The following is a 72,089-nucleotide window of genomic DNA, read 5'->3' as shown; positions in this document are numbered from 1 at the left end:
AGTCATGACCGACTCTGGGGTTGCGCGCTCATCTCGCATTATTGGCCGAGGGAGCCGGCGTATAGCTTCCAGGTCATGTGGCCAGCATAACAAAGCCGCTTCTGGCAAACCAAAGCAGCACATGGAAACGCCGTTTACCTTCCCGCTGTAGCGGTTCCTATTTATCTACTTGCATTTTGACGTGCTTTCGAACTGCTAGGTTGTATCATAAAGACACCACAATGTCTGCTGCACATTATGGTCCCACAGGAAATACAGAGCCTGGGTTAAAACATGCCTGGTACTCCTGGAAAATTACATCACTTGGATATAGGGGTGGTGTGTAAAAATATATTAACATCCAGCAAAAATATGGCTGGGACAAGGGGCACTGGCACTGTGCAGGATCAGATCCTCCCACCTGTCAGAAGGAGGATCTAATCCTGCATGGTGATCCCTCAAGGGGCAGGAAGAAGGAGAGACCAGATTGGAAAGGCAACCCAAGACAGTAGGTCCCCTTTTCTCACAGTTTCTCCTCATTCCTGCCTCTCCGTCCTGCCCAACTCCCCACCCCTTGAGAGCCCCTAATAGTCCTGAAATGCTCAATCCAACCTATAGCCATCAGGGGCTGTCTCACCACATTTGAATGAGGCACAGGTCTTCTTAGAACTGCTGATTGACTAAGGATCCAGGCTTTGGCCAAATCCAGTGAATAGCCCAAGCATGTTAATGATTCTAAAATGATGCAGAAACTTACGGCTGAGAGTTGCATTGTTACACAGTTCAGTGTTGCAGCAGTGCACCTTCATCTCAAAGAATTTACCATCCCCTGCAGTGAAGCTGTAATTGCCGAAGTCACAATACCTGGTTGCGGAGCATTTATTCAAAAGTTGCATTCGGCCTCTCCCTATGAAAAAGAATTTGAAAGAAATATCTAGAACCAGAAAAAAATATGCAGGTCTATTGCTCTTAAGTCATATTCATTGTAATGGTTCCAATTTTCTTTGATGCCTGAATCAGGACCCTTTCAAACTAACAATGTGGAAAGTGTTATCAAATTTGGTAATCTAAAGTGAGGTGTTATTTAATTTTTGTTTACTTATTTAAATGTGTGTGCAGTGGAATATCATAAAAGGAAAAAAATATCAAAATGTTTTTCAGTATTAACACATAAAAGACATATTAAAAACAATATCAAAAGTAAATACATAGATATCAGTTAACAAGCGTAGAAAGAGGTATTCTTAAAGGTCTGCACAGGCCCAGTGGAATAGAAAAGTTTTCTGCAGGTATTTAAGACTTCAGTTGTCTGCCACAAGCAAGTAGTCTCTTGCCTCCTTAATCCATAGGACCAGCATCTGTTTTTATGTTCACAATTAATTTGTAAAATGCATTAAATTTGGAATATATGTAGAATGTCATTTCAGGTCAAATCTGTAGCACGGAGGCTCATGGCTTGTTCTATACATCTGACAATACATCTGACATACACCGAACTCTCTCTAATAGTCTATCATAACAGCTTACAGGGTGGGGTAAATGCTTCCCTGAACTGCTGTTGCCCAACACAAGACACTTGGCGAGACACTTGCATTACACCAACCTTACTGCCCCATTTCCCCTCTCCCTCCAACAATGTAGCAATGATGTTGGAACAGATGGTCAAGTGAGCACCACCATCCCACCCAGAATTGCCCCAATACATTTTGCCACCTGAGGCGAACCACAAAATGGCACCTAGACCCTCCAGCGTGTACGGGGTGGGTGAATCAGGAACAAGCAAGGAGATGAAATCAACCTAAACCAATGGTTGAAGTAGAAACCAAAGTCCGTCAGGGTGGAGGGGCCCACTGTTGATCAAGCTGAGTAACTGAAGCCCTCTTTAAGAGGCGAACTACAAGAATACATCCTTAATGTTGGTTCCTTCCAAATCATTTCATCACTGGGAGTTATTTCCAAAAATACTTGGGGGGGGGAGCCATGAAAGTGTGAAGGACATTCATCTCCCATCCCGGTTGCCCCTCTTTTGATTAGTTTTTATAGATCTGTGAAACGACTCTCAATTTTAGTTCTCCAAGCTTGGAGATCAGCACCCAAATTCAGCCATTGGTGATGTTAGATTCCCCATTTTCACATGTAAGCCATTCCTTACTGGGAAGCTGTGATCCTCCAAATGTTGCTGAACTACATCTCACATCATCTCTGACTGGTGGCCAGGCTAGCCGAGACTGATGGGAGTTCTAATTCATCTACAGCTGAAGCTCCACAGCTTCCTCACCTCACGTTTTTCATAGGTGAGTTGCCCCAGAATAGACTTCTATATGCTAGTAGAACCCTTAAAGTTCAACTATCTTAACCTGGATCTATTCCAACAGCAAAAGTCAAAAAGTAAGGCAAATCTTACCTAAATTTGTACGCACAATGTTGGCAGTACAGGCATTTTCACTGGATTCACAACGTCTAATTAATTTGCCATGTGATATCAGTCCAGTGTTGTTCCGGATAAATCTGCACCTCAGAGGTAATGCTACAGACAGGAGTGAAATATTACTTTGTGGATTATTATTATTATTATCATTAACATCATTATTATTTGGTTTTGTGGTTTACTTAATGAGACGCAGTGGAAGAGGTGATAGTGAATTAAAACTTTTAAATTAAAAGGGGTTCAATTTTATAAGCATTTTAATAGAATAAATTGAATAAAACACTCATTAATTAAAACTCTTGGGGCTTCCGGTCCGTCGCGCTGGTGGAAAAAGGACGCAGGGACTTCGCGCTCCGAAGTCCCTGGCTTCGTGGAGGGGGGGGGGAAGTCCGCAGAGCGAGCGGACTCCCCAAAAAAACACCGGGTAGAGAGTCCCGGTGACATAGCGCCCAGCTGTTTGCTCTGGACGCGATTCCTCCGCTGCCCGAGAGCTCCGTAGAGCGATCGAGAGCCAGCGGAGTGGAGTCGCGGGAGCCATTTTTGGGTTTCATCTTACCTCCTTGAAGTGAAGCTCCGAGTCCTCAGCCTGCAAGCGGCGGATTCTTCCAAGAAAATAAAAGACTTTTACAAAGTAAGTCAAATATTTATTTGGACTCTAAAAATTTCAATTCTGAAGATAGGAAGAGATTTCAAAACAACGGAAGCCGATCTCTTCCAAATGGTCAATCAGGAGGCGCATTAAATATCCTCAAGCCGAAAGGGGAAAAGTTTCTTCTAGATTGTGGACCCGAGAGAAAGAAAGACTTTTCAAAACCTTCCCAGCCCCCGGTGTCGATACCCCTTGAGGTTCAGCAGTAACAAGGGGGAAGACGTTTTGACAGCTGTCAAAAGCTGTCAAATTGCTAAAAGGGTTAAGAAAATCGATTTTATTGTTGTGGATTATAAAAACTGATTGAAGAGGATTCAGAAGTAATTTAATGGGAATTTAAATTTGAACTGTGATGAAGTTAAAGACAAAGGAGAAGATCAGCCAAGATGGAGCCGACAACGTGGTAGAGAGGAATTTTCCAGTACCCTTTAGCCCTTATCTCTGGTCTGCCTGTGGTTAAGTGAAGTATGAAAACAAAGTTTTCTTGAGCCTTCCAGGAGGCTGTGCGGAACTATTTACAAATATGGGAAGATATTTACAAGGAACGGGAATGTTTGACTGCAACAGCAATGGAGAATGAGGTGCAAGATCAAGATTTAGAGGACAATTGCGAGGAGCAACAATTTGATAACTTGGAGACTGATTTGGACCAAAAAAAATATGTGTTGGATGAGGAAAAACAAAGATTTGAACAAGGAGACGAGGCCGACAAGGAGAAGCAAAGTGAAGAGAAGACTGATGGAAATGAAAATCCTGGAGGGACTGAAATGTGGAGTGGAGTTAGTGAGGGGGGGGGGGATAGGCAGGAAGAGGGGGGAGCAAAGGCCTGGAAGTGGAAGTGGGAAAGAACTGGTGTGGGGTGAAAACTTTAGTTTAAGGTTACTTTTTTGGTTGATGAATGACGGTTTCTGAATCTTGGCCTGCTAGGATATGCTGATCCAATTGGGGGAAGGGACATTGGGAGGGGGAAAGGAGAGAGTTTTAAAAGTTTAGGGTTAAGAGTTTTCTGGAGGGAGTAGAAGAATGGCTGAGGAAATATGTTAGAGTTTGTTTTTAATATTTTTGGTGATCAGACAGGTGTTTGGGTAGAGAACTGCCTGTCTCCCTCTCTTTACTCTTTGCATCCAGTGGCAGGGGGTGTTTTGAGGGGAGAGGGAGGGGTGGAAGGAAACTCAGACACAAAAATGGAACCTTTTGACTGCTGAACCCCTCGGGTTACCCTAGTGGCAGGAGGGGACTCGGAGGGGGGCAGCATGAAGAAGGAGGAGGATTAAGTCAATATGATAAGAATAAGATTTTGAATTAGAATAGAAAACCCGCCATAATCAATTGAAGAAGTTAGGAAATCCAGGAGGAAGAGAACTGGGGAAGCCAGTTAAGAGAATAAGATTTGGAATTTATATTTTTTCTTTTTCCTTTTTCTTTTTTCTTGTTTTTTCTTTTTTTCCTATCTGTTGTTTTGTTGTTAAGTAAAGTGTTATATTGAAGAATTAGCTGGGGGATAAACCAAACCTCAGAGATCCTCCGCCTCTGTCCTCTCAGTGGCAGGGGGGGAGGGGGAGGAGGGAGGGGGGAGGTCAAACCCAGCTTAAAATGGACCCCTTTGTTTCCCAATGCCCATGGGTATCACTGGTGGCAGAAGTGGTCTCGTGGGTGGAGGGAAAATGAAAGGACTGAGCTTATTTTGTATGTTTTGTATGTTTTGTTTCTACAAAAATCAATAAAAATTATTATAAAAAAACAAAACAAAAAAACTCTTGAAGCCATTGTCCAGAACACTGGTTTAATTATTTCCAAGATGTGGGGAGGTGAACTCTCCCTTTCCCACGGCTAACTTTTCCTCCAATCCAGACTCTCACTTAAATATATTTTCTTCCCACTGTTTGGTTACAAGCTTAGATCTGAGCACAATTAAACTATGGAATTTTCTACAAGAGATAGTGGATTCCACCAATTTGAATGGCTTTAGAAGGGAATCAGATAAATTGATGGAAAATAAGACTCTCCGTGGCTACAAATCATGATGGCTATGTAGTAGTAACCTCCAATATCAAATGTAGTAACCTCCAATATCAAAAGTAGAATATTTCAGATATCAGTTGCTGGAACCCATAGTAAGCCAGAGTGTTTCTGCTGTGCTGAGGTCCTGATTGTGTGCTTCCCATAGTCATTGGGTTGGCCTGTGTGAGGACAGGATCCTGGACTAGGGATGAACAAATCTATCAACGTTGCTTGCTCTTAATTTCTTATTTTTTCTATTTTTTCTAATTTAATCATTTATCTGCAGTCACTTCCTCCAAGCAGCTCAAGGCTGTGTACATACATGGTTCTCCGCTCCCCATTTTATCCTCAGAAGAATCCTGTGAGGTAGGTTAAGCTGTGGGATAGGATCCCCCAGTGAGATTTGTGGCTGAGTGGGGATTCTGACACTCTAATCACAACAGCACACTGGCTCTCTTAAATTCAGCTCCCCAGATTTCCACAACCAACAAGTAGTAGTAGGGAATCTGAATCTTCACCAGTGGGTTTATGTGATATGTTCCAAGGGGATAGTGTCTTTCTTTGCAAAATGTGTTTAATTTATTCCTTCTATGGCCATACTTTGTATTCTTCGCATCCCTTTCCTAAGCAACTTTTAATTACTTTCCAATGCAATTATTATTCTGTCCTATTTCCTAAGTCATATTTTCTCCAGCTCCCCCACTAAAGAAAAGATTGTTCACCTTCTTAGCACTTTCCCTGCACTTTGAAATCATGCCCAACATTTTCATCTGGTGATCTCTTGTCTTTGCACATCCCCCCTCTGTTTCCCTACACACACACACACACACACACACACACACACACACACACACACACCAGAGAAAGATCCACATCTTGTGTGTATTGCTGAATGCAGCTTCCACGTTAGAGTGGGATATTTCATTATTTATCTGTATGACGCTACAAGAAATACTCTTGACTTGACTCTCACCTACTTTTTCTTGGTAACCCAGCAGTCCTTGCTCTCTGTGGTGTTGATCTGCACTCCTAACTCCCCTTCCCTCCCAAGCAGCAAGTTCTCTTCTGTGTCCTCTATAGATAATTAAATGTTCCTCATCTTACCTGGGGAAAGCAGGGCAAAGAGGAGGCATGCACTCAGGAGTGCCTTCATCATTCTAGAAAGATTAGGAGACTCAGAACAGAGATGGATCCCAACAAGGAAATTGAGGCAGGTAGAGGCTCACCTGGAGGAATTTATAGGCCATGGATTCATGTCGCAAGTAACACTTGGGAACAAATAGTTCAGTGAGGTGCAGGAATGGGTGTTGTTTGTTCACCACAAATATAAAGAGGGACACGTTGAAATTCAAATCTCACTGTTTGAATTGCCTATGATCTCATTAGTTGTTGATACACACTTCTCAGATTTCTTTTTTGATATAGATAATTTACAATTTAAATGGTGAAGGCACTCAAAAAATCAATTGGGAGCAAATTAGGCAAGGGCAAAACCCCAGAAGCTACCTACAAAATAGCCCCTCAAGATGGCCTCAATCAAAGGATTCCTCTTAATAATATGTATTATTAGTAGTAGTGGTAGTATTTGTCAGGGGGACTCCCTACAGGGAGTCTCCCCGTCATCCTGACCAGCACTTCGCCCAGCGACAGCATGAGCAGCGAGTCAGGAGGAGGGAATGAGGAATGGAGCGGAATGGAGAGAGGGCTCAGTGAGGCGTCTGAGCCCTGGCAACGCTATGGGGAACAGAGCGTGCAGGAGGGGCTCAGAGATGCATCAGAGCCTTGGCACCGCTCTGGTCGAGGGTCAGCAGATGAGGGGCTCAGCTAAAACAGCTAATACATGTTATTAGTGGTTTGGCTTTAGTTCCTTGGGTTAAAATTGAACTTGAGTCCCCAATACCGTCTTCTTAAACCCTCCTAGGCATGCACTGTTAAAACAGATGACCCAATCTTACATATGACTTTCCAAATATGGATGCAACTTTGGCCCCTGTTTGTCCAGTGATAATTGATAACTTTCAGTTTGTATAGCCCAAGGATGTGGACGGGATCTTTGGAAATGTGAGAGCTAATGCATGTGGCAAGCAGGAAAACGTATGCTGTTTTTCTGGCTCGGAGTAACAAATGGACGGGGGAAGGATATAATGGAAGGCTAGGAGGGCTGGCGATGCCTCCCCCCAAGCTCCAACACACAGTTTGGCTGCTTCACTTACTAACATTCTTCAGCACCCTGACTGAACTCCCTTTCCCCAGCATTCATTTCGGGCTTTGACTTTTTCTGCTTAGACTTCTATGTCTTTAGGCAAGCTGAGTGGGACTCAGGAGGACTAAATGGATGCACGAGGGCTGAGAAACTCCAGCCATCATTTAAAAACCAGAAGCCTTTTTGTTAGGTATAACAGGTGAAGAGTTACCAAGAGAAGACAAAAGACTTCTTAGGTATGCAACAACATAGCAGCGAGAATGCTACTAACGATGGAAGGAAGGAGAAGTACCAACAAAAGAAGAGTGGCAGATGAAACTGATGGAGTATGCAGAGATGGCAAAACTGACGGGAAAGATCCGAAGCCAGGAAGATCAAGTATTTACTAAAGACTGGAGTAATTTTGTAATTTACTTAAAAGACCACTGTAAACAGTTAAAATCTTCGGCAGGGATGTAAGGACACTTGTAATGTGGAATTATTTATGATGATTATGGTTAATTGATAGATAGATAAAGGTAAAAGATGTGGCAAACTTAAATTTAAATATGGAATCCATGGAGGGAGGGGAGGAGGTCCGAAGGTTCAAAAGAGCCTTGTATTTGAATGTCTGAAAAGATTATGTTTCATATGTATAAAATTATCAAAAACCTAATAAAAATATTTTTAAAAAGAAAGAAAGAAAACTCCAGCTAGGGGCGTAAGAAGTGGGGTGTGGTGGATGCGGCCCACCTCAGGTATCACCCTGAGGGGGGGGGGCAAATGGCAGGCGGCACTCACCGCAGGGCCTGCAGCATGCCTGAGCCATGTGTCTCGGGCACCTGCAGGCTCCGCACTGTCCACCTGCTGCCCCATCCCCCAGCTGTAGGGCAGCCAAGGGCAAGGGTGCACCATTGGTGTGGGCACTGCACATGCACTGCCAGGTGGTTTGTCCCGTCCCACCCTGCACCGGGTGCCAGAAAGTCTTCCTCCGCCACTGACTCCAGCCATCATTAGAGGAAGTTGCTCTCTTGGAATTCGCCATGATCCTGCAAACAATTGCCTCCCTTTCCACACCTGGCCAGCAATAAACAAGCATCACTGATGTGTGTTTGGGAGGGGGGATTCCACAAGGAGTGGAATAGCCAGGGCTAAGAATGTCATCTGCCCCACTCAGAACATTACCACCTGAGAAAGCTATCTCAGTCGATAACATATTTTTAAAATAATAAAAAATCCTTCAGTAGCACCTTAAAGACCAACTAAGTTTTTATTTTGGTATGAGCTTTTGTGTGCAAGCACACTTCTTCAGATACACTTGAAACAGAAGAGCCAGACCCTTATGTATATAAAGAGGGTGGGGGGGTGGGAATGGGTGATGGGCTGATAGGAGTGGTAAACCTGTTGATGGCTGTTAACAACTGCTGGTGACTCATTATGCATGATCAAGCTTTCTTTAGCCCCTCAGCCCTTGCTTTTCCCCCCGCAGGACCAATTGCAGTCATACCAAAAGCTCATACCAAAATAAAAACTTAGTTGGTCTTTAAGGTGCTACTGAAGGATTTTTTTTATTTTGCTTCGACTCAGACCAACACGGCTACCTACCTGTAACTATATTTTTTAAAGCATCCTTAGTATGCTAACTTTCCCTGGATTTTTTGACAGATTTCAGGGCTGATCAGCTCCTTTTAAACTGCTCTAAGAATGTAATGTAGACATGCAGCGACACATTGAATGGTAGTTTTCACATTCTGGAAACCTGAAACTTTGAACATTCAGCGTAGCCCATGTTAAATGATGAGATTTTTGAGAAACTCAGATCCCCACTTGTTTCACTTCCTATACCCTCATGAAAGCACTTGTTCCTAGGTATTGTTCTGATGCTCCTCTTGTCCTGAAGCTAAGGTGGATTTGGAAGAGGTGTAATATCTGACAAAAGTCCAGTATGTCCCAGAAAATGATTTCATCTGATTACAGCACTGAATGAATGTTTTTAATTAGAACATCATGCATTATGCAGCAACTTGCTGGCAGCCATACTTCTGAGGTGCAATGCAATTTCTACAGCTTAATTTGCACTTTCGTCAGGACTGTCTTGTGCTAACCGTCAATATTTATCAGCATTTTGGGGCTTGATGCTCCAGACTAGATCCTGCCTTGTGATTGAATTAATTCCCTGAAATACCAGGAAATGGTCTTCCTAAATGATGATGTGGAAAACATACAGTAATAATGAATCCTATTTCCACCTTTAGTGGGAATGCCATTTGTGTTAGGCTCTTGTTATGTTATTATAAAAATATAACATCCTCCCAAAGTTCGTTTGTACTGTTTTGGAAGGGAATCAAAGACCAGTTCCATGAGAACCTGCTTCTTGGGTTGTGTTTAAAAACCAAGTGTGGGGGGAAATGGCTTCCAAATATAATTCCAGTTGACAGTAAACATGACTAGAAGTGTGTTTGTGTGTGAAAGACAACAAACAGGCACTCTGTTGGATTGTGTGTTGGAGTGTGTGTGTGTGTGTGTCTTACCTTCCAAGTCCCGGACTGCAGAATCCGGGACCGGCAGCCGTGTGACACCGGAAGTTGCGTCGACGTAACTTCCGGTGTCGCTTTGCCCTTCTATGGGCACCAAGAATGGCCGCCGCCGGCTTCGAAAGTCGCTTGTACACATGTCAGGAAGTGCATCGACGCAACTTCTGGTGTCGCTCCGCCCATCTATGGGCCCCAAAAATGGCCGCTGCCAACACCGGAAGTCGTGTCTATGCACTTCCGGACATGCGTAGATGCGACTTTTGAAGCCGGCGGCGGCCATTTTTGGTGCCCATAGAAGGGCAAATCGGAAAGGGGAAAAAATGGCCGCCGGCAGGAGAAAATAATGGAGAAAAACGGGAGACGAAGTGATACGGGGGACCACCGGGAAAAGGTAAGTATAAATGGGGGGTTTCCCGGGGAAAACGGGGTACTTGGCAGCTATGGTGTGGGTGGGTGTGGTACTTTCTTCTGAGTAGACCAGTATATAATTGCATGGTAAGCCACTTTGAAATAAATGGCTCTTGCTTACACCAACGGTGCACAGGAGTATGAGAAGAGCCTGCTGGATCTGGCCAGTGACACTTCTAGATATCAAGTCCTGCATGTGTGTGCCGCTGGGCACCTGCGGTCTAGGGCTCAAGTCGGCGGCTCTGCCAAGAGGCCATTGGAGCAGGCATTCCCAAACTTCGGCCCTCCAGATGTTTTGGACTACAATTCCCATCTTCCCTGACCACTGGTCCTGTTAGCTAGGGACCATGGGAGTTGTAGGCCAAAACATCTGGCGGGCCGCAGTTTGGGGGTGCCTGCCTTGAGGCTGGATTTGCTGCTCCTGTGGATCTTGCCACCTGATGTGGTCATAGGTAGGCCAACCCTGCCCCTTGACATGCTAAACTATCCAGTCAGACTATCACAAATATCAAATAGAGAAAAGAATTTAAAGTTCTGTGTCTCAGGTCTATGAACTCTGCCATAGTTGAAGGAGGCTGTCTCTGGGTCCTCAATGAAGCAAGAGTTTTACTTCACTCCTGTGTTAGAGTAAATGAGTTTATGCATGTAGAGAAAGAGGACAAGAAAGGGTTAATTTAGGTGTGCTTGCCTTGCACCTGCAGCTGGTCAAGTGTGAGTCAGCAAACATGTGAGAGTGAATCAGCACAAAAAATAAATACTTTTTGAGTTTGTAGCTTGGGTTTGGCTAGAACCTAAACTGTGTTGGACCACTGCAGGGAGGTCATGTTGATGGAAAGACCTAATGTAGCCGTTTTCAGGCCTGGTCCAGTCAGCATGCCTTCATGGAGGAGAAAAGAGTCAAACGACACCAGGTTTCCTTCAGGAGAAAAGACTTTTATTTTCGCAATGCCAGGCAGTGCAAAAAGGTGGTGCATGATCATTCACAGCAGCACACTGTGCAGAGTGTGTAGCTACATTATATACTCTTGCTCCTACCCCCATTTACGCAAGTATTTCCTTCTTATCTTCTTTACAAGCTCATATATTGTTCATGTGAGGGATGTGATCTTGCTCAATGTAAGCATTCCTTCCTTAACTTACACTATACGTATACTGTTCTGGTAAGGAATGTTGTCTGGTATGTCCTGAGGTTCAGGACCCTGGCCCATTGTAGCTGCTTATCCTGTTTGTGCCCCTTCATGGATCAATGCCTTGTCATGGCAAAGGGGCTTGAATAACTCAGAGAAGCTATGAGCTATGCCATGCAGGGCCACCCAAGATGGACAGGTCATAGTGGAGAGTTTTGACTAAACGTGATGATCCACCTGGAGAAGGAACTGGCAAGCCACTCCAGTATCCCTGCCAAGAAAACTCCATGGACAAAGACAACAGGCATATAAAAGTTATGACGCTGGAAGATGAGCCCCTCAGGTCAGAAGGCATCCAACATGCTACTGAGGAAGAGCGGAGGACAAGTACAAGTAGATTCAGAGCTGATGAAGCGGTTGGGCCAAAGCCGAAAGGTCGCTCAGTTGCGGATATGCCTGGAAGTGAAAGGAAAGTCTGATGCTGTAAAGAAAAATATTGCATAGGAGCCTGGAATGTAAGAACCATGGATGAAGGTAAGCTGGATGTGGTCAAAAATGAGATGACAAGAATAAATATTGACATCCTGGGCATCAGTGAACTAAAATGGAACGGAATGGGCGAATTCAGTTCAGATGGCTATCATATCTACTACTGTGGGCAAGAATCCCGTAGAAGAAATGGAGTGGCCCTCATAGTCAACAAAAGAGTGGCAAAAGCTGTACTGGGATGTGGCTCAGATCATCAGCTTCTTATAGCAAAATTCCAGCTTAAACTGAAGAAAGTAGGAAAAACCACTGGGAAAGTAGGAAAAACCATCTAGTGGTCAGGAGAAGAGACGCTGTTTCCCGGCCGCGGGCTTGCTTAAATCAGCAAGCTGCGCCCCCTTGGAACGTCCTGATTGGACGCGCCAAGGGAAAGCCACGACTGGGAGCTGGTCAATGGGCTGCTCGTGGCGCCCATGGAGTGCTCGTGGTGCCCACAATCTCCCCTCCTCCTACGGCGGAAGGGCCTTTAAGGGATTGGTGCCACTGGATAGAATCACTATGATCAAATCCTCTAAATGCTCTCCTTGGTTCCCCCTTCTAAAAATGATCCATTTTAGAGCCAGTTACCTGTTGAATCACCACCCGGCCTCACTTAGATTCGCTTTTACAGAGCTGCATTTTCAAGCTATGCTGTCCACCGTCTTAGACAGACAACATAATAGGGTACCATATGAAGACAGACTCTGTATATGTGGGCAACCGTAGGTGTAAGACATATTGCACTATTTACTATTTGGTCAACTATGCATTGGACCCCAGGAGGAGATTTCTCACCTTACCATCCGTACAGGAAAGATGTCTCTCCCTGGCAGAGAAGGTCCTATGGCTTCTTAGCAATGTAAATGCTTCAGTGACTCATAATGTCGCCCTTTTTGCTTTGGCGGCCAAAAAGATCAGAAAAAAGACAATACAACCTTGAACTGGAAGGAAGACACAGAGATCTAAATAGAGACCATTACAGTGGTACCTCAGTTTAAGTACACAATTGGTTCTGGAAGTCTGTACTTAACCTGAAGCGTACTTAACCTGAAGCAAACTTTCCCATTGAAAGTAATGGAAAGTGGATTAATCCGTTCCAGATGGTCCACAGAGTACTCAACCTAAAGCGTACTTAACCCGAAGTATGAGTGAAATTGGTTCTGGAAGTCCGTACTTAACCTGAAGCGTACTTAACCTGAAGCAAATTTTCCCATTGAAAGTAATGGAAAGTGGATTAATCCATTCCAGACAGGTCCGCAGGGTACTTAAACTGAAAGTACTCAAACTGAAGCATACTTAAACCGAGGTATGACTGTATTTATGATGAGAAACCCCTTTTGCTTGTATTTATTTTTGATTCATATTTGTCATGGCCAATGGCTAGTATAGTAAAGATATTTGGATTTGGTTTGGCTCTTATTAAAACCTTGGGGGGGGATGAATGTTGACACTTGTGCTTTACCAGGGACTTGGAGATTGCACTTGTGGTGGTGAATAAGAATGTTAATAAGTTAATAAGTCAATTTTGTAATACAGTGGTACCTCAGGTTAAGAATTTAATTCGTTCTGGAGGTCCGTTCTTAACCTGAAACTGTTCTTAACCTGAGGTACCACTTTAGCTTATGGGGCCTCCCACTGCTGCCACACCACCGCTGCACAATTTCTGTTCTCATCCTGAAGCAAAGTTCTTACCCCAAGGTACTATTTCTTGGTTAGCGGAGTCTGTAACCTGAAGCGTTTGGAACCTGAAGCGTCTGTAACCTGAGGTACCACTGTATGTAAATTTAAGAAATCTGAATCTGAATATACAAATTTTTCATCATCAGAAGCTCAGATGAAAAGTAACTCAGATGTAATTTAAATTGCCACCAAACCCAAAGGAGTTTCAAGAGACCAATATTATTAATAAACTGGTTGTATTTACTAAATGTAACAAAATTAAAGGATCTGCAAAGCAGCCTCATTATCCAGATTAAGCAAATCAAATTCACGAGTTGCAATAAAATGAGGGAAATTCTGTCCCTGCCATTTCCTGGGCATGGTTACAGCTACATGCTGTGGCTATACAACAAGATTTGGAAACAACACTCCCTCCCTTTGGGTGTCTGTGTTGGGGCATGTGCAGAGTGCCCGTTCAACACACCAGCAGATTGTATAAATGTAAAACCCAGAATAGGGTTGTCAATGAAAAAGACCAGATTGTTTGAGCAGGGTCAGCTGTATTTGACAGGGAGTCAAAAGTTTAATGCAGTTCCTCAGCCTAGCAGTTCCAGCTAAAGTTCCAGCTGTATCATAAAGGAATCCTACTTCAGCGCAGGACCCCGAGCCACCGTGTCACTCCCAGGATAGACACATGGCTCGGGTGTGCTGCAGGCCAGGTCCAGTGGTAAGTGTCCCACCCTGTGGTGTGCCATTTTGTCGCCCCCTCAAGGATGACACCCCGGGGCAGACCACACACCCTCACCCCTTCCTATGCCCCTGAGGGAGAGGGAGGGAAGCGGTGAGTGAACGTGACCCAGTCTATGAATGGGTTTTTTATTTTTGCATTGCAGGGGGTTGGGCTACATGACCCTTGGGGTCCCTTCCAACTCTACAATTCTATGATTTCTTTCTGAGTAGCAATGCTACCTTTTTGAATGGCTCCTTTAAAATAAATACACTGGGTGTCATTCTCAAGGTAGGTATGGTCTTCTGGATCTTCATAATGAGACATTTTCTCTTGCATCTGTTAAAAGTCTTTTTTAAGCTCTGCCAGATCTTGTTGGATCGACTTCAAGGCTTGAATTTAAGACAGGATATATTTCAACAAGGTAGTATAAGGATCCTCCTTCGCCATTTTCCCTGGCTCGGCCGATACTGACACAGCTGGAATTTAGCTAGCTGTTGTTCATTTAGATCTCAGCTCTTTAGAAGCCATTGCAGTTCTGGGGCAATAGCTCATTAAAAGCAAAATGATATGTAATGAAAAGTTTTATTTACCGGTTAATCCAAGTCTTTATTCACACAGTCCAGTAATTCAGATGTTTTAAAGCATTTTAATTGGGAGAGAAATGAGAGCCGTGCCTCACAGCTCCATCCCAACTGGAACTATATATTCTAAGGTTCTATTGAGGCAACTCTCTCAAGCTCCTTTGTACTGTGCCTCATTGGGAATATGTTTCCTCCACAGGCATTGTGATAAAATTATGCTGGAGACAGACGGGAAGGAACTCACTTTTTTAAAGTACTGCTACCTGTTTATTGACAGGGTGGATTTGGTTGGACTGAAAGAGGCATCTGGCTGACTCACAGAGTTTCTAAAAAAAATTCCATCCAATATCAAAAATGAGCTTTTAATGATGATATAAAAATATAGGATTTCTCGGAAAGCATGCACTCCCTATTTCCATAATTTCCTGCTGCTTACTGGACCAGTCCTTCCCAGTTAGAACCCTCAGGCCTCTTTCCTTGGCCTATAAATCCCTCCAAGTCTGCTTCTTCTTCCATTGGTCACCTGCTGGTTCATTCCTCCTTGGATTTTGATCATTCTGGCATTATGAAGGCCTTCCTGCATATCTGCTTCCTTTCAGTCCTACTTTCTCCAGGTGAGTAGAAAGCTGAAATCCTAGATATTCTTAATCATATCTGGATGGGGGTATGCAGTAGGCCAGGCCAGGAAGGCTGAAATAATTCATTTGAAGAGAAAAGGAGTGAGAAGAGTGGATAAGAACTGGAGGGGCAGAGAATCTTGCCTATAAACTTTGGAGAGTGGAGAAGACCAGCAAACCACAGAAGGGGTCTCAGTTTGGAGTCTGGAAATGACGTCTGCTTTTATCTTTATCTGAGCTGAGTTGAATGGGTTAGAAGTGGATTAAAGGAGCCAAGAGAACGTGGTTCTGAAGGTTCGTAAGGAGTGAGAACCAGGAGTTGGGAACAAGGATTTGTGAATGATCCAAAGAATCTGAACTCAGTTTCAGCAGTAAGGAATCAGTGGCCCAACAGAATAAAGGGACAGCTCCAAATTGCAAGATGCATGCAACTGAGCTCAACCACAAGGCAGTGAGTCATTATTCCTAGTCATTCAGAGTATGAATAGAAGAGTGGAGTTCTAGGAGTTTAGAATGAGCTGAATTGGGCCAGAGGCAGCAGCAGGGGTGCCAACTTGAATAAAATATTGGGGGGAGGGAAGGTAAGCCCCAAACCAGTTTCCCAGATGCTTTTTTGAGGGTGGGGGGCGGGGGCTTCTATGATGGCATGACCACAGTTTAAATAGAATAGGGGGCATGTAGGAGAGGGGGACTGGGCCTGCAAACTGGCCATAACTTGTCTTCCCACTGTCATCACCTTGGCCATTGCTCTCTTAGCTAAATTCAAATCTAATATTTTAACCACCCAGAGGAAGAAAAAATTACTAGAGATTGTATGGGAGGAAAAGTGGGCTATGGGCAGGGGAGGGTTCACCTCCCCACCTTTGGGAAGAATTAAACCAGTGTTCTGGACAATGACTTCAACAGCTCTAATTAATCTGCCATTATTATTATTATTATTATTATTATTATTATTATTATTATTATTATTATTATATTATAATTAAAATGTCCATTAAATTGAATCCCTGTTACTTTAAAAGTTATGATTTACTATCACCTCCTCCCCTATGTCCTATTAAGCAAACAAGAAACACCAAATCATCATCATCATCAAACAAACAAACACCAAACAACAACAACCCTTAAACTAATCTTTTGCTCCTCTCTTCAGTGGCACCTTTGAATTGCAGATTTTGCCATAATACTACTGGACTGTCATGTGAAGAGTATGGAAAAAAAAGTTGTCCATCCCATGACGATTCCTGTTCTGCCAGTGCTCTGAATACAAATCTAGGTAAGACTTGCTTGACTTTTTGTCTTTTGCTATTGGACTCACTAAACCAGAGGTGAGGAAGCTGTTGAGCTGTAGATGAATTAGAACTCCCATCTGCCTCAGCTAGCCTGGCCACCACTCAGGGATGATGGGAGCTGAAAATAAACCCCATTCCTCCTCCTGTCTCAGCCTGGAAAATGAGTCCACAACAGTTACTAAGCCGTAGAGCTTGCCTGCTCACTGCTACCCAAATTAGTTGTTTGTTTGCACATGCACAGCTTGTTCTTATTGCTGGTATTGCTGCTTCCCCTTTCACTGCTATCCAAGATGGACCAGATTTGGTGTTAACATGTAGTTTATTCCTCCTTCTTTCATCCCTCTTTCTAACTCCTTATGAAATATTTGTCACATCATTTCATTATGCTCAGAGATTCCCCACCCACTAACAAGTGACTGCCCAACACCACTTTCTGGACACAACCCAGGAGGAAAGAGCAGAACCACTGTCAACTCCCAACCCTCCTAGACAGTCCAGAAGCATAGCATAGTTGATGGTGTCAAAAGCTGCTGAGAGATCCAGCAGAAACAGGAAACAGCTTTCATCTCTGTCCCTAGCCCACAGGAAATCATCAATCAGCCCTACCAGGGTGGTTTCAGTCCCATTCCCTATTCTAGAGGAAATTAATGGAAATTAGATGGAACACAGAATCTCTGGTTTCTACTCATCTAGTGAAAACAAGCTCAAGAAGAGGCCTGTGCACAGCAGAGTCTTCATGATGTTGGGATGATCAAGAGCTAAGAAGGACTTCAAGAAGACCTGGTCCCCCAAAGGCGATGGATACAACTATGAGCTTACAGAGGAATTTATAGTCAGGGGTGGGAGCCTCAGGCAGCACTTGTGAACGACTGGTTTAAGGAGACGTGGAAACTGGCGCAAATTGAGGCTGCATGTTTTCCCAGAGAGCCTGTGATGTGATAGTGGAACACGAAGCAGTTTTGAAATTGCATGCAATCTTTTCCAGGAACACCATGAAATTTTGCCAAATGAGAAGCCAAGTTACCCCCAGTGTTCTTCACTGGGTTCAGTCTACACATCACGTGATCTTCTCGTCCAGGCAAGTTGGTATCTCTTGGACTTTACCCTTTCAGTCAAGCTATGTTGGATGGATTATTATTTAGTATTCCATAATAAATTTATTCTAAAAATATCTTAAGCTTAATAAGGGCATTGTTATCTACTCTTTGAATTCATAGCAGTTTAGTATGTATCCGATTCTCTTTCAGCCAGCCAGCCTTTTAAACATAGAACTGAACTCTGTAAAGAGGACCCGTAGTGGCTATTCTTATTTTGTATCACCTCCAGTAGCAGTTTGTGAAGAATATTGAAAAAAGCATCCCACACAGAGCTCACTGGAAGAGTACCACATGGAAGATAACTATATTTTCTAGTCTATATCTATCTATGCAAAAAAAAAAGTGGGGGTGCTACAGATTTTGTGTTAATCCACTGTGAATGGTGGTGAGAGGATTTTGGAATTCTGTTGTGACAAACTGTCCCCAAACCTTTCAACTGAGAGGAGTTGGCTTACTTTCTTTAACTATCGAAGGTGGTCAGGGTATTCGTTTCTTTCTTTTAAAAAAATCCTGTTTCTGCCATTTTAAAAAAAAATCCCATGGCTGGTTGCAACAGCTGGGAGGGCATCTGTGGACAGGCATAGGCAAACTCCGGCCCTCCAGATGTTTGGGACTGCAATTCCCATCATCCCTAGCTAACAGGACCAATGGTCAGGGATGATGGGAATTGTAGTCTGAAAAATCTGGAAGACCAGAGTTTGCCTATGCCTGGTGTAGGACACAAATTGGTTTAAAAAAATAAAATAAAACATTGTCCACCCTAAGGCAGTGGTGGCCCTCTCTGTTGGCACGTGCACCATCGCCCCAGCAGGGCCGTTCCTGGGTGAATTGACAAAGTGGGCAGCCGCTTCCCCCCCCCCCCATGGAACTGCGGGCAGGAAACGCTCCCTAGTGCACCTGCTGGCTGCAGCAGCATTGGGGGATTTGCATGCCTGCCAACCAGCTGATATTTGGCCACATCGGTCCGGTCCCCGCCCCCCATGCTGTGATTAGTTGGATTGTTTGCTGCCATGAGCAGAAGATAGCAGTGATGTTGCATGTGATTTGTGGCTGCGTTAAGGTTTAAGAGAGCCAGTGTGGTGTAGTGGTTAAGAGCGGTGGAATCGTATTCTGGTGAACTAGGTTCGGCTCCCCACATGCAGCTGCTAGGTGACCTTGGGCTAGTCACACTTCTCTGAAGTCTCACAGCCTCACTCACCTTTGTTGGGGCGGAGGAAGGGAAAGGAGATTGTTAGCCGCTTTGAGACTCCTTAGGGTAGTGATAAAGTGGGATATCAAATCCAAACCCTCCTCCTCCTCTTTCTTTTATTTTATTTGTTGCTGCCAGTGAACGTTGAGACAATTTGTAGCTTTAGCCTGCTACAGGAAGTTTTGTCCATGCGATTTAGTGTATTTCAGCACCTCCCCCCTCCCCCCAAAAAGCTCTACAGCGCCTGCCAATCCTCCCCACAAAAGCTGCACAACTGGCAACCCCCCCCAAAAAAGTGCAACAACTCTGGGCAATCCCCCCAAATAAAGGGCAACAACTCTGGGCAATCTCCCCTAATCTTATTACGGTATATTTATTTGTATGTGCGCATGCAACATTATTATCCCATACATTTTTATCCCATATTAAATTGCCGTGTTGGCACTTTGTGATAAATTAGTAGGTTTTGGGTTGCAGTTTGGGCACTCGGTCTCTAAAAGGTTCGCCACCACTGCCCTAAGGCAACACCCTGAACACTCCCTAAAAATCAAAAAGATTCAGGATATATTCTTTTCTGCCACCACCTTCTTAGTACCAGAAGATATTAATTTTGAAAGCTGATTAGTTGAGGAGACTCACCTCAGTTACTGTGTGTTATGTACTAAAAGAGAATATAGTGATACCAAGTGGTGGAAAATATGTTGTTATTGTTTAATCGTTTAGTTGTGTTGGACTCTTCGTGACCCCATGGACCAGAGCACGCCAGGCACTCCTGTCTTGCACTGCCTCCCGCAGTTTGGTCAAACTCATGTTGGTAGCTTCGAGAACACTGTCCAACCATCTTGTCCTCTGTCGTCCCCTTCTCCTTGTGTCTGCAATCTTTCCCAACATCAGCGACTTTTCCAGGGAGTCTTCTCTTCTCATGAGGTGGCCAAAGTATTGGAGTCTCGGCTTCAGGATCTGTCCTTCCAGTGAGCACTCAGGACTGGTGCCCAGTGGGAGACTGACCTGCTGAGAGCCTGGGGGTCCCTTTTAAAAATGTTTTTATATAGTTTTAACTTATGGTGTTTTAAATTTTGGTTTATGATTTGGTTTTAGCTGGGTTGGGGTAGGATCAATGTCTACTTGGGGTTGGGGGTTACTTTAATTTTTAATATGAGTGTGAATATATTGTTGTTGCTTTTTTCGATTAGTTTTATTGTTTAATGTAGTTTGTATTTTTTGTATTCTTAAGGGGAGAGGGTCAGGACTGCTGGGGAGTGGGCCCCAGCCAACAGGGTGGCTGGGGCAGGTTCCACAGTGGGGATACACTGGGACACCCGATCTCAGTGATCATGGGTAGGAGGAGGAGTTATGCCAAGACCAGACCATGCCATTACTGAGGAGGCGGGCTTACTCACTGTTTGAGGACTATCCCTGCCTCCGGGTCTGGTCTTGACCAGATGGATCCTGGAATTGACAAGGGAGACCCACATGACCTGAAGGTACTGCTGTGCAATGCCAGGTCAATGATTCACAAGACGACTGCCATCCGAGACTTGATCGTGGATGGAGGACTTGACCTGACATGTGTGACAGAGACTTAGTTGGATGAAGCAGATGGGCCTGTTCTTGCCGCTGCTTGTCCACCAGGTTTCTCTTATGCACAACAACCCAGGTCATGAGGGCAGGGAGTGGGGTTGCAGTGATTTTTAGGAAGTCACTAGTTTATACCAGGCATCCTATTGGGAAGACCCAGTTCTCTGAGTGCATGTTCTGGAAGTTGGGCAATAGGGACAGTACAGGATTCCTTTTGGTGTACCAACCTCTCCGCTGCACCAAGGATTCCCTGCCCAAGCTGCTTCAGGTTGTGGTGGATGTTCTCCTGGAGACACCTAGTTTGGTTGTCCTACAGGATTTTAACATCCATGCCGCCATGAACTTACAAGGAGCCACTCAGGACTTCATGGAAAGCATGGCCTCCATGGGGCTGTCCCTGAATAAGTTTGACCCAACTCATAGCCGCGGACATGCCTTAGACCTGCTGTTCACCTCTATGGATGTTGGTGATCTGACATTAAGTAAAAGTGAAACAAAAGAAGTGCCATGGTCAGATCACTTCCTGGTGCAACTGGACTTCTCTGTGACCCTTCCCCTCTGGTGGGACCATTCGGATGATCTGCCACACCACTTAATGGATCCAAATGGTTTCTAGAGAGTGGTAGGGGATGCTTTATCCCATGTTGATGGCCTTTCAACTGATTCCCTGGTGGCCCACTGAAATGTGGAATTAACCAGGGCTATCGACTGTCGGGCTCCGAAGTGCCCTCTCCAATTACATGGAGCCCAGGGAACCCGTGGTTATCCCTGGAGCTGAGGGTGATGAAACAATCATTGAGACAGCTAGAGTGCTGGAGGTGGAAAACTCATTCTGAATTGGACCAGACACGAAATAGAGCTGAATGCCTAGCCTACCAAGTGGCCGCCTCTATTGCATCTGCAGAAAACAGCAGCAGGAGACTCTTTCAGGAGGTTCACAATTTAACAGAATCACCTTTGCCACCAGGACCTGCTAAGGACCCCAATATCTCCTGCAATGGTTTTGCAAAGTTTTTTGCAGATAAAGTCACTCAGATTCAGAAAGAGTTAGACTCCACCATGGGAGCAGGGCCAGGGTGGGAGAGTGCTAGAGTCCTGTCTAGTCAAGTTGAATGGGATCAGTTCCAATCTGTTACCTCCAAGGATGTGGACAGGCTGCTTGGACAAGTGAAACTGACCATCTGTCTCCTTGATCCTTGCCCATGCTGGGTCATAAAAGAGCCAGGAAGGGCTGGGCTATGGGCTCTGCAGGGTGGTAAATGCTTCCTTTTCTTAAAAATAAAAATAAAAAAATCTTTGGACCCAGCCAAATCTTCCATTGTTAGGCAAGGTGATTGAGCAGGTAGTTTCTGAACAACTCCAGGCATGCCTGGAAGAGGCAGACCATTTGCATCCCTTCCTATTAGAATTCAGACCTCATCATAGGACTGAAACTGCCTTGGTTGTGCTGGTCAATGATCTCTGGAGGGCTAGGGACAAAGGTGAAAGCTGTTTCCTACTTCTCCTGGGTGTCTCAGTGGCCTTTGATACCAGTGACCATATCACCCTTCTGGACTGTCTAGAGAGACTGGGAGCTGGGGGCACTGTCATACAGTGTTTCTGCTCATTCCTCCTGGGCTGTGTCCAGAAAGTGGTGTTGGGGGATGAGTGTTCAGACCCCTGGGCTCTCACTTGTGGGGTGCCTCAGGGCTCTGTCCTCTCCCCATGCTTTTTAACATCTATGTAGCCACTGGGAGAGATCATCGTGGGGTTTGAGCTTGGTGCTCATCAGTATGTGGATGATACCCAGCTCTACCTCTCTTTTAAATTAGAACCTGTGAAAGCAGTGAATGTCCTGTGTGAGTGTCTGGAGGCAGTTGAAGATTGGATGGCGGCTAACAGATTGAGGTTGAATCCTGACATCAGATGTAATTTAGGGTTGTCATATGTCTGGGACATCCCAGACGTATTCTATTTTGGGGGGAAACTGGCCATCCAGGGTATTTTTATTATTATTTTAAATCAAAGTCTAGGATTTTTAAAATTCTTTTTTCCCAATTGGGCATGGCTTGGGTTCTGGCATAGGCAGCCCAGGCTCTGGATTGAGCTCTGGCAGCTCAAAAGAAGCTCAGTAACTTAGCAGCTCAACAACTGTCCAGATTTTTCCTTCTAAAAATATGGCAACCCAATGGCCAGATCATGATTTTCAGTTTTCTTCTTATTTTTGATCTTCAAGAACTAATGCTCATTGCACCATCATTGCATAGATATTATTCACTTGAAAAGAGCCAACACAAGACACGGTATTCATCTACTTTATCCATTTTATTCTGGTCATGATTCAGAATAAATGTAACACCTGTACCAAATGTTCTGAAACTAGAGCTCCCAACCCACAATTTCATGCCCTCTTGCGCCTGCCTCCTTGAAACACATTCACTCTGCAGCATCTTCAGAGATCTTCCAAGCCTTCAGAGATCTTGCAAGTCTCAGGATGGGTATTGATTTCTTCTATACCCTTTAAACTGTGACCCCCATAAACATTGGGATCAAAACATCTCGTTTTTTTGACTTTGAAATAGAGCCAGCCATTGAGTGCTTTCATTACACCTTTTGGGGCTGTTGTTAAAAAAGTACAAAAATCTGGTGTTGCACATCCTTTGAGAGAAAGGATTCTCTCTCTTCCACGTGCTGAAAAGAGAGGAATGATAATATGAGTCAGGGTTGACTTCAGGACCCAGCACACTTGAGCAACTTGCAGGACCATTGGGTCCAAATGTTCCTCTTTACCCCACACCCTGTTAGCTTCTGTGAAAATTTAGAAGATGTATTTTCACACACACACTCAAAAAAGGCACTGAAATGAAAGTGGAATCAGGTAATATGAGTCAGGTTTGGCATCAGGGCCTGGCATCCTAGGGCAGATGTCAGGGCCACTGCACCTGAGAACAGTCCACATCTGATGTCTTCCACAAGCCCTGCTTTACCGTTCTTCCCTGTCTACCTGTCCTCTCACCAGACCAAGGCTACTGGGTGAAGCCCACACATGTGAATTTAGTCACCAATTAGATCTTCCATAAAGCCCACAATATAGCATACCTCCAGGGCCTGGGGAAACTCAAAATGGGAATGGAGCCAACAGTGTGCTCCTCCCTGATAATCAGGAAACCTCACCTTCCTAGGGTACTTCTTATATCCCTTCATTTCTCTTTCTCACTTACTGAAACCAGGGACAGATATATTCCCCCAAAGTACATTCAAAACAAGGAAATACCACGTTAAAGAAAACCTTGAATATTTCCTTTCAAAGAAAACATACATTACAGCTCCCCGCACCATTTCCTTTTATCACATTTGGCCAGAAAAGGTAGTTAATGGTTGGCAGCTGATTGGCAGTTTACTCACCATCCTTTATAATAGCAGCAAGTCTCAGGCACCTAAGCCATTTTTCATTGTCAGCCCTGCGCGCCCAGCAAAATTTGAGTTGTTTTTCATCCGGTGTTGCACAGCAGTATCTGCACCCAGCTGTTACTGTATTCTCAGGCTGAACTGTCAAAATGAAGTATATGGTCAGCAGAAGGATTCTATTTACATTGGCGTGCCTAGTCCATTGTGGCCCTTAGTTTCCAGTCCACACAGACACACACTCATGGTGTGACATGGCATGGTGTTCTACAACTGCAATCAAATAGGCCGGCTGTGAAAATCTAATATAAATATTTTTTTAGTGTTGCATATTTTGTCCTCAGTATAACTTCTATATGTATCACATTCAGATCTTTCTCAGTCCATGCATCTTGCTGTGTACCTGCTTCTACACGAGAGTGATTGGAATTGAGCAGTTCTGACTGCCAGGACAAGAGCAGTTTTAGCTTTGATCCTTACCATTCTATGAGATCAAACAAGGATTTCTCATAGGTTTTAGGCTCCAGGCTGACTCTTTTGAATAGAAGAAAAAAAGACACTTTACTACTGTCTATGATACATATTTATGGTGGTTTTATCCAACATTAAACAAAACTGTGCCCCCCTCCTACTGCATTCTCAATTTCTTTGGTTCCCCACTGCCATACTAAAATTTCCCAGATTTCCAAGATCACTGACTCACAACACTTTCAGGTGACAAATGTGTGGCAAAAACATGAAGACTGTCTAAATGTTTGGGAGGGGAAAATGTTTAACTGGTTTTAATTAATTTACATGTTTTATGCACAGTTTTATGCTGTTAAACTGTGCATTGTTTTGTGATGAACCGTGTGTTAGAAATGAAATCCAATGAATAAAACCACAGAATAATTGTTATCATAGTTGATTTCCAGACATAATTTACCCCTAGAATGATCCTAATAATGGTGCTACCAGGCACATTTTTAAAGGGACAAATGACCGAGTTTTTCCCATTGTTTTTTTTTAAGTGTTGCATATTTTGTCCTCAGTATAATGTGACAATAGTAACATACCCAATCATAAATACGATCACCGTAAAGAATGTCTCATGTTGGAAATGCATGAAAGTAGAGGGTACTAAAATGCAGCTATGGTGGGGCTGCGAGAAAGTCAAAAAATTCTGGGGCTGCATCCATGATTTAAAATGATGTTCAGGGTATATTAGTGGGGGGGGGGGCGATTCATTCTTACTGGTTATAGTAGGAGATGAGATACCAAAAGACCGGGGGGGGATTATTCCCATATGCAACTGCAGCAGCCAGGTTACTTATCGCAAATAACTGGAAAGGAAATTATATACCCACAAAAGAAGATTGGCTATACAAATTAACAGAATTTATAGAGCTGGCAAAATTAACTGCGGCAATAAGATATCAAATACATCAGAAATTAAGGTCACAATGGTTATGGTTCGAAGAGTACATGAATAAACATTGCTCTAAAGATAACATGCTGGTATGTTTAGACTAAGCTTGTAGAGTTGTTTTGTTAATATAATATAGTATAATAGCATAATAAAAGAAGTAATGTAGTGATACATATTTTGCAATGTAAGTAAGAACTTGAATGAAAGAAAAATGATGCGTAATGACGTGGAGAGAAGTCACAAGGGAGTATTATCATCCACCTATTTTATGTACTTCTCTCTTACCTTACCTTTCTTTTTTGTTTCTCTTGTCTTGTTGTTGTTGTTGTTGTTGTTGTTGTTGTTGTTTTTAAATTTTTAAAATCACACAAAATACAATAAAAATGCAATAAAAAAGGAAAAATAAAACAGTAATTCATGTATTTCATTGTTCCTTACAGTTAATTCAAATCTATTCAGATTATATACATTCAGATTGAATTAATAAAATACACTAAATTAGAAAGACAAAAGAAGAGGTAAAAGAAAATATAGAAGAAAAGAAAAATAATAATAAAGAAAAAGGTAAGAGGGAAAGAAGGATAGAAAGGAAGAAGAGAGCCAGACAAAAGGTGGAAAGAAAATAAGAAAAGAAAAAGGCATATCAATATACCGTAGTATTTTAGTTCATAGAGCACTTCCACACCTTTCCACACAGCATTCATTTATTCTGTATCATTGTTCTGTCTCTTAGTAGTTCACTAGTTTGATATTTCTGAACGTTCACTTTAAAAATTCCCCACTCTTTTCATCTCCTACAGGGTTAGTCTAAACATAACCATGTTTTTGATCCCAGACCTGATTTCCTTAAGTATTCGGTCAGGCAATCCCATTGTTTCTTGATCTTATCCTTCGGTTTTTGCTGGATTAGATCCATTAATTTTGCCAACTCTAGATATTCACATAGCTTGTCTATCCACTCCCCTTTTGTTGGTATGGTGTTTCCTTTCCAGTTTTTTTTTTTTTTGCAATTAATACTCTCATTGCTGTTGTTGCATATAGGAAAATATTAATTTTGTCACAAGGGATATCGTTGTACAAAATTCCTAATAAATAGGATTCTGCCCTTTTGGTAAAGGACGTTTTTATCATTTTTTTGATCTCCTCGTGTATCATTTCATAATGTACCAACCGTATTATTGCATCTCTAGCATTTATTACTAGTTGCTTTATTTATTTTCGCTATCCTGTCCAGAGTTAAATACCATCGGTGGTGCATCTTCATAAAAATTTCCCTTAGAGTGTAACAAGCTGTGAAATTTATGTTTTCCCTCCAGAACTTTCCCCATTCTTTGTATTCTATTACATATCCCAAATCTTATTCCCACTTACATAATGTATATACTTATTTTTGTTGTTATTAAGGCTGTATATTATTGTTTGTATGAATGTCTGATAAAAAAAAGGAAAACAAATCTTGGACCCAGCTATAGTTTGCCTATGGTTACAGAATTATTGATACAAAAAGTGTCCAAAATAAAAGGATTCTTACGTTGGATAGCTTTTTCATTGCATAGGTCAGTATAGCAGCACTCGACTTTCATCATTAAAACTCCCATATATATTGCCCTATAACCAAAAAAGCCTGGTGTACAATCCTCAGTGTTAACACAGTCACTGAAATAACGTGTTCTGGGGTATCTCTCAACTGTGAAGAAGAATGAGAAAGAAATATCAAGTCAATCATTTTTGTCCCAGAGTCGAATGGCAAAGTCAGAATTTTAAATACATAAATAAACTGGGAAGTCTTTAGTTTAAAGCTGTGCATTGATGCTGTAAAAGTATTCAGCACTTATCACACAGGTGATTTTTCTTTCTTTTTTTAATGTGACATTTCAACTAAGTGTTGTATTGACATTTGGGAAAGGTATATGAAATGTCACTTTTTAAACATATGTGAAATGTCTTTTCTGCTGCAGCATTCTCTCTGGTAGTCCTTTCTGAATATTGTAGGCCCACCTGACACCAGGTCTTCAGATGCAGGGAAGAAAAGGGGAAGTGATTTTCTGGGAACATCACATTGAGAGTGAAGAGCTGTGGCACTGAGATCCCTAATCTCCAAGGACCCACCTTGGTATCCATCAGTTTAAGCAAACGGAGGGGCAACTAGGCATTTCAGAGGCAACTGTGACTTCCTAGAAAGCCACGTCATATCTTCTTAACAATGTGCCCTCATGATTAGAGCTGGAACATAAAGAAGGCTGATCACCGAAGAATTGATGCTTTTGAATTATGGTGCTGGAGGAGACTCTTGAGAGTCCCATGGACTGCAAGAAGATCAAACCTATCCATTCTTAAGGAAATCAGCCCTGAGTGCTCACTGCAAAGACAGATCCTGAAGCTTAGGCTCCAATACTTTGGCCACCTCATGAGAAGACTCCCTGGAAAGGACTCTGATGTTGGGAAAGATTGAGGGCACAAGGCGAAGGGGACGACAGAGGATGAGATGGTTGGACCGTGTTCTCGAAGCTACCAACATGAATTTGACCAAACTGCGGGAGGCAGTGGAAGACAGGAGTGCCTGGCCTGCTCTGGTCTATGGGGTCACGATGAGTCGGACACGACTAAACAACTAAACAACACAAACAACAACATGATTTAAATGTTTTGTAATTGCAGTTATTAATTAGAATTTGCATGTTTGCTTTTCTGCTCAAAGACTTATAAATAGAATGCAACATATTCTCTCCTAAGTGTGCTTATTGGCTTCAGATCCAAAACTACAATAGCCCATGGGGGCACAAGTTGCAAACATCTGTGCTATGCAAGTCACATTCAAAACTTTCTAAACTGAAAGGCATCTGATACATGTTTTTGCTCATTTAAAATAATACTTTTGTTAGTTTTGGGGGGACTTACAATTCAGTTTTAAAGCTTCTAAACAGATATAAACTGACATGTTTTTACCCTTAGCTGTTCCGTTTAATAGTTAATGTGTTTTCAGAGTTAAAATTATTTCTTTTTTTGCAGCACAACCAACAAAAGTCTGGGTTAATAAAGTGAAATTGATGAAGTGGCCCATCACCAACCAAACCTGTGCATCACAAACCTATGCCTACAAAGATAGCCATCTCTACTAAGACGTACATCACTCTGAATTGAGCAAGCCATAGTCCTGGGTAAGAAGGGCTGGGATTTCAGCCACTTCACTACTTTTATTTCACAATTCAGTAGAAACTTGCAATCCTGTTTAGTATTGCTCATGGAAGCACCAGTGAAAGAGATAGAATATAGCTGTAAGTTAAGAAGAAAAATGCCACAGGGAGAGGGGGGGGAAAATAATTTTAAATGTAATGTCACGTATAAAATGGAGTTTGGGGTGGTGAACTCCATTGACATCCAGATGGTTCTCCCAAACTGGACAAAGAGGCTAGCACTAAGGAGCATACAAAAAATTCAGAGGGGACCAAAGAGATATTTCTTTTCCATGTGAAAAGAACTATAATGATTGATGCATTCCCTTGGCTTTTAAAATTCATGAATGGGGGCTATTTAAGGCTGAAATCCAAACCTGGGAGTAAGGCTCACTTAATTCAGTGGCTTTGAGCTTTTTTTTTTTTTTTTTTTTGAAAAATCGCCCAAAAACCACCCACTTCAAGGTTCTGATTGCGAAAACCTGGACATTTTGCCAATTTTTAGAACCCCCCCCCAAACACTACTTACACCCCTGGAATCCCAGACATGTCTGGGGAAAACTTGACGTATGGCAACCCCATATTGAGAAGTGTTCTCTGTATACAAAAGAAAGAAAGAAACCTAACTCACATATTTCTTCTTTCATAACAATTTCACGACAAGCATTGCCTGGACAAAAACGTGGCTCTCGTGAGATACATTTATTGTAGGCATCGTATTGACAGGTCATACATTGTAGTGGCGCCCCTACAGAGAGGACAGAAGATCACAAGAGGTCAGTGTCACTATCTCTTATGCCACAAGAAACCTCCTTTTTGACCTAGCTAAGATTGGCAGGACAACTTACTTTATGGCATTAACCCCTTCATGCATTCATTAAACATATATATGTTGGTTATGTGATGCCAGAGGCTTTTAAATTGTGTTGTGCTTAAAGAGGAAGACAATGGCATATTCCATACCTTTACAAATAATTTAAATCCTTTTTAGATTAGGAATTTGAAGGATTTGAAAACTGAATTATATTTAATGGATTACCGTAGCTCCAAGTGTTCATAAGTCATCTCGATTTCTGGCAGGTTTTACTTCTTTCTGAGAAGCTAGGTATAATTTGCCCTGCATGATTAATTTGACATTTCATTGCATAAAAGAGTTTCCTATATCCCCCATTTGAAACCAAAGTAGAATATTCAGAGGGCCCGGAATATTCCCCAGTAGGCCACCCCTGGGCCATTCATTGAGGAGTAGAGTCAGTCTTTGGAGCCTATACGCTCCAGCAGAGCCATCTGGGGCTGGCCCCTACCCAGCTGCTGTCCCCAAACACTATAGCCAGCACTACCAGACTCTACCACTTGCCCCTCTCTGCCTCAAAGCTGCAGGGTAGATGTCAGTCGTGAGAGTTCCACCTCCCAAAAATAAGCTGAGGGAGTATTTTGCTCTGATTATTACAAGCATATTTCAATACTATGCTTTCTTGGGCACCAATCACTTGTCCTCTGGTTGCAGTGCGTGTCATGTATTTGGTGCCAATGAGCCTTTCAGCACCACCTCCTCCTTGGTGTCAGCACTGCATGCAGAGGCCATCTGAAATCCCTCTTTGCACAATGCTAGGCATGGCGTGGGTTGATCAACAGAGGCTAGGGCTTGCCAATCAGAAGGTCGGCGGTTTGAATCCCTGTGACGGGGTGAGCTCCTGTTGCTCGGTCTCTGCTCCTGCCAACCTAGCAGTTCGAAAGCACGTCAAAGTGCAAGTAGATAAATAGGTACTGCTCCAAGCGGGAAGGTAAACAGCGTTTTTGTGCACTGCTCTGGTTTCGCCAGAAGCGGCTTAGTCAGGCTGGTCACATGAACCAGAAGCTGTGCGCTGGCTCCCTCGGCCAATAAAGCAAGATGAGCACTGCAACCCCAGAGTCGTCCGCGACTGGACCTAATGGTCAGGGGTCCTTTTACCTTTAGGCATGTCTACAAAGAAGTACGCCCAAATGAATTCAATACGGCTTCCTTCCAGGGCAGAACATTTCGTATTGCAGCCTTCACACCCTTTGCACTTCCTTTAACTTTGTTTTTAGCAACATTCTTAATGTTCATTTTTGTAAGTAATGAGGCCTTTTCACACATTATGCAAACCTGAATTTACAATGTAAAGATGCCATAGCTCAACATATATGGCATACATTTGGAGTTCTCAATTAGCATTTACTTCATCTCAAACAGAATGCATTGGTAATACACATTAGAATTTGGCCACTGATTTGCCCCAAACACACAAAACGTTCCTGTTCTGCATGTGAGGCCTGTGTTTTAAACAGCTACACCACAAAAGGAGTTCTAGATCCTCCTCCCATTCCTGACATTTCTGCTCTCTGCTTGTCACTCAAGCTCTTTCCCCCACCCTCCTGCTGGACTGTCAAATCAGAAATAGGTCATTGTTGGACAAGAATCCCAGGGGAATGGAGTCATGGCATGGTAAATCATGGGAGCTTCCCAAGCCCCTTGCCTATATCCCCAATTTGCTCCTTAATGGAGCAATCTAAGCCCCAGCAGAGCATTCTGGCAAGTGCAGATTTATCTAAATGATCCAGGAATTCTTACTACCTATCCAATGGATCACTCGTCCTCTCTCCCATTCCTAATCTTCCAAAGGAGCAAGTTCCCGTGGCACATTCCAGCCACTTCCAGCCCACTAAACAGGACAATTAAAGAAGGAAAATTAGAAATCTCTGGGAGTTAACAAATCTTTATCTCATAGCTTTCTTCAGAGATTATAGTCATGGTTCCCAGATCCTCCTGCTCTTCGTCACAATATTCACTTATTCATTATTCTGTCTCTAGGCACTTGAACTTATTGACCTCCCTTGCTCTAGCCCCACTGGTCATTCCCTACTCCAGAGGCAACTCATAGAACCCAGGATGTCTGGTTTCTACTCACCTGGTGAAAACAAGGCCAAGAGGAGGCCCATGCACAGGAGAGTTTTCATGGTGTTGGGATGATCAAAAGCTAAGGAGGACTTCAAGACAATCTGGTACCCAAAAAGGCAACGTATGCAACTTTGAGCTTACACAGCGGAATTTATAAATCAGGGATTTGAGCCTCAGGCATCACTTGCAAACAACTGGTTTACTGAGATGGGGAAACTAGCCCAAATGGAATTTTCCCAGAAAGCTCGTGATGTGATATTGGAACACAAAGCACTTTTGAAACACAGTGCAATATTTTTTTCAGAAACACCATGAAATTTTGCAAAATGAGACTCCAAGTTATGCCTGTGTTCTTTGCACATACTATGGGAAAGCATTTTCACAATCATATTCACAGGGTCTATGTGTAAGTCATGGGTCCTTCTTGTCCAGGCAAGTTGGTATCTCTTGGACTTAACCCATTCAGTCAAGCTATGTTGCATGTTTAAGAATTTTTCATTCTTAAGCTTGTCAAGGACAATGTTGCCTACACTTTGAGTTTAGTACCGGTATGCACCTGAATCTCTTCATCTTTCAGATGGACTTCAAACAGCCAACCTTTAAAACAGAGAGCTGAACAATTTAAATAAGGCCTGTAATGGCCATTCTCATTTTGTGTATCAACATTGGGGGAGGGAGGATTCTACACAGAAATATCCCACAGGGAAGATAACTGTGTTTTCTTGTCTATATCTATCTATGCAAAAAAGTGGGCTGTTCTTCCACTGCTACAGACTTTTGTGTTAATCCACTGAGAATGGTGGAAAGAGGATTGTAGGATTCTTTTGTGGCAAAGTATCACAAAAGCTTTTGACAGAGAGGAGTTGGCTTCCTTTCTTTAACTATTGAAGGTGGTCGGGGTTTTCTTTCCTTTCTTTATTTAAAAAAATCCTGTTTCTGACATTTTGCAAAAAGACTCATGGCTGGTTGCAACAGCTGGGAAGGCATCTGTGGACTTTTGGCATGGCTGCCTTTTCTGAACTGTGTCAGCTACTACAAGAAGGGGAAGAAAGATTCAATGGTGTAGGTGGGAAAAAACCAAAATATTGTCCACCCAGAGGCAACAAGTTGAACTCCCCCCTAAAATAATGACTTCACACTATACAATTTACTGAAGAAACCTGAGGTGAAAAGAGGGGTCAATCCCAAGTGTAAAGTCACTAATTCTCCACCATAGGCCTTTGAGCAAGAGATGCTCTTGTGGCATTTCCACACCTCTATGAAATCCCAACTTGGAGGCTTTTCAGGATTCATGAATCCATGGGATTCATTCAGGCTGTCTGTGGGGTTCAATGGAGGACTAGACTTGGAGCCAACAGCCTTTCAAAGAGCTCTGTCAATAAATAGGACCAAAGGCCACCCTTAGCTGGAATCAGCAGCAGCACATTCTGAATCGTATTTCAAAGCATCCCCTATAGAGCCAGTGGGAGTATTCCCATAGGGAAGCTAATACAATAGGGTGTTCTCTGGAGTCAGCTCTACTGTGCCATAACCACTACTTCTCACATGTCTACTGTGTGAAATGTGTGCTGTCAGATCCAGGATCAGTTTTTGGCCTCACTCAAATCCCACTGTCTTTCTCAGAACTTGCCGTAGGCTCCAGTCTAGATAAGTAGAACAGAGCCTTTCTATCGTTTCCCAGGGCCCTTGCCAAAGGTAAATGGATGTTTCGAGACAATTCTCAATTGGCAGAACTAGAAGGGGTGGGGAGAGGTGTCCAGAATATAGTGGTGATGGACATCAGTCTCTTTTTCTGGGACTGCAAGATCACTGGCGTTGTTTCATGAAATGTTTGTTCAGCAACACTGTTCCAACTTGCCTGTTCCATTGCTACACAATTTCACCAGGTTGCTGGAAGAGTTCATTATGCTTTTGGTCTTCTGATCACATTTTAGGGAAAATGTTGCAAACTACCAAAGATGAAGAAAATGTTTCTCTCTGCAACAGAGTAATGTTACAGTATGTAACTGATTGCTCAACTGCTTTGTCCAACAGTCTCTGTGGGATATTGCTATACAGTACACCAGATAGTACAGTACATAGTACAGTATATGTACCATGAGGTGGCCTAAGAATTGATGCTTTTGAATTATGGTGCTGGAGGAGACTCTTGAGGGTCCCATGGACTGCAAGAAGATCAAACCTATCCATTCTTAAGGAAATCAGCCCTGAGTGCTCCCTGGAAGGACAGATCGTGAAGCTGAGGCTCCAATACTTTGGCCACCTCATGAGAAGAGAAGAATCCTTGGAAAAGACCCTGATGTTGGGAAAGATTGAGGGCACTAGGAGAAGGGGATGACAGAGGACAAGATGGTTGGACAGTGTTCTCGAAGCTACGAACATGAGTTTGACCAAACTGCGGGAGGCAGTGGAAGACAGGAGTGCCTGGCGTGCTATGGTCCATGGGGTCACGAAGAGTCGGACACGACTAAACGACTAAACAACAACAACACACGAGATAGAGAGCTCATTCAGCCAGAATTTTACACATTGACAAGGGTGCTGGTGTTGCATTTATTACTGAGATGTTGGTGGGTGATTGACAAAATACATTTCCTGGAAAAACTGAAATATAAATTTTGTTGCTCCTTTGAACTTTATCTTTTAGGTCTTTCATTCTTTTTGCTAGAATTTTAGCAAATGTTTTATAATCACAATTTAGTAATGAAATTGGTCTGCAATTTTTAACCTTCAATCTATCTGCATCTTGTTTTGGAATTAAAATAACATATGCCTCTTCCCAGGTCCTTTGTATTTTCCCTATTGTTACCGTAATATTTCATTCATCACCTTTTGTAATGCTTGAATTAGAAAATTTTGTAGCTTTTTATAATATTTTGCGGTTAAGCCATCCAGGCCTCGGTATTGTGGAGGCAATACAACATATCTTTTAACAGAAAATTTGGAAACAATTGATCTGGTGATAAAAGGCTTTTTAAAGAAATATTTCATTCATCATTTTTTTCTAACAAACATGCAAATTCATTAAAAAGACAAATATTAAATCAACTTCCCTTCTCCCCATCTGTGGTTCCTGAATTTTTCTTCTTCCTGGTTCCTTATTCTTCCCATAAGTTAAGCCATCTCCACATACTCCATCAATTTCATCTGCTAGTCCTCCATGGTTGGAACCTGTTTCTTCTTTGTCATCCCAGGCAGTCATTGTTGCATACACAGACAATCTTTTCTGACCATTTGGTACCTCTGAACCTATTATTCCTCAAAGAAAAGCTTCTGGGGTTTTCGTTTTGTTTTTTGTAGAAAGTTATCTTGAACATTTTTTTTTCCAGTTTAGTCTATCATTCTCCAGAAAGCTTTCACTACCTTACATGACCACTCGGACTGTGTGATAAATTGCCATATTGCATGAGGTTGACCAAGCTGCATGCGGCAGTGGAAGACAGGAGTGCCTGGCCCACTCTGGTCCATGGGGTCACAAAGAGTCAGACACGACTAAACAACTAAACAACAACAACAACAAAATGGAAATAATATCGTGACAAGGGTGTCAGGGAGGCAATATACTGATGAACAAAAGGTGGGGACTTGACAGCTTCCCAGCTGAAATGATACTTTACAGTATCAGGTGCTACTGGACAATATTATATATATTTTTGATACTTTACAGATGCTTTACACATAATTTGCAGGCACCCTGACTCCTGCTTTCTTTGCTTTCTCCCTCCTTCCTCCTAACCAATAAGAAATGACGATAAGCCCTCACACAAACCAACAAACTCTTTCACTTTCTCCAGTATCCTTCCACTTAGAGCTCAGCTCATTATGCAGAGCCTGCTAACAATCCAGCAGGACCTCCCTCCCCCCCCCCCGCCCCCACAGCTAGTCAATCAAAGACCCAGTGGCAAAGTAAACAAAGAACATAAACAAAGAACTGGAAAACACTACTTTCTTCCCTCACACTCACCAGTGGGGGGGGGAGAGGGGAAAGAGGGTTTTTTTTTGTCCTGGTGGTGTTTATGTTTTTGGCTCCCCCTAAATAGCTTTCCTCCATATTAAAAAGGAAGGGCTTTAGTTAATTTTAAGGAGACTATCTTCTTGCTGGCTTGACCTCCCTTCCTCCCTTTGATAAAAAGGAAGAGATTGGTGGGATGGGGGATTGGTGGGATGAGGGGAGTTCTGTGGGGGTGGGGGTGGGGTGGAGGAGAGAAGATTTAGTTGGCTGCCTTATTCTGAAACAGGAGGTGGGGTACTCTGCAAAAATGACGGGGGTGTTTTTTTCCCAGTAAGCATTGCAAGCGAATGTGTGTCTACTCACAAGCAAGCCCAACTGAATTCAATGAGGCTTCCTCCCAGAAACGTAGGAGGAAGTTTAGTTGAACTCAGTGGGGCTTATGCATGCACAGATTCCACTTAGATCTCTGAGTGGGGAAGCAGATGCAACTTGACTAGAAAATCACTTAAGCTAATCTGAAATTAGTTGAAAATATGGAGCAGGGAGGCCCAGCAAGGCCTCGATATATATCAAGATATTGTGATGTTTAGCTGGTGATATATCGTGATATTGAAAACTAGATATCGCCTAGATCTAGTACCCTCTTTTCCTTTACATTTGCAGCATGTTTCTGATGCAGATTTATCCTTCTTGGCCAGTTTACTAGGAGTCAAACACCATCTGTACATCATTTTCATATAAATCTCTTTTAATGTATATCATATTGTAAATTTCAAATCTGTATTCCACAATTTCTCCCATGCTGCCATTTCTATATTATGACCTATATTCCATTGCTGATTTTACTAGTCCGTCTTTTGTTTGCTATTCTAATAATAATTTATACATTTGGGAAATTACTTTTTCATTTATCTCGGTAAGTTCTCTTTCAAATGGTGAGGTTTGATTCATAAATCTATTCCTTTTATCTAATTTAAATAACTCATAAACTTGAGCATATTGTAACCATTCTGTTGCTGCTACTCCATCATCACTACTCATATTTCAGAAATAGAAGCTGCTTGTTTTTCTGCTTGTTCTGACCAAGCAGTGGCAGAACCAATGCTGGGTGGCATAGCTTAGCTCACATTACAGATTCTGTGGTTACATGAAATGGTATGGTCAATTATTTGTTTCATTATTATACTTTTTCTGCCAGGAGGATGGGGGCAATTTGAAATCAGATGTAACTTAGAGTTGCCATATGTCTTGGAAATCCAGGACATATCCTCTTTTCTGGGAAAACGAGGCCATCGAGGGTATTTTTATTATTATTTTAAACCAGAGTCTCCGTTTTTTTGTTTTTTGTTTTAATTATTATTGTTGTTGTTTAAGTTGTGCACTGATTGCTTGGGTTCAACCTCAAGCTCTTGCATGGGCTCGGGTGTCAGAGGTGTCTGCGGCTACTCTTGAGTAAAGACGCTCCACTCCTTCTTGTCTTTCAAAGTTTTATTGTGCATACTGTTTACAGTGCAGAGATATCAGCAAGCATGACTGCCTAGTCTGTGTCAGAACCCCGCAATGGCTTCTTCCAGCTTTTCGCCCAACATAAAAGCCTGGGCACCCCAAAGCGCCGCCTCCTGGCCCTACGGGTGGGCGCACGCCTCAATTCGGGCATCGGAGGGAACGGTCTCCTTTCTGGCTGCCCTGTGTCCGACATCTCTCCAAGCTCCTCCTCCCCTGGCCCTCTCTCAGAGCGGAACTGGGGCTCCGATACCTGAGTGAGCCCTCTCTCCTCTCTGCTCACTTCCTCATTTCTTTCTCCTGACTCGCTGCTTGTGCTGACGCTGGGCGAGGAGCTTGTCAGGTTGATTGGGGGCAGCTCTCTGTAGGGAGTCCCCCTGACATCGGGCATCTGGGGGATGCAAAAGCAGCTTAATGACTTTGCGGCTCAGCAACTGTCCAGATTTTTCCTTCTAAAAATACAGCAACCCTATAGCCAGATCATAATTTTCAGTTTCCTTCTTCTTTGCCTTCAGAAACTAACATTCATTGCACCATCACTGCATATGTTATAGGATTTTTAAGGTTTTATGTATATATAATAAATGTTCATAACTGACACATACATAAATATATTGACTACATGCATGGGAACTGCAGGAGAGCTGTCTTAAAGCCATTTTTGCTCTTTCAGTCACCTCAAATATTTCTCTGCAACGAGGAAGTAAATGGAGAAGCCTCCCCATGGTCTCCTTGTTCACAAAACCTGCCTTAAGTGCACATTTAAGATATGAATAGGGTGAGCCTGTGACCTGTGACCTGGATTCAGGGATTGGGTAGTTATCATAACAAGAGAGTGGTCAGGATGCCCAGGACATCCCATCAGGTAACCTGGCAGACAGAAAAAAAGCAGCACTCAGATTTCTGCTGGGGAACACCCCTTCTGTGATGTAAGTGTGATGTATTGGGGTTTGATCTTGAACTGGGGTGGGTGTGTGGGAATTTTAAATGTATATAGGAGTTAGCATACAATTGTTCTTGGTCCTCCTCCTCTCTCCTGCATGTGCGGGGGGCGGGCGGCACCCTGTTGCAACAGCTTTAATAAAGATCAGGCTTACTAGCTGCTTTGCTTCTCAGTATTCTCTGGTTGGCCTCTGTTATTTTCTCCTACCGATGGAGAACCTACAAAGGACGCTATAAGGCAGTGATGGCGAACCTATGACACGCATGTCAGACGTGACACACAGAGCCCTCACCGCTGGCATGCGCCCCATCGGCCCATTTGTGCTGTTGTTGTTGTTGTTTCCCCCCATTTGTTCTCCCGCTCCTTTTTTAGCTCTTTGGCAGACTATGTCGGTGTTGTGTGTTAGTTCCAGCGAATGTATTATTCGCCATTTATTTCTGTTCTCTTTCCCCCCCAAAAAGCACAGCAGCTTTGGGGCATCCCCCCAAAAAAAGAGCAAAGCAACTTTTGCACACACACACACACACACACACACCAAAAAGCCTCCAAAACTTTGGTCAGCAGCTCCCCCCCCCCCGAAAGCTCAACAACTCTGGGCACTGTGTGATAAATAAGGGGTTTTTGGTTTGGTTTGGTTTGGTTTGGTTAAATGATTAGTTTTTGGTTTATTAAATACAGTTATATATTAAAATTATACATTTTTGTTATTTAAACTATAAATATCATGAAATTATGGGTTTTTTTCTCAAAGTGACACACCACCCGAGTTATGCTCGGTTTTATGGCGAATTTTGACACACCAAGCTCAAAAGGTTGCCCATCACTGCTATAAGGGCTCTTGTGGACCCCATAAGGGAAAGGAAGCAGTTTTTGTTTACAACACATAGATATTATTCACTTGGAAAGAGCCAACACAAGACACAGTATTCATCTACTTTATCCGTTTTATTTTAATCATGATTCAGAATAAATGTACAGGGGAAATGTAACACCTGTACCAATTAGAGCTCCCAACCCACAATTTCATGCCCTCTTGCACCTGCCTCCTTAAAACACATTCACTCTGCAGCATCTTCAGAGATCTTCCAAGCCTTCAGAGATTTTGCAAGTCTCAGGATGGGTATTGATTTCTTCTATACCCTTTAACGGTGGACTATTATAATCAGTGGGATCCATACATTTTGCTCTTGTGACTCTGAAAAAGAGCTGGCCATTGAGTGCTTTTATTCCACGTTTTGGAACTGTCGTTATAAAATTACAAAAATCTGCTGTTCCACATCCTTTGAGATAAAGAATCCGTGTTAGTCCTTTCACTGAAAAGATAGGAATGATAATATGAGTCAGGGTTGACTTCAGGACCCACCACACTTGGGCAACTTCAAGTACCATTAGGTCAATATGATCCCCTTTACCCCAGAACCTGTTAGTTTCTCTGAAAATTCAGAAGATGTAGTGTAACCCCCAAAAGGGCACTGAAATAAAAGCAGGAACTGGCATGCACAGAACTGATTTCTGGTGCCGCTCTGCCCATGTGTGGGCACCGGAAATCGCTTCTGCGCATGTCTGGACACGCACAGAACCAATTTCCAGTGCTGCACCACTGGGTGAGACTGCTGAGCCCGTATTTTCCAATCCGGATGTTGACAGCTATGGCATCAGGGCATCTGTTGTCTTCCACAAACCCTGTTTTAGCTTTCTTCCCGGTCTACCTGTCCTCTCACCAGACCAAGGCTACTGGGTGAAGCCCACACATGTGAATTTAGTCACCAATTAGATCTTCCATAAAGCCCACAATATAGCATACCTCCAGGGCCTGGGGAAACTCAAAATGGGAATGGAGCCAACAGTGTGCTCCTCCCTGATAATCAGGAAACCTCACCTTCCTAGGGTACTTCTTATATCCCTTCATTTCTCTTTCTCACTTACTGAAATCAGGGACAGATATATTTCCCCAATTCAAGGAAATACTACGTTAAAGAAAACCTTGAATATTTCCTTTCAAAGAAAACATACGGCACAGCTCCCCCCACCATATGCTTTTATCCCATTTGGCCAGAAAAGGAAGTTGATAGCTGGCAGTTGATTGGTAGTTTACTCACCATTCTCTACAAAACCGAAAAGTGTCAGACACTTTATCGGTTTAGAACGGCAACTGTTGGACGCCAAGCAAAAAGTTGAATTGTATGGCAAACAGAGTGGGCACCCCAGTGGTCCGTTAACGAAAGTTGGTACTGTCAAAATGAAGTATATGGTCAGCAGATGGATTCCCTTGACATTGACATGCCTAGTCTATTGTGGCCCTTAGTTTCCAGTTCCACAGAAACACACTCACGGCATGGTATGGTGTTCTACAACTGCAATCGAATGGGCTGCCTATGAAAATCTAATATAAATATTTTTAGTGTTGCATATTTTGTCCTCAGTATGAATTCTATATGTATCACATTCATATCTTTCTCAGTCCATGCATCTTGCTGTGTACCTGCTTCTGCACGAGAGTGGTCTGAATTGAGTAAAATGAGATTGACAGTTCTGCCTGCCAGGACAAGAACAGATTGGCTTTGATCCTTACCATTCTATGAGATCAAACAAGGTTTTCTCATAGTTTCTAGGCTCCAGGCTGACTCTTTTTAATGGAAGAAAAGAAGACACTTTTCTACTATCTATGATACACATTTATGGTGGTTTTATCCTCCGTTGAACAAAACTGTGCCCTCCCTGAATTTCTCTGGTTCCCCACCTCCACACTAAAATTTCCCAGATTCCCAAGATCACTGACTCACAGCACTTTCAGGTGACAAACATGTGGCAAAAACATGAAGACTGTCTAAATCTTTGGGAGGGGGAAATGTTTTACTGGTTTTAATTAATTTACATGTTAAGCTGTGCATTGTTTTGTGATGAACAATGTGTTAGAAATGAAATCCAATGAATAAAACCACAGAATGTTCGAGGGGAACTTGTGTTTACAATTAGACAATGAGGCTGAGCATCAAACTTGTTTTCTTTTATTCAAACAACAATGGGAAAAACTCAGTCATTTGTCCCTTTAAAAATGTGCCTGGTAACACCATTCTCGAGATCAATCTAGGGGTAAATTATGTCCTGCAATCAACTATGATAATAATTATTGTGACCATCATCACCAACAAGCTAATTTTGGGTCGTTGTTGATGTTTGTTGTGGTTTTAATATGTTGGAAGCCATCCAGAGTGATTACCGGGAGAGATCATCAGGGGGTTTGGGCTGGGTGTTCATCAGTATGCGGATGATACACAGCTCTACCTCTCTCTCAAATTAGAACCAGTGAAGGCGGTGAAGGTCCTGTGTGAGTGTCTGGAGGCGATTGGAGGATGGATGGCGGCTAACAGATTGAGACTGAATCCTGACAAGACAGAGGTACTGTTTGTGGGGGACAGGAGGCGGGCGGGTGTGGAGGACTCCCTGGTCCTGAATGGGGTAACTGTGCCCCTGAAGGACCAGGTGCGCAGCCTGGGAGTCATTTTGGACTCACAGCTGTCCATGGAGGCACAGGTCAATTCTGTTTATCAGCTCCATCTGGTACGCAGGCTGAGTCCCTACCTGCCCGCGGACTGTCTCGCCAGAGTGGTGCATGCTCTAGGTATCTCCCTCTTGGACTACTGCAATGCACTCTACGTGGGGCTACCTTTGAAGGTGACCCGGAAACTACAACTAACCCAGAATGCAGCAGCTAGACTGGTGACTGTAACTTGGCTTCTCGTAGCCACATAACACCGGTCCTGAAATACCTACATTGTCTCCCAGTACGTTTCTGAGCACAATTCAAAGTGTTGGTGTTGACCTTTAAAGCCCTAAATGGCCTCGGTCCAGTATACCTGAAGGAGCGTCTCCACCCCCATTGTTCTGCCCGGACACTGAGGTCCAGCGCTGAGGGTCTTCTGGTGGTTCCCTCGCTACGAGAAGCCAAGTTACAGGGAACCAGTCAGAGGGCCTTCTCGGTAGTGGCACCCACCCTGTGGAATGCCCTCCCACCAGAGGTCAAAGAGAACAACAATTACCAGACCTTTAGAAGTCATCTCAAGGCAGCCCTGTTTAGGGAAGCTTTTAATGTTTGATTTCTGTATTTTAATGTTTTGTTGGAAGTGGCCCAGAGGGGCTGGGGGAACCCGGCCAGATGGGCAGGGTATTTATTATTATTATTATTATTATTATTATTATTATTATTATTATTATTATTACCAGCTGTGATAAACTTCATTGTGATCATCACCTTTAACAACATTATTTGTTGGGATTGAGGCTACTGGCTTTATACCTTCCCTGCCCCTAACAATGAAATGAAAATGCTGCAATGTTTGTCCATGTTGAATTTTGCCTTATTCTCTTTCCTCCCACCAAACGTTACTACAACAAAGTCTCCTGTGCATTTGGAGGGCGGGACAGTGGCAGAAGGGTTTCAACAAAGCCTTAAATAGGACCCAATGTATAACGGTTCTAGGCTATTTTATGGGGGTTATTGTTTATTTCATCATCATCCTACATAGTTTTTGGGTTACAAAATTTGACTACCAAATGGAAAATCACCAGATTCCCACCTCAGATTTTAGCTTTCCTGAGGCACTAGGAAGACAAATCTTGGACCCAGTTGTAGTTTGCCTGTGGTTAAAGAATTATTGATACAAAAAGTGTCCAAAATAAAAGGATTCTTACGTTCGATAGTTTTTTCATTGCATAGGTCAGTATAGCAGCACTCGGCTTTCATTACAAAATATCCCGAGTATGGTGAAGTATAACCAATATAGCCTGGGATACAATCCTCAGTGTTAACACAGTCACTGTGGTGACTTAGTCTGGGTTCTACTTCATCTGTGAAGAAGAATGAGAAAGAATGATCAAGTCAATCATTTTTGCCCCAGTGTAGAGTAGCATAATCAGAATTTTAAATACACAAATGAATTGGAAAGTCTTTAATTTAAAGCTGTACATTGATCTGTACACTTATTATTATTATTATTATTATTATTATTATTATTATTATTGACCCAGCACTTATGACACAGGTTGTTTTTCTTTCTTTTTTTAATGTGACATTTCAATTAAACATATTGACAATTGGAAAAGGCATTCAGTTTTTAAAAGTATGTGAAATGTCTATTCAGCTTCAGCATTAGTCCTTTCTGAATATTGTATGGCACATCCAACATCTGACACCTGCCACTAGGTCTTCAGATGCAGGGAAGAAAAGGGGAGATGATTTTCTGGAAACATCACATTGAGAGTGAAGAGCTGCTGGACTTCCGGCTTCTGGCCATGGAATTTGGCTGCTTTCCCATGAGACTGGGCCCCAGTCATGCACGTAATTCAGTGTTAATATGGGGGCAATAAGTCCTGCTCCCCCCAGTGTAAAGGGGGACAGACCGTCACCCACAGATCGTCCATTATCTGCCACTCGCTACAGAATGTAGGGGCAGGGACACTGGATGCTGAGCACAGCACGAGCCATTGTCATGAGCCGGGAGATCCCTGTTTTCTAAAAATTATTAAAATTCAAACTAAGAAACTGGTGTGTTCTGAAAAGAAGGAGATTTTAAAAAGACCTGCTAAATGAACCAGTCACTGGATAGGAAGGCATTAATCTGAAAAAGACTCTCATTGTTGTGTTTTGGATTTACGTGAGGTGAGCGGCTATTCTTCTACACATCTACATTGACTGTTACATGCCAAACCTCACTAAGAGAGAATTAATTACCTAAAAACAGGAGGACTTCTAACATTAATATGCTATTTGGCTGTGCAGTCCTTTGTGGAAGTTCTAATTAGACTTGGCAACAGATGAAGGATCCTCAGTCGGGAAAAAATGGCGTCTATCGGTTTGGGCGCAGAAGAAAAAGAAATGACTTCCCCCCTTGGGGGAGGGGTTTGAAAACACTTGTTGGATTATTACTTGGGAAATATTTCACACAAAACAGTGCATTTGCCTGCACAGGTTATTGTTACAAAAGGTGAAAGTGAGAGTGAATCTTTGATTTTGGCATACTTTCCTAGGGCCCGGGGCAGCAGGCTGGATTTTGGAGGAACTGAACAATCACCAAATAATTACTGACTGTGAAATATACCCTATAGCACTGATTTTCTATGGAAGACCTATTTTTGGAATGACAGCTAGTTAAACAACCTGAGAGACTGCTGTACCAATAATCTTACTAAATGAAGGACAGTTGGAAAGCAGCCTAGAGTCGAAGATAAGATGGGGAACGAAAAGGGAGAACTGCGCTGAAAAACTTACTGAAGACAAAAATAATTATGGATTTAATCATGATAAATCAATACTGGAGACTGGGGTATTACAAGGTCGTACAAAGATGTTGTCTGAAGTATATGAATTTTTGTTGGAATGGCATACAAAAGATGAAGACATTAAGGAGGTCATGACTAAGTGGGCAATGGACCTAGGATATAATATCGAGCATGAGAAATGGACAAGACTATGGAATTTAGGAATAAAATTTACCGCATCCATGACCTTAAAAGAGAATTTGTTAAAAATGATGTATAGGTGGTACTTAAGACCCCCCCCCCAAAAAAAAAACTAGCCAAGATGTACAAAATGAAAAATAAGAACTGTTGGGAAAGCACTGTAAAAGAGGGCAATTTTTTCCACATGTGGTGGTTGTGTGACAAGGTGAAGACTTTTTGGAATAGTGTGTATAATGAGTTTAAAAAACCAGAGGCATTTTTGCTAGGAATGCTTGGAGAGGACATTGAAAAGAAAGATAAGAAATTCTTCCTGTATGCCACAACAGAATGAAGACTACTCCTCTCACTGTGGTACTTTGCCACACCTGGGATGCTGTGACTTCCTTTCTCTGGATTTTAAGTGATAGACTCAATGTTCAATAGTGAGTCCTATGGTCCAACTGCCTACAATGCAGGGATCTCAACTTAAGCATCCATGGCAGATGGATAAGTTAGCTTTGTTATTTCACTCTGGTTTGTACATTTTCAAATGATTTTTCTCATTGCAGGTTTATGTGTCATTTTGTCCCATTAGACTGCAATCGTTTCTTTCTGAATAAACCTACTTCACGTCAAATTTGTGTGTGTTGATTTGGGTACAGCCTTGGTACTAAATCTAGTTCTTGCTTGCTACTGAGCAAGTTTGCAACTGTGAGGCTCAGAGAGCAGAGACCCCCGTTTTCAGTTCTTGCTTCTTCAAAATCTTATACTCTCTGGTCCCAGTCTAGTTGACAGAAGGAATGGGGGGATGGAGTTGGCAGGGTTGGGGTGTGGGACCCAGCTGTAACACAAGGATCTGAGCCCTTGGGTTTGGGGGGGGGGCATCTTTCACACAGATCACTGCCTCTGTTTTTATTTGAACTTTGTGTGGGTTCTTGCATAAACAGAAAGAGGACAGGCGTTCTCTTCTTTCCCAGGGATATGGCTAAATGACAGCTGATGTTAGAAGAAACTTCTCAGCTGACAAAACTAGACACAGGGTTGTGACCAGGTGTCCAGAACATCATGAGGAGGGTTCCCACCTTGTTCTATTAAAACTCATTTAAGCAATTGGATGGAGATCTTTTCCTGGAACACTGTAACTCCCAAAGTGCTCTACTCTTACCCAATTTCAGCAAATTGTTGGGGCAAAGGAAACTAAATGTTTGGCAATCTGACCTCTGTTTTTAATTCAGAAAAAAGTTGCAAGTTTAAGTTTAAAGTTGCAAGAGTGGAAGATTTATTTGAAATGTCAGCATGGTGCATTTTATTCATCTGGCGTTGTTCCGTGTAGTTGGATGTTCAATGGCTTTGGGTGAATCTTTAATGAAAAACTGAAGCATTTGAAGCCGGGAATATGTTATATCAGGAATTCTAAAACTGTAAAGTGCAGACCACTCATTCCAGATTAATATCTCATTCAGCCATGATATGATACAGGGGTGCTGATCTGGTGTGTATTACCTTAGTGGGTGATTTGTAAATTCATTGCCAACAGCTTTTGGAACTTTCTAAAAAGAAAACCAAAGGTCAACAATTTGTTTATGTCCAGATTTTCTCTTCTTGAAATATGGCAACCCGAGGAAGAACTGAAGTATAAATTCTGGCTCTCCTTCACACATTCTTTTTAATTTTAGCTATCTCAGCCATCTCCCATGTCCTCATTGTTAATATAGGTCCTCTTGGGCCTATATATTCATCACATCCTGCATTTATAGTGTGTTTCATGCACACAGCAGAGCAGCTGTGATGGATCAAAATGGATGTCACTATGCCATATCTGTGTCCCTTCTGTAAGAAATGCTTGGACCTTTGTTCACATTTTTGATGCTTTAAGTAAGATGGATTTGACTCCAATTTGGTAGATTACCAGCATTGGAGCACCTGTCTTATACCTGCTAGAAAGTTCTGGTTAGCCCTTTTTACCGACACACAAAATGTAACTATTGCTCTTGCAGAATAAAACACTGCAGTTATTCCTCTGTTCCTCTGACACCTGCAGTAGGAATTTTAGGGGAGGGGTATTAATTGGCCGCAGGGTCTTCCCTTTTATTATTTTATTATTTACTTCACACTGCTGGGAAGAATTCATCTGGCATTTGACAGTGGCATGGTATGGTTGCTCTTTGGATCTTTAAGTCCAAGCAGATGAAGCAGTTGGGGACAACACATTAATTATGTTGGCATCCATCTGTCTCAAGAGACAGTGGAGTGCACCCCTGGAGGTGAAGTCAAACTTTTGATTTAGCAGCACTGAAGTCACCTCCCCAGGGTGCAAGCCTGGGCTTTGTGTATGGAGGTCCTGGGCTTCCCAAATGACAAGACCCCCTTCAAGACCCTTTGCTGATATGGTCCAAAAGAAGCAGAACAACACATTAGGCACCAGTTTGGGTACAGGAGTTGCCATCCAACCATATTAGGGACTCCACTCCAGATTTGTGTAGGGCAGAGGTTATCAGCCCATGTGCCTTGGCACCCTTCAGTGACTAAAGGGGTGCCACAAAAGGGCCCTCCTACTCTCTCCTTCCCTGAAGCAGAATGGGCACTGCAGTGGACCAAATCTCCCAGGTTGAACTGGCAAAATGAAATTTATGGTCAGCAGATGGATTCCATTTATTTTGACATGCATGGTCCATTCTGGCCCTTAGTTTCCAGTTCGTACAAAGCGTTATCACTCCCCCCCCCACACACACACACAAATGGTGTTCTAAAAGTGTCATCAAATGTTCCAGCTGGGAAAATCTAATATAAACATTGTTAAGTGTTGCTCATGAGTATGGCTTCTGTATGTAACACATGCAGGTCCTTCTCAGAACATGCATCTTGATGTCTACTTGCTTCTGCATGAGAGTGATCTGAATTGTGTAAAATGAGATTGACAATTCTGCCAGCCAGGACAAAAACAGACTGGCTATGAGATGAAACAAGGCTTCTCCATAGATTCTAGGATCCAGGCTGACTTTTTTGAATGGAAGATGATACTTTTCTACTATCCATGATAGGCATTTATAGTGGTTTTATTCTATATTAAAACAAAATTGTGTCCCTCAATTCTCAAATAATCTGGTTCCCTAACTCCCCACTAATGTTTCCAAGATTCCCAAGATCACTGACTCTTAGTGATCTTTTATTCTACTGAAGCAGATTCTTTTACAGAATGAAGTGGGGTTGTGCTTTCTCTCTGTCTGTCTGAAAGGCAGATCGGGTGTTGCCCACTTTCCAAATTTAATACGAGGCTATGGGTCCCCAAAACGTTGACGATCCTTTCCCGAGCACCCGGATGATCCCCCTGGTCACCTATGGTTCCTGAGCTTGTTTCTTGTGCAAACAGGCTTGTTGTGTTAGGAAGCCTGAAATATAGAAGGCAGAAGGCACTTGCAAGGGACCAGCCTGCACCAGGAAGGATCTGTGATTATGCTGAAGAGCCACAATTCCTGCTCATTTGCAAGCCGCACATCTTCAGAGAAACTGCTTGCAGAGGAACACTATGCAACAGGCAAGAAAGAGAGTCAGGCAGCCGGCTCCTGGCTTCACACAGCTGGTGATCAGGGTAGGTCTTGGCCCAATGCCTGCCTATACTTACCATTCCTGAAGGAGCGTCTGCACCCCCATCGTTCTGCCCGGACACTGAGGTCCAGCGCCGAGGGCCTTCTGGCAGTTCCCTCACTGCGAGAAGCAAAGCTACAGGGAACTAGGCAGAGGGCCTTCCCGGTAGTGGCACCCACCCTGTGGAATGCCCTCCCATCTGATGTCAAGGAGATAAATAACTACCTGACATTTAGAAGACATCTGAAAGCAGCCCTGTTCAGCGAAGTTTTTAATGTGTGACATTTTAATTTTGTTGGAAGCCGCCCAGAGTGGCTGGGGAAACCCAGCCAAATGGGCGGGGTACAAATATATTATTATTATTATTATTATTATTATTATTATTATTATTATTCCCTCCAACATTTCGCCAATGAATATTATTAGTATTATTATTATTATTATTATTATTATTATTATTATTATTATTATTCCCCACCCATCTGACCGGGTTGCCCCAGTTACTCTGGGTGGCTCCCAACATATATAAAAACATAATAAAACATTAAACATTTTAAAAAAAATCCCTATATGGGGCTGCCTTCAGGTGTCTTCTAAAGGTTGTATAGTTACTTATCACCTTGGCTCAGGGGTCACATAACTCCATACCCTCCAACATTTATCCAGTGAAAACAGGGATGTCCTAAGGAAAGGTAGGACATTCTGGGATCAAATCAGAAACTGGGACAGCTTCAGTAAATCTGGGATGGCCTCTGGGAAATAGGAACACTTGGAGGGTCTGCCTTCCTACCTGAAGCCCCACTCCCAGACAGCCAAAGATTGCTCTGGGCCATCCACCCTGATCTGTAGTGGTCCACGCCTCCTTCAAGTCTCTCTGAATATGCTTGATTTGGCCCAGGCCTTGGCGAAATCTGATGCACAACCCTAGTAACAAGCCTGATTGAAGTACAGAAGTACTGCTTAGCTGGTGATATTACCGACATGGGCCACCTCAGTGCTTGCATTGTAGAACTGCAAGTGCCAGGGATACACAGTAGAGTAGGTGGGTGGAATTATTTACTAGGACTGTGTGCTCATTATTGGCAGTGGAGGAAATATTGTTCTGGAACTCTGCCCCACTCTGTTTGTTTCACTGCTACCTGATTTCACCACATTGCTCATGTTCAAACTGCCAGTGCTTGCCCCTGGCTATGCCTCCCTGAATTTTCAGGAAGCTAATTTGGCTTCCTCCTCCACGCCCTCGTGAGCCATAACCTTCAGAACCCATCTTATTTATATACTCTGTTTCCCACGTATTAGAAAGCAAAATCTGTATTTTCTGGTGGCTGTTCCTATGCTGTCTCTGTTTCAACAGGACTTTCCTTAAAAAGTAAGCGTCCATAAGATTGCACAACCATGATTATCATTTGCACAGCAGGGGTTGGGATAAATGAACCCTTAGGGCGCCTCCCAACACTACAATTCTACGATTCTAAGTAGTTTTTAAAAAGGGAAACATTCAAGTGAGATTTGTTTAATTCTAAAAAGCACACATGCAAAACTGTCATATATGTCAAGTCAGATCATTAGTCCTTCTCTCCACATGCTGCCTTTTTTGATTGGCAGGTCCTCTCTGAGATCTCAAAGCAGAGATTCATTCCTGGTCCTGGTAAAGGACTCAAAGGTGACTATGGGGTTGCGGCGCTCATCTGGTTTTCAGGCCGAGGGAGCCCGCATTTGTCCACATACAGCTTTCCGGGTCATGTGGCCAGCATTACTAAACCACTTCTGGCACAACAGAACACTGTGATGGAAGCCAGAGTGCACAGAAACACCATATACCTTCCGACCACAGTGGTCCCATGGATCTTGGTACACAGGGTCTGTTAGCTGCAGATTGAGCGTGAAACCTTCCATCTGCAAAGCATGTTTTCAGCCACAGAGTTCAGAAGAAATCACAATACATTTCATTTCATTGACCAATTCATTACATTAACTGATTAAAATCACCTTTTCAATTGCCTTTTAAAAAAGCCTGCCCAGTTAATCTAGAGATGCATTCATTCATTTATTTAAAACAATTATTTTTTATAGATGTAATTACAAAAACTGCAGCTGGCAGCCAGCATCTTAGAAGAAGCATCCTCCGTTTGCTTCATTTAGAAGGTACGCCTCTTCTAAGTTGGCACTTGCTGCAACTGGTGTATGTGTGTGTGTGTGTGTGTGCACGCACTTGCACATTAAACGTCACCATCATTTGGGGGCCAATGGGCACATTTGCAAATTGGAGAAAGTGCTGTGGGAACCTCACATACCCTGCAACATTTGCTACAACAGCAAAAAAAAAAATCAAGCAAAATTTCAGAACTGGGAGGGAACTCTGTGGGAGCCAGGTAAGGCCTGTGAGGGCATATGGGTGCCCAAGTGCTGCAAGCTGGTGATTCCTGAAGCATGCCATCTTAAAAAAAAACAAGTAAAATATGCTCCACCTTTTGAAACTGTTGTTTTATGCAATTTTGAGTTGATCAGTTAAAATCAGTTAAAACTTATTTGCTTAATCAGCTAACATGGCACTCCTGTGCACACTTACCTGGGAGCCAATCCCAGGCAACCCAATGAGACTCCTTTCTGAGTAGAGAGGCATAATGTTTCTGTAATCCAGGGATGGGGTGCCTACAGCCCTCCAGATGTGGTTAGACACCAGCTCACATCATCCATGATCATTGACTGTACTGGCTGGGTCTGATGAACATCCAACAACATCTGGAGGGCCAATGACTCATTCATCATCCCTCATGCAAATAGTTTCCCAACTTACACATTCTCATGCATACAGGGGTGCGTGCACACCACACACACACACAAAGACAGATGCATTAGGATCCCCCTTAATTTAACTAATTTGCTCTTTGAAATCAAATGCAAGCCTGCAAACAGACATTAGCAGATGCTGGAGCCTGAACTTCTAGGAACGGCGCCTTCTTTTGTTGCATTGCATTGGAGATGCTTTTCCCAGCTTGGCTGAGGAAGACGCCTTGAACCAAATGGAATCAGTAAAGGAATTTGTCCAGCAGGAGCCCAAGGAGATAGGGCACGAGAACGGTGAAAGCAATGCTCCCGGATACCAGGCTGGCTCCATCTTTTGCTTTCTCTATGTGGCTGGTGGCGATCGAGATGTCAACCTCTCCAAAGGTCATTTTGGTGCCCTTGACAAGGATTTTTGCTGCGTGAGTAGCACAGCCTTGCCCAAAAAAGGCCGTAGATGGATGTGTATAATCTGCAAAAGGACAATGCGGGAAAGAAATGGTATCATCCCTGCTGTGAAGGAAATTGACAGTTGTGAAAAATAAAATTCTTGCATGTAGCTTAATTGGGGAATTGTGGGGTTAACTTATTTAAACCCAGCCTGTGCAGGGAACAAATAGGTAGGTGGTAAAATTGCACATGGGCAAAGTCTGCAGTTGGGACTCAGACCCAAGTACTTCCATGGGTTTTGTGGATTTGGAACCAAGGGAGTTGAAGGATATGTTTTGGAACCAGATGAAACTTGAGGAAATCATGGTGGGTCTCAGGATACAAAAGAAATACACATTGGGCTGAGGAAACAGCAAATTCTAACATAAGCCTTTAGCTTTAGGGACTGTCTCTAGATGGAAAGCTGCAAGTGTTTTAAACTGACATTTCTTTCTGTATTTTTGCTCCATTTAAGGGCTATGTCTGGGAAGCTAAGATGATGGGTGACTGCATTTCAGCAATTGGGTCTCCTTTGCTTCTACCCGCTCTATGTACAAAGGGTTGTCTCCAGCCAAGTTCCACTCAGAATGAGCTCACTGAAACTAATGGGTCTAAGTTTCTCACATCCATTTCAATGAGTACTGTATTATTTTTTCCAATCACAAACTGATGCAGAATGTGACTGAACTTAAGAAGGGTAAAATTGAAAACTGAGAGAAACCGGAATTCATGGGCTTGCTTTGATGTAGAACAAGGGTTGGGTTTTGGCACAGAGTTCACCTGTGGATAAGCCTAAACTCCTCCATTGTAGAGTCAGTTTGGTGCAGTACTTATGAGGACCTGCTTAAGGTCTGGGTTGAAAGAGCTGGACTTGGGTCAGTTATTCCCTTTCAGCCTCACCCACCATAGAACTGCCAAGAGAATAGGGGAGAAGCTAAACTCCTTGGGATTAATATGGAACAATGATGAATAATCCTCAATCAGCATACCGCATTCTCATTTACCTTGGAAATCCCCAGAAATGGTGAGGCAGTAGTCTTGGGATCCAGTGCAGTTTTCCTTCTTACCATGGCAGGGCTTATCGCTGAAAACGAAGCATGTAGGGCACACCTTCCTGGTGACGGTGGTGTTTACTGCAACAGTGATGACACGAGTGATGAAACATACTGCTGAACTGGAGGGGAAAACACTCTGCAAAAACAACAACAACAACCCTCCCCTTTTGCAGTTGGGGAAAATGGAAAAGGCATGAAATTTCTCAATTTGGTGTGGGGTGGGCATCAAATATTTTCTGAACTGCCCAGGCCTCCCACTTCCTTGGGTTGTGGTTGGTCCTTTTAATAAACAAGAACTATTTTAACCAATGCGTATAGTTCCCCTACTGGTAGGCAGCCTTTCCATAAGACAGAGTGAGACAGTTGCCTCAGGCAGGAGCTGCAGTGAGTGGCCAGGAGATGCTGAACAACAGAACTGTGTGTACCATTTCCTTCAGCTAGGGTACTGCCCTCAGTTGCAGTGGAGGATGCTACCTGGCCTGCAGGGTTGAAGTGAGATCACTCTATCTCCACTGGTGCTGCTAATCACAAGTGTTGCACTTGCTGGCTTTTCACAAGCATCTGGTTGGCCACTGTGAGAATATGATGCTAGACTAGCTGGGTCATTGGCCTGATGCAACAGGCTCTTCTTGTGTGCCTATGTGGAATGAGGGGGGCGGGGGACAATATTGTCCCTCAAGGCAGGCAGTAAGTTGTCTTGAGCCAGTCCTGCCCAGAAATGCCCTTAGACCGATGCTACTAAGAGCCAGAGCTCAGTGGTAGAACATCTGTGCTGCATTTGATCTCTAGCACCTCAAGATGGGGCAGGGAGACAGCCTTGTCTGAAATCCTGGCGAGTCACTGCCAGTCAGTGTAGACAATACTGAGCAAGATCATGAGGGACCAGCCATCTGAGTCAGTAAAATGCATCTTCCTTTGTTCTATGTTCCTATATTATGGTGTCACAGGACCTTCCATTATTTTGTGGGAAAACTGAATGGTAGAGCACAGGTTTTGGATGCAGAAAGTCCCGACCTCTCCAAGTACGGCTGGAGATGTCCCTACTCTGAAATCCTTGAGCAGCAGTAGCAGGAGCCAATGTGGCAGCGGTGCAGCTTTAATAATAATAATAATAATAATAATATATTTATACCCCACCCATTTGGCTGGATCTGAATAGTTGTTTATTTCATTGACTTCTGGTGGGAGTGCATTCCACAGGGCAGGCACCACTACCGAGAAGGCCCGCGGCTCCTCCTCTCTTGCACCCAGTCTCCTCTGTCTCTTGCTGATGCCACAGGTTGGGAGCTGCACATCTTTCCCTTACGTGGCAGTGGCAGGAGAGGGAGCAGCCACTGAAGCTGTGCCATGCTCGGCTCCACAACCAGCCTCCTCTTCCTCCTCCTGCCACCACCACCCGCTGGGGGCTGCTTTCCTGCTCCTTCCCCTCCGCAGCAGCAGGAGGAGCCGACCACTGAATCTGCACTGCACTCAGCTCCACACTTGGCCTCGCCCCCCAATGGTTCTAAACAAGGGAGGCTGCCCTTCTCCCCAAAAAATAATAATTTGGAGGGCTCAAAAGAGCTGGGCACTAGGAGTTGATGCCTACCGCCCCACCTATGGAGTAGACAGCACTGAGCTGGATGAGCCCTACAGCTTAAGCAAGCCTCCTTGGTCCATCATACTACAGAATTCTTCTCTGTGAACTCTAGAGGAGAAAAGATGGTGGCCAGATGCACTTTCTCTCCCCAAATAGAAGTTTCATTTCAGTCCTACTCCACCTTGCTTCCTTTTTCTTTTATTCTTCTTGTGGCAATTTATTAATTTACATACTGCTTGATGCCATAATATGCACGGAGAATGGAGACCAGTCATGAAAAGCATTAAAATGTTAACATCCTCGATCGAAATGCACAATTTGACAATCTCATTAATGGCATTAAAGAAATATACCTGCATCATTAATAAATGCAATAAAAAGCACAATCCCATTAAGATAACATAACATTCAAAACAGAAGGCTGAAGTCAAGGGGATGCCTGCATAAATAAGTGTTTCTGCAGTGTATCATTATAATTACTATTGCTTATTATTGTTAGAATTAATTTTATTTTCTAAATTTGTTCCAAAAACAGCAAAGATGCAACACTGTGACATATAGAACAGCAGAGATTGTGCATCCCATACAAACCATTCCCTACCCAATGTTGTGTAATAACTTCCCTCACCTTTCAGGAATCCCAAAGGAGAAGGGAGTAAAATTTCAAAGTGACCAAAAAAACAAAGGCACAACTAAAATCAGACAATCTGTAATTCTAAATAACTCTTCCTTTATTCTCACTCCTATAAACAATTTTTGTTTGTTTTGTTATTGCTCCTATAAACAAGGACACTGCACCAATCAGCTGTACATGAAGGTTTCTTCCCTTTTTGCTACACAGATGATCTGAGTGATTCCCCCCCCCCAACCAAGGGGCTAATTTGCTTTATGCTGCCAATCCAGGTGAGGCCTCTTGTGCAGGGGTCAGCAACCTTTTTCAGCCGTGGGCCGGTCTACTGTCCCTCAGACCATGTGGTGGGCCAGGCTATTTTTTTTGGGGGGGTGAACAAATTCCTATGCCCCACAAAAAACCCAGAAATGCATTTTAAATAAAAGCACACATTCTACTCATGTAAAAACACACTGATTCCCAGACCGTCCGTGTCTTTGGCAAAATATGAGCAGGGCATGTTGAAAGCACATACATTCCTAACACAGGCAGCACAGAAGCTTATCCTGCACCCAGGAAATGCCAACCGGCCAGAAAGGGACCTGGCTAACTTGTCCCCATCCCTTCCCCAACCCTCTCTTTCCCTCTCCCTCTCTCTTCCTTGCACTGATTTGGGGTACTGAATCATCAGGTGAAGGTTTTCATGGTACAGAGCTATCCCCTGGTCACCTGCTCACTCCTGCAGATAAAACTGCTTCAGAAAGAACATCTACATTGGCCAACTCAGCAGTCGGCAACCCTACTTGCATCTCCAAAGCACAAGTTGTAGCCCTGCCCAGCTTGGTGCATCACAGATATCCTCCAGATAAACTCCCCACTCTCTGGCTGACTTAAAACAGCAACAGAATTTTCCTCTGCCTCTCACACTACCTGAATGATGTGACATTCCAAAGGCTGGAGAGAGACTTGCAGCTATCAAAGCACAGCAAGTCCTTTCATCACATTGTGCAAAGCCAGGGCAATAGGTCTATTCACAATCATCAATACAAGAAAGCTCTTAAACTTTTCTTATGGGTGCTTCACTCTCAATTTCACTTACTTAGTATGCAGTGTAAATAACTTCCCTATTGCCCTTCAGTTAGGATTCCTGGGATAGGAAAATAAATTTGATATACTCATTTCTGAGACTCCTACTCAGCCTTAATCAGTTCTGGACCCCACATACCTGCAGGTCTAACATTATTGCAGTTTTTCGTTTTGCAGCATACAGAGTTCCAGGTAAAATTTGTCCCTGCTGTGAAGACCAAGTCCCCTGCTTTGCATGCATCGAAACGGGCCTTGTTGCCTTCACAGCCTCTGAATTCGCTTATGAGTCTTGCTTTGGCTTCAAAAAAAAGAGGAAGGAAACAGAAGAGAGTTAGGGAGATTAAAAAATAATGTGTTAAAACCAATGACCAAACAATATCACCCATCCATTAAAGCAGCGGAGGGGAAACTTTTTCAGCCTGAGGGTCGCAGCCTATCGTCAACAAATGCTAGGGGTGGGAGGGACCAGGGGTAAAAGTGGGCAGACCTGCAGGTGTGACTCGTATCTTTGTGCCCTAGGCTAGATTCCAGCCATGCAAAAGTCAGGGGGTTCTACACACATTGTTCTACCTCCAGGCAAACTAGTTCAGGGTCACTTCCAAACTGAAGAGGGCATGGAGGAGGACCGGTGAGGGGTGTTGCCTGGGCAGAATGAGTGGGGCCTGGGGAGAGACCGGAGGGCCAGAGAAAGAGGACTGCCCTTGGCCCCTAGACCTGAGTTTACCCACCCCTTCATTCAAATGTACCGCAAATGCACATAATCAAGCACTGATGTATTCAAACTTGTGGTCAGCAGTGATCTTTCATGTAAGGGCAACCATGTTCACAATAGTGTAGCTGATTCCATCTGTAATATGCTGGTGGTTCACACTATTCGGACAGTGCAACTGGTATTTGACATGTTCTTCAGATTCATAACAATCCTTGCTGCATTCCTCCTCCCCCCTCCCCCCACCTTTTAATTAGGTTTCTAGAAAGGCTTCTTTTAGTGTTATCTGGAAATGTCCCCAGGGACACATTGACCTACATATTGTAAAATTCCATTCCGCTGAAATGCAGGATCCTCCATCAACTGTACAAGCATTGTTTTGACACTCTTTTGTACCAGGAGTACAGACACATTCCAGAGAGTTTGCTGAGGGGAAGATAATAACATTGAAAACAGTCAACAATAGCAACTATCACGATGATGAGCAACACTGGTTCTTATTTCCTTTGTTTCTATTTTGTTTTCTAATCCCAACCTTTCTTTGAGGAATTCAGGATTATGTGCCACTGCTGCAGTCACCAGACCCAGTCACAACAGCACAACCTAGGCCTCATTAACTCCATGCATTTAAAGTGTAGTGATGTGACTTCCCCTCGAAGAATTCTGCAGTTTGCAAAGGGTGCTGAAAGTTCTTAGGAGGCGCCTATTGCCCTCACAGAGCTATGCTGGATTGATTGTTAAACCACTCTGGGAGATTCTTGCGGTGAAGCCATGGCTGCTTAAAGTTCATAGCACTTTAAATGTGTTGCCATAGTCCCCTGCAAGAGGACTCTGCTGTTGCATTCTGGTCCAATGACAGAGAATGCAGCTTCAGGACCATGGACAGATCCCAATGAGCAGCTTCTTCTGACAAAGGCTGGTTGCAGACTAAAGCCTTTTGAGCCTCTGTCTCCAGGCCATCTCCTCCTATGATTACTATATCTCTCCTATGTCAATGTTTGGTAGTCTGCTCTACGAAGACATCATCCAAGTCTTCTGTCTGGCTTGGCAGCCTATAGCAGACCCTCCACAGTAAGGTCACTATTTCTCTCTCCTACAATTTTTACCCCTATTCTCTCAATCTGTTTTCCATGTTCCAGGTCATAGGTTTATTCACAAGTGTACACATCCTTTACATATAATGCTACTCTTCCTCCCTTCCTGTTTGGTTTATTCCTTTTGAACTAGTTATACAGCTCAGTTGCTACATTCCAGTCATGAGTTTCATCCCACCAGGTTTCAGTAATATGATTCAACTCACCTGCAGCTATCAAGGCAGCAAAAAGATAGAGAAGAAACAACTTCATGATTCTGGGAACTGAAGCAGTCTGGTGTCAATGGAAGAAAAATATCCCACAAAGGAGGTTTCTGCAACTGCAACACCAAAATGATGGGAGATTTTTAAAAAAAGCAATCGAGAATCAACATGAAGGCAAATGAACAAAACAGAATATGGTGGTTACAGCAACTCTAGTGTGTTATGTGGTTTTGAGTTCCAATGGTCTTGGTTTTGTATTTTTGAAATCTCTCTCTGGCAGAGCTGGGCCAAAGCATTATTCTATCTGAAGCAGTAATGAGGATGGCATTCTCCTTTTTTTTCTTTTTTTCTTACTTTTCCTTTTTTCTTTCCATTCTCAGCCTGCCTCCAAAATAACTCGTGATAATGTACGGAGGACAGCTCTGGCCCTCCAGATATTTATTTGCTTAATTTTATTGTTACATTTCTATCACGCTTTTCCTCCAAGGAAGCTCAAAGTAACAGAGGTTGTTCTCCCTCTCCATGTTTCATCCTCACAGCTATTTTGAAAGACAGTGGCTGGCTCAAAACTATCCAGTGAGCTTCATAACCAGGCAGGACAACAACTCCCATCATCCCTGACTTTTGGCCATGCCAGCTGGAGCTGGTGGTAGTTGGGGTCTGTCTGCATTTGGAGGCCCACAGGGTCCCCATCCCTATTTGAGGGTAAATAAATTTGCAAAATGTATTGTTTTACTTGCTGATTTTTCACCCCTTGGTCTCTCCATATTAAAGCTTTACTGCAGGTGTGACTTCCAGATGTTATAACTAATATTACATATTTTTTTATACCCCACATTTTCCCCCAAACAGGAACTCAAGGTGGCTTATAGATAAAAAATAGGAATTGCTAAAAACATAAAAAATTAAGCATTGATAGAATTAAATCTCTCTCTCTCTACACACACACACACACACACACACACACACACATAATTGTCAGGCTTCGGGGAATCGGATCCCTCCCACAGTGGCAGCCCAGAAACAGAGAAAAGATAAAGTTCTTACCAAGCAATTTATTCAATTCACAGAGAGTGACAAAGGAATGCAGTCTTCCCTAAATAATGGTGTTGCTCCAAGTAAAGTCCCACCCCCCTCCATCTTCTATGTCACTCCTGTGTTTGCTAATCTGAGCTTTCTGCCTCTGAGCTCTCTGTTCTGCTATCCTCAATGCCTGCCTGGTCCTGAGAGGGGGGAGGGGTCAGGAATGCTTTCCAAGGACACTGAGTCTGGCAGCTGTCTCTCCCCTGGTGCTTCTCCTTCTTCCTTCTGTTCCTCTTCCAATATTTCCCAGCTTCTGCCCTCTGCAGCCTCTGAACTATGCCCTTCTGCAAACCACTGTTCTAAATCTACACTGTCCTCCTGTTCTCAGAAAGGTTTAGGAGAAGTGGGGTGGTCCCCACCATTTCTCCTCAGTCCAGCCCCTGACATCAATCTATTAAAACAATACAAATTATTACAATAAAAACAGCAGAGCACCAGCTCTTTCATTAAAAGCAGTAAACTCCCAAAGGTCTGTTGGAACAAGAAGTTCTTCACCTACCGGCAGAAGGACAACAAGGAGGGAGCTAGTCTCACTTCTCTGGGGAGGGAGTTCTAAAGTCTGGGAGCAGCCACCGAGAAGGCCCTCTTCTGTGTCCCCACCAAGAGTGCTGTGAGAGTAGCAGGACTGAGAAAAGGGCCTCCCCTGAAGACCTCAAAACCCAGGCAGGTTCATATGACACTGCTAGGGTACTATGGTAAAATGTGCATTAAAATGTATCTATTAGTGAAAATAATGAACGAAAATGCATTAGCACAAATAGGTGTATCGGACAAAATTGCATTGAAATATGTGCATATTAGAAGAAAGTCACCCTAAAATGCAGGTGAATTTCCGTCACTAATAGTTAACTGCTCTCTGCGGTTTGTGTGGCAATATTTCAGATAGCAATCCCATTTGCTCCCACCCAAGGGAATATCTTGGCAAGGCCAGTAGACAAATGACTGTCCTGCCCTCTTTGCTAAACAATTTGGGGCAGGACCCCAGGGCGTGTGCTGCGAGGAGTGTGTATGCAAGGAGAATGTGCCTTGTGTTGGACGCACAGCACCTGAGAGCAAGAGGAGGGTCACACCCTCATAGCAAACACATCTCTCTGAGAGAGGGGGGGGGAGAGAACATTTCAGCTGAAAACCATGTGATGGAGATGGCAGGAATGGATGGGGCAACAGGCCAAGAGGAAAGGAAGACATTCAAGGCTGCCATTGCTGGGCTTGAGGGTCATCTGAACTGAGGGGTAGCAGTGAGGCTGAGAGTAGATGGCATGGAGAGAGCAGATAGAGGAAACTTTTTATCCCTCTCTCATAACACTAGAATTCATAGACATCCAATGCAATGTTGGAAGATTCAGGACAAGTGAAAGCACATTCTATGGAATTTACTCCCCTTGGAGGTAATGATAGCCACCAACTTGGGTAGCTTTCAAAGAGGATAGGAGAAATCCATGAGTATAAGCCTATGCTCTGCCTCCATGGTTTAAGACAGTAATGCTTCTGAATATCAGGTGCTGGAAGCCACAGGAGGGGAGAGTGCTGTTGTGCTTGGGTCCTGCTTGCAGGCTTCTCATTGGCACCTGTGTAGCTCTGTGAGAATTAGATGGTGGGCTTGACGGGCCATTGCCCTGATCCAGCAGACACTTCTTATGTTCTTATATGAGAAGCAGAGACCGGAGAGAGGCAGTGAATGGTACTGCAATGTTGGCATTTTGTCCTTTATCAGGACTGGCGTGTCTACCGTGCTGATAAAGGGACATGGAACTCCCTTTCAGGGAAGCCAGGTTGCTGCATTTCAGGGTGGGTCATGGATAAGGAACCTTTGACAAGAAAGGGGAGGGTGTCCAAACAAAGGGATTTGCACCCCTCTGAGGACAAATGCTGAATCATAGAACTGTAGAGTTGGAAGGAACCCCAAGGGTCATCTAGTATAATTCCCTGCAATGCAGGAATCTCAACTAAAGCAGCCATGACAGGTGGCCATCCAACCTCTGCTTAAAACTTCCAAGGAAGGAGAGTCCACAACCTTCCAAGGGAGCCCATTCCACTGTTGAACAGCTTTTACTGTCAGAAAGTTCTTCCTTCAACCTCCTTCAACTGTTCCTCATAAGGCTTGGGCTTGACCTCAAGCCCATAACACTGTTTTATGTACCACCACTGAATTCTCCCAAGATTTGTCAAACAAACACCTACAGCCATCCTTGGGTTTCATGGTCCTTGTGTTTGTCAGATGCGCTGTATTTTAAAAGTCTCCAACAAGAGGTTGTATTGTATCAGGTATGGGGAACTTTTGGCCTCCAGATATTGCTGAACGCCAGTCAGCCCTGACCATTGGCCAACCTTCCTGAGACTGATGGGAGTTGTAGTTCAGCAGCATCTGGAGCGCCGAAGATTCCCCTCACCTGCAATTGGAGCACAGCTGCTGCCTTGCAGCACTACTCCCCATCAAAGGACGGGGCCCACAAAAAGACATTTTGCCTTGTTCCCCCTGACATCTTCCCACTGGGGTGGTTATATATATATACCTCAGTGCTCTAACACTCTCAGTGATGTCATTGCCTGAGCCGAAACCCATGACTTCTCCACCCACTGCCATGAGCTGCTAACATCATTTACTGTGCCGTAGGTTGCCCTGATGTCATTTAAAACAAGGAAGGTGTTTGTTCTTTTTAGATACATTAGGCAAACATACAGCTATCAACAGTGTTATCAGCAGTACATGGGCAACCGCAGAGCATGAGAAAGTGGAGTGCGCACTGCATGGTACCTTGATATTCATCCACATGCATTTATACGTAAGTGTGTTGGGTCTAGAACACTGGTTCACATTCTAAGGAGGAATGACAAAATAAAAAGTGTCTAAAGGAGGGTGACCAGGGCGACTGAGAGATCTGGAAACCAAGGGTTGCCTCCAACTAAGTTCTACTCAGAGTATACCCATTGAAAGTAATGGGACAAAGTCATGTCCATAGATTTCAATGGGCACACTTGGAGGAGAAGTAACACCAGCTATGACCCCAAGTCCTATGAGGAAGTGTTGGAAGAACTGGAGGAACAGGATAGTGTCTTGATGAAGGGATGTCATGCAGAAAATGTATAGACCCTGATAAACCAAAAGCCTATCTAGTCCAGCATTTTGTCCTCACAGTGGCTGGCAAGGTACCTGTGGGAACCCCAGATAAACAGAACATGACTGCAACAGCACGGCCTCAGCCCAGTATACCTGAAAGAGCATCTCTACCCCCATTCATTCAGCCTGGACACTGAAGTCCAGCTCTGAGGGCTTTCTGATGGTTCCCTTACCGTGAGAAGTGAGGTTACAAGGAACCAGGCAGAAGGCCTTCTTGGTAGTAGCGCCAACCCTTTCCTCCCATCAGATGTCAAGGAAATAAACAACTACAGTGGTACCTCGCTTTGTGAACGCAATCCGTTTCGTGGAGGCGTTCGCTCGCCGAGGCATTCGCTCGCTGAAGGCACGCTTCTGCGCACGCACACAATGCACAGATTGCTTCTGCGCATGCGTGAGCTCCACAGATTGCATCTGTGCATCTGACGCCGCGGAACCTGGATGTAAACACTTCCGGGTCCACGGCGTTGGAAAACGGAGGTAGGCGTAAACGGAGGTAGGCATAAACCGAGGTTTCACTGTATCTGACTTTTAGAAGACAACTGAAGGAAGCCCTGTTTAGGGAAATTTTAAATGTTTGATGTTTTATCGTGTTTTTAATATTCTTTTGGGAGCCGCCCAGAGTGGCTGGGGAAACCCAACCAGATGGGCGGGGTATAAATAATAAATTTATTATTATTATTATTATTATTATTATTATTATTATTATTATTTTGCCTGCTCAGAATCACCAAAAGCTGGAATTGAGAGGCATGCTACCTCAGATACTAGTGATAATGTAGCCATCATGACTAGTAGCCACTGATAGTCATCCACCATTGGTTTATCTACCCCTCACCTTTTAAAGCTATTCAGATTGGTGACCTTTCCTGGTTCCCACAGATTCACCTCCCCACTGAAATTACACTTGAAAAAATACATTTTTTTAGGGGAAGTTGTTTCCCTGTTCACTGTGCATTTGGACACCTCTTAAGATATTGTAACCATTTTTCTTTCATGATGGTGCCCAAGAACAGGAATCAAGTTTTCATTTGGATGCAATAGGAGACCATTTTGAATCGAGGGGTTGGACTGAAGCTTATCAAAATCGCATTGACAGGTGTAACTAAATTTTACAAAATGGTACCTGACATCAAGAGGCAGGTTTTGAACTATATTTGAATATGACTGGATGCCATTTTGAATCAAGATAGAAGACTGAACCTTTAACAACTGCACTGATTTCAACCACCGATATCAAAATTCCATTGATTTTTCAATCTTGGAGAAACCAGGCAATGGTGGCTACCGAGTAACCAGTAGAATAGGCTGCTGCATGTGTGTGCTGCACACAACAGTTTCCTTGATTTGCATGTCTGCCTACAGGCATTAAAAGCTTGGTGACCTCCCCTAATAGCAAACTCAGCTGTTGGTGGCTGAAAGCCACATTGACCAAAATGAGTCCACCGAGAAACAAGCGGCAAATATCAGAATGCTCATGGGAACTGAAAGGATTGCAGAAGTACAACTCCCCACTTGTTTTCTTTTCTTTAGTGGAAATCTAAGGTGGCTATGTCCATGGAAAATAAAATACCAATCAGGATGATCAGTTCATAGAATCATATAGTTGGAAGGGACCCTGCCCATCATCTACTCCAACCCCCTACAATGCAGGAATCTCAATTAAAGTATGCATTACACAAGGCCATCCAACCTCTGCTTAAAAAACCGCCAAGGAAGAAAAGTCCACCACCTTCCAAGCGAGTCCATTCCATGGTAGAACAGCTCTTAAAAGTTCTTCCTGATGTTTAGTCAGAATCTCCTTTCTTATAACTTGAAGACATGGGTTCAAGTCCTACCTTCTGGAGCAGGAGTAAACAAGCTAACTGGGACTGAAGAAAAATGTGACTGTACACAGTGAACCAGTGGTATTGTGAGTGAATGGGGCAGCACTGTGGTTCCACGTTTTGCCCATCATGGCCTGGAGGAGTGAGGATGTTGCAAAGACAGCTTGCCTTCCACTCCTGATCACCTCTGGCCATGCAGAGCTACCAGGTGGGTGCCAGGCATGTTCTAGGATGTCTGTGTAGGAAGACTCTGTAGCTCAACGCTCCTGGCAGCAAACCACAAAACGGGTCATGCACCCTGGAAGAGTCCCCAGAGGGTAAATGCACCAAGTTGTGCTGGGATGTCATAGAACAGCTTCATACAGACCCTCCCAAATATCTTCCCTTTGCTGTTCAGGTCCTAGGCAAGCATCCCTTCCCAAGCACCAGCAAGTCCTGGCTGTAAAGTTGACTAATATCCATAGCAAAGAGTTCCTCTCTTACCTGGTTTTCCCCCTTCTTTGTTGATGCGATATCTTTATGCAGAGCTGAGAGGCATTGGGTTGGTTGTGTGTGTATATATACTCTCTAGGGAAAGGTGAGTAAGTGCCCGCTATCAGTGGGCAGGGAGTAGATATGAGAAGAAAGGGCAGCTTCGGGGAGAGATTTTTAAGGTGGAGGAGAGACGTTGTGATTCATTGTGAGGTGTGGTAAAGAAGGAAACGTGGTTGAAATATCTGGGCAAACTTGAGGGGAAATCTGAGAAACCAATGTCCTAACAATGGTTTGTTTAGGACTGTTTTCCTCCAAACACCAGAAGGAAGCGAGGGGCTGCCCTGACTTGAAGAGGTTTTAAGGTGGAGCGCATGAGATAGGGACAGGCAAATCTGTCAATTTTGGTTTCTCCCAGTTTCTATTTTTTTTTTCTCTGAAGTTCAGTTCTTCACAATTCTACATTAGTGTGGAGACTTTTTTATTATTTTAAAAAGAGTTCTCATAAACATTCATCAGCATTTTAATGCAACTATTTCTAAATATACACATATTGGATGGAATTGTGCCTAAGATACACACCTTTCGCACAGCAATTTTCACTAATGTATTACTTCCGTGAATACTTTACTATATACATTTCTGTAAATGTTCCTTGGCTGTAGAACCACGCTGCAAAATTTGGAGCACTGTGAATTTCAATGGTTTGCATATTGCGTCGAAAAATGCAGCTTAGGGAGGTTTGCCCCAAAACGCAAACTGAAATGAATTTCTTCCCCCATTCTTATTATGAGAAAAGGTTTCCAGGAATTTCCCATAATTGTATGGGAAATCTAACAAACTGGAAGGAGAAAAAACAATGGATGTAAACATTCTCGTTTTAAAAAAAAAAAAAGGTTTCCAGGACAGGGCAGTGCTTGTTTGGAGGTTCTAGCAGGGGAGCGCAGCTATCGTATACCCTTGACCGAAGAACGGTACACTCCTTCTATCTGGGATGGCCGTCCTCTTCCACCAAGCGTGCAGCTTTGGAAGGGACGCACATGGAGTGGTGAGGGAGGAAGGGGACACCCGCCTAGCCAGCCAGATCAGCCGAATCAACCCTGGAGATCAATGGGGTGACAGATGTCGCAGCCAGATCGCCCTCACATCACACAGTGCCTGCAAAAGGAATGTAAGAGTAAAGTAGCCCTTCTGACTAAAGAAGTCCCTTCATTTTGCAGCAAGCCATGCCTGCAAGCTCAGTTTTTAAAAAAAGGTGGGGCAGGGGAGAATAAGCTGAAAGAATTAGTCTCATCCTTCCATCCTGACCCTAGCTGACTTCTAAAAACCCTAGCTGATCTTCTAAAAACTCTCATCACCTTTAACAAGGTAGAGTTTCCAGGATACTTGTGGTAGCAAGCCATGACTGTTTAAACCAAGCAGAGGGTCTTCTCGGTAGTGGCACCTGTCCCGTGGAACACCCTCCCATCAGATGTCAAGGAAATAAACAACTACAGTGGTACCTCGGTTTCATAGCTGCCAAGTTTTCCCTTTTCTCGCGAGGAAGCCTATTCAGCATAAGGGAATTTCCCTTTAAAACAGGGAGAACTTGGCAGCTATGCTCGGTTTAAGTCATAGCTGCCAAGTTTTCCCTTTTCTCGCGAGGAAGCCTATTCAGCATAAGGGAAAATCCCTTTAAAAAAGGGATAACTTGGCAGCTATGGTTTAAGTACACAATTGGTTCCAGACGTCTGTACTTAACCTGAAGCGTACTTAACCTGAAGCGAACTTTCCCATTGAAAGTAATGGAAAGTGGATTAATCTGTTCCAGACGGGTCCACGGAGTACTCAACCTGAAGCGTACTTAACCCGAAGTATGAGTGTAATTGGTTCTGGAAGTCCATACTTAACCTGAAGCGTACTGAACCTGAAGTGAACTTTCCCATTGAAAGTAATGGAAAGTGGATTAATCCATTGCAGACAGGTCCGCAGAGTACTTAAACTGAAAGTACTCAAACCGAAGCATACTTAAACCGAGGTATGACTGTATCTGACTTTTAGAAGACATCTGAAGGCAGCCCTGCATCAGGAAGTTTTTAATGTCTAATGTTTTACTTTTTGTGTGTGCTGTAAGCCGCCCAGAGTGGCTGGGGAAACCCAGCCAGATGGGTGGGGTATAAATGTTGTTGTTGTTGTTGTTGTTGTTGTTGTTGTTATGCCTCTGAACATGGAGGTTCCATTTACCCATACTTACTAATAGCCATTACCAAGGAGAGTTGAACTCGGAGGGCCTTCTGGCGATTCTCTCCCTGTGAAAAAGTGAGGTTACAGGGAACTAGGCAGAGGGCTTTCTCAGTGGTGGTGCCTGCCCTGTGGAACGCCCTCCCATCAGATGTCAAGGAAATAAACAACTATCTGACTTTTAGAAGACATCTGAAGGCAGTCCTGTTTAGGGAAGTTTTTAATGTTTAATGTTTTATTGTGTAATATTCTGTTGGGAGCCGCCCAGAGTGGCTGGGGGAAACCCAGCCAGATGGGTGGGGAATAAATTATTATTATTATTATTATTATTATTATTATTATTATTATTATTATATAGAGCCAGTGTGATGTACTGGTTAAGAGCGGTAGACTTGTAATCTGGGGGACCGGGTTCATGTCTCCGCTCCTCCACATGCAGCTGCTGGGTGACCTTGGGCTAGGCACACTTCTCTGAAGTCTCACAGCCCCACTCACCTCACAGAGTGTTTGTTGTGGGAGAGGAAGGGAAAGGAGAATGTTAGCCGCTTTGAGACTCCTTCGGCTAGTGATAAAGTGGGATATCAAATCCAAACTCTTCCTCCTCCTCCTCTTCTTCTTCGTCTTCGTCTTCATCTTCATCTTCTTCTTATATAAAATGGTACCATAGTACTTTAAATTTATAGCACTGATGGGGCCTGAGTGTTTCAGGTATATTTATAGTGTACAGCAGAACCTTGGTTTCCAAACGTAATCTGTTCCGGAAGACTGTTCGACTTCCAAAACTTTCAAAAACCGAGGATCAATGGGCGGTCAGCAAAATCCATTGATAAAATGGAGAAACGCGTCTTGGAAGCCATTCGACTTCTGAGATGCATTCAAAAACGGAAGCAATTACTTCCGGGTTTTTGGCATTCGGGTTCCAAATCTTTCAGCTTCTGAGACGCTTGAAAACCAAGATTCCACTGTACTGTTTTAACATGTTGATGTTTGTCTCCATTGGAAGGAAGAGTGGGATAGAAATTTAATAACTAATACAGAGAGTCCTCCTGGATCACGTCACAAGCCTGTCTAGTCCTACTTCCTGTTTCCTACAGGAAGCAAGGGAAAGCCCACAATCAGAACATTAAGGAGCTAGTTTTTGTAAGCCACACTTTTAGATGAATGGTGGACTATAAATGCTGTAAGTATTCCTCCCTCCCTATTCTTCCTCAGGTATTCAGAGGCATGCATGTCCGACAAACAGACAGACAAATAGCCACTATGGCTGGTGGGTATTGATAGACATATTCTCACCCCCCCACACACCCTCTGAATATACATAAGGGTCTGGTTACTTCTGCTTCAGTGTCTCTGAAGAAGTGTGCATGCACACGAAAGCTCATACCAAAATAAAAACTTAGTTGGTCTTTAAGGTGCTACTGAAGGAATTTTTTAATTTTGTTTCTACAGTATGACTCTTTCTAATCCCCTGGAGAATGAATGAAACTGTTCAGCCATTTTGTTTTCAGCTGGAGACAGTAGTCTAGGAGACTAGAGGCTGTCCTTGCCAGGAAGTTCAACAGGAAACTGAAACTTAAGTTGTTACGGGAAATAGAAACTTAGCAAAACTGTATTGTTATTCTGGTTGGCTGCATTCCTAAAGGGCTGTTTTAGCAGAGGCAATCTTAAAAGCAAGGTTGTCAGTTATCTTGTTCAATTAGCGAAGGTTAAGTTCAGTTGCTGAATTTTATACATATACTAGCTGTAACCAGCCACGCGTTCCTGTGGCCTAATTAGGGTCCCCGTTTCCCAGGACAGGGGGAGGATGTGAACATTCCCCCCCCCCCGAACCCTCTCTGTTTACCCCTCATATATAGCATGCACAGTTTGGGTAGGTTCTGTGCGAGTCCCCCGGTGGATCCCGGTGGTCGAGCAGGGAGCATAGCTGCCAAGTTATCCCCTTTTTTTAAGGGATTTTCCCTTATGCTAAATAGGCTTTCTCGCGAGAAAAGGGAAAACTTGGCAGCTATGACTTAAACCAGCTATGGCAGCTATGACTTGGCAGCTATGGCAGGGAGGTGGGCTACCTGTAGGCACTTTTGGTGAGGGTCTCCCATTTCCCCCGGTGGCTGCCGGTCTCCCTCTCTGGCTGCCGATGGAGGGGAAGAGAGTCGAGGCGCGACCTGCCTCTCGCATCGGAGGCAGAGGCAGAGGCAACTGCAGGGTCCGGTCTGGGTCTCGTGGCGGCGGCAGCGACTGTGGGTAGTGGAAGGTGTGGAGTGACAAGACCTGGCCTGGCTCCCGACCTACCTACTGCCCTCCCTCTCCCAGCAGAGGGTATGGTTGTGGAGAGCCCCCCCCCCGGATCGCTGAGGCATGTTTTCCTTTAACATCCAGCAGATGGGGCTATGGCGTCTGTTCATTTCACGTCCACTGGAGGGTGCTATATATTTTTTACCTAAAATCATGTTTTTACCTGTGACAGATGTGACATCTACACAATTTTAGTTTATGCAAACATTCACGTATTGGAATGGAACATTGTGTCAAAATTTCAACTCAATCGGTCAAGCGGTTTTGGAGAAAAGTGGATGCCCGCAAACATGGACACGTTACATTTTTACATATATATAGATGGGTGTTGCTTGTTAATAAAGTATATCTTCTGAATTGGAAACAGGAACCAGTAGAAGGAAAGCAAGGAAGATCTTTATTTTCCTGCTACAGACGAGTCCCCACCCCCTGCACCATTGCAAGGAAGTGGGGACCCAGGGCAAAGGTGTGTAAGAACTTTTAAAGACTTTAAAAATTGCCCAGACCCTCAGCCAAAGACCACCCAAAAAGCAGTCTGCTTTCTCCTTTGCTCCCATGTCCCACCTTGACTTCATGTAATTCCAGATTGTGATGTGGCACTACAAAACCTCCAACGGGAGCTGCATGAAGACAGCCTTAGATTTTTATACATATAGGAAGATACACACAAACACACACACACACACACAAATCAGGGGTCTATTTCCTTAACAAGAGTTTGCTTTTAATTAACTAACTAACTAACTTATTTATTTATTTATTTATTTATTTATTTATTTATTTATTGTCATACATATGTGCCTCAAAGCAATGTATAAAATAAAATTCAAGAAGCAAAAGGGGGGGAATGTTTACAATGACCGCTCCCCACATCAAAACGGGGGGCGTACTTTGCGTGGACGCGCGCAGCACCCCTGATCCTACACAGCTCCTAGCAGTTTTGCCTGGCATTGCCCCCCCCCCAGCTAGATACCTGTAGGTTTCCACCCAACCTCAGACTGTCAACCAATCCTGGTGGGGGAGACGTTGCCAGGGGAGTTGGCCAGGTAAGGGGTGGGACTTCCCCACCCATACAATAGAGGGTGGAACTTACCTGGGGGGTCACAGTCGGTTCCAGAGCTTCTCCCACCCCGCCCGCCCTCATTTAAGCCTTCTTTTGCAGGTTAACTTCTTCACAGGTATGCTGGCACTGCTTCACAGGTATGCTGGCACTGGTTACTGTTCAAGGGATGGAATTTTCCTGCATTGGCAGGTTTTGCCTTCCCCGTAGCAAAACGTCACAACTTTGGCGGTTTCAGGCCTTGGGTGGAATCCTTTAGTCTTTCTTCCCTAAAATGGGGGGGGGGGTTTCCCATGAAGCTGTGACCCATGCGCCCCTCCCCCCACGGTGGCAATCCCAGGGTTCCCCATTAAAGGGATTGTTTTGTTTGAAGTCATTGGCCATACGATATAAGATATCTTTATTGTCATTGTCCCCTTGCGGGAACAACGAAATTACTCTGCCATTGGTCTTCCCCGTGTTGCGGCGAATTGGGGGGGGGCGGGCTCTCTGCTTGAACAGATGTTCTCCAGAGCCAGTCAAATCCCCACTCAATCTGGATAACCCTGATGTTCCCCAGATCCCCGGCTGGGGACTGGGAGGGATAAACGCCCAAGGCCTAAGCCAAGGTCTCCCTTCATCTGAATCTTAAATAAAGTTGTGGCCAATTTTAACCCCATAACACAGTGTCGTGTGTCTTTATTCCACGTGGGAGCCGGCATTGGTTTGGGGTAGGGGTCTCCGCCTGTCCACGCAAAGCTTGGTTTTGTTAGGCATATTTTAAAATACTCAGTATTCTGTAGCATTCTTCATATGTAGAAACTTGTGTCTTTTAGAGCAGGGATTTGGAGCCTGTGATCTTCAGAATGCTCCTGGGCTCCTTCTGCCATCAGCCCAAACTGGTATGGGCACTGGTCAGAAATAATGGGAGATGCAGTTCCTGTACTGCAGGGGGTTGGACTAGATGAGCCCCATGTCCCTTCCAACTCTACAAATCTGTGATTCTGTGACATCTCAAGGGCCACGGGCTCTCCTGCCATGGTTTAGACGTATGGGAAGCCCTTGAAAGCCAAACTGAGATCCTGGACTACTGTGTCTATGGATATTAATGATTGTTGAGCAGGTCTCCTGGGGAGGATGCAAATCAGCTCTGTGCTCCCTTGGAAATGTAAACATTTTCCACTGCAGACCAGTCTCCATTCCCCTTGGACTTTGGACTTGTGCAGAACTCGAGAAAGCTGGACCAGGCAAAGGATGTTGTTTACCAAAGGGATATTTGCTTATTGATGAAAAGAGCCACGTCAGCATGTTAGGGTGGTTAGATGCGGGGGGGGGGGGGGGCAAGGCCCATGTACCTTTAATAGTCGTGTTAGAGAGAGAAATGTTCTCATCTATGCAATTATTAAAAGATGAGGAATACTCCCCTCTTTGTCTTTGCAAGTCCATCTTATAGAATTTATATTTGTATTCGACAAAAAAAAACCACACACACACACTCCAGTTGTCGCTCCACATTCAGAGGTATTTGGTGCTTTTAAGAATATTTCTTTTTATTTGATCAAAAACATATAATTTAATGGTGTTGACAAATAAAAACTTAAAGAAAAACAACAACACAATTGAATTAAAATTAAACATACACACCCCAAAATAAAATAAACTACAAATTTCGGGTCATTTCTTTCACAATCCCTGGGGGAAATAATAATTGTTCCACATTCAGAGGTGATTGTAAAGAGACTAAGAGTGCAAGCCTATGCACATCTATTCTGAAGTAAGTCTCATTGGGAAGTTTGGTGCAACTTCCACCAGGGGATGAAAGCAAAAAAAAAAGTTTTGGTTCTCATTTTAATGAGAACGCACCAAATTCACAAATATGTGAATCAAAATGCACCTGTCCTTTGAAATTCACACTTTTCCTCATTTTGTGATGCAGTTCACCCAGCAAAAAATGTCTACAAAAAGGTATATTGGGGAGAAATGTACATTAAACTTCTGGGATTGGTACCCTCTGTTATTGTATTGTATTGTATTGTATTGTATTGTATTGTATTGTATTGTATTGTATTGTATTGTATTGTATTGTATTGTATTGAAGATGCTCTTCTTAACTTGGGTAGAGAAGGTGTCTTGGGCCAAATGACATCAGTAAAGAAATTTGTCCAGCAGGAGCCCAAGGAGACTTGGCAGTAGGATGGTGAAAACAGAACTAGCAGAGGTGTAGGTGGTCGCAGGTTTAGCAGATTTGTTTGGGATTGTAGAGGTTTTAGTGGAGGTAGGGGTGGTGGAAAAGTTGGAGGAAAACAAGGTGGTGGGTGTTTTAGAGGAGGTAGGGGTGGTGGAAGAGTTGGAGGAAGACAAGGTGGTGGGTGTTTTAGAGGAGGTTGGGATGGTGGAAGAGTTAAAAGAAGACAAGGTGGTGGGTGTTTTAGAGGAGGATGAGGTGGTGGAAGAGTTGGAGGAAGACAAGGTGGTGGGTGTTTTAGAGGGGGTTGTGGTGGTGGAAGAGTTGGAGGAAGACAAGGTGGTGGGTGTTTTAGAGGAGGATGAGGTGGTGGAAGAGTTGGAGGAAGACAAGGTGGTGGGTGTTTTAGAGGGGGTTGGGGTGGTGG

General features: G+C 43.5%; 2 protein-coding genes and 1 pseudogene across 2 annotated transcripts in view; 1 reads left to right on the top strand and 2 right to left on the bottom strand.

Annotated features, from left to right (window-relative positions):
- The first annotated feature begins 20,506 nt into the window (after window positions 1-20,506).
- Window positions 20,507-23,079, top strand: LOC148685448 (uncharacterized; annotated as a pseudogene).
- Window positions 23,080-50,687: 27,608 nt separating this feature from the next.
- Window positions 50,688-64,054, bottom strand: LOC118087892 (phospholipase A2 inhibitor and Ly6/PLAUR domain-containing protein-like). The gene is made up of 6 exons (XM_035120957.3): window positions 63,939-64,054; window positions 57,435-57,547; window positions 56,453-56,560; window positions 55,565-55,723; window positions 52,100-52,228; window positions 50,688-51,138 (listed from the first exon to the last, which is right to left on the bottom strand). The coding sequence occupies exons 2-6, from the start codon at window positions 57,478-57,480 to the stop codon at window positions 50,912-50,914; spliced, it is 669 nt and encodes a 222-aa protein (XP_034976848.2). The 5' UTR covers window positions 57,481-57,547; window positions 63,939-64,054; the 3' UTR covers window positions 50,688-50,911.
- Window positions 64,055-70,978: 6,924 nt separating this feature from the next.
- The window catches only part of LOC148685447 (uncharacterized), an 11,891-nt gene continuing 10,780 nt past the window's right edge, over window positions 70,979-72,089 (bottom strand). Inside the window, exon 6 of the mRNA XM_088672592.1 lies at window positions 70,979-72,089. This exon is cut by the window's right edge and continues 309 nt beyond it. Coding sequence (XP_088528718.1) covers window positions 71,623-72,089 — 467 coding nt within the window. The 3' untranslated portion in view covers window positions 70,979-71,622.

The sequence above is a fragment of the Zootoca vivipara genome, chromosome 6 (genome assembly GCF_965207765.1).
Source record: "Zootoca vivipara chromosome 6, rZooViv2.hap1.1, whole genome shotgun sequence".
Taxonomy (NCBI): Eukaryota; Metazoa; Chordata; class Lepidosauria; order Squamata; family Lacertidae; genus Zootoca; species Zootoca vivipara.
This window is presented reverse-complemented; position numbering and strand designations above follow the sequence as displayed.

Bases quoted from the DNA above. Each gene is read 5' to 3' on its own strand.
- LOC118087892 (XM_035120957.3), bottom strand. From the start codon at position 57,480: ATGAAGTTGTTTCTTCTCTATCTTTTTGCTGCCTTGATAGCTGCAG. The intron at 56,561-57,434 runs GTGAGTTGAATC...TCTTCCCCTCAG, and splicing joins TGCTGCCTTGATAGCTGCAG to CAAACTCTCTGGAATGTGTC. The intron at 51,139-52,099 runs GTAAATGAGAAT...GTCCTTTTGCAG, and splicing joins CATTTCTGGGGATTTCCAAG to ATTATACACATCCATCTACG.